We start from the raw sequence: 72089 nt of genomic DNA, 5'->3' as shown, positions 1-72089 counted from the left end.
TGAGGCAGGTTGAAGGGACTACTTTACCTGGGACTACTTTGATAGGGTGTGGTGGGACTACTTAACCTGGGGACTACTTTTTGAAGGCTATATAAACCATGCCCTCAGAAGAGAACACGTTTTGTGTTATTCTGCACTCCTGCAGCGTAACGCTCACCGTGTCTGCTAACTTCAGGCCAGTCTTCAGCCACGCCCGTCCAGGTTCTCACGAACTGCCTGCAAGGAAAGGAAGAGGGAGGAGAAAAAAAGAACAAGGCTCTTACCTGATGCTCCATCTCGATCGCTCTGGAGTCTCCGCATCTGCTGAGCTGAAAAGGAAAACACCAGGTTAGCCGCGCAGACCACGTTAAAGACATTGTAACACTGCGCAACGCTAATACTTACCAGAAAGCTGCTCACACTTGTGTTCCATTGAGACACCATCACTCGATCACCGCTCCGGAGCTGCCGCATCTGTCGAACACAAAAGAAGGCATCAGGTTAGCTGCGCAATGGGGAAGGGCCTCATGGAAGACATTTAAATCTTACGCAGCGCTCATACTCACCTGAAGGCTGCATTTCTTGGCGGTCCATCAAGACATCATCACGCAATCTCTGCCCAGGAGGTACCGCACCTGCAGGATAGAAAAAGAACAGCAGGTTAGTTGCGCAGAAGAACAATACTGTATGTTAAGACATTATCGCATCACGCTAGTGTGGAAACTCACCTTGGAATTCAGTTGAACATTTCTGGGGAGGAGTCAGCTTCATTTAATGCACCAAGGGGGAACCTGCAAAGAAGAGGCACAGGAGTGAACTTTTGGCAACTTGAACTCTAAAGCAATCCATACCATTGGTACAAAGACTTACCCCATTTAGTCATAGTTGTCTGAAACTCTTCAGGATCAGTGAAGTAACTAGATCCTTGAACAGCTACACACCCCTCCATACAATCGCAGAACGGAGAGTCCGCCATTCATAACACGAAGGTGAGAGATAGCACAGGTGTGCACAAGGAGATCACGGGAGGTGGGAGTCGGTCCTCCTCCTTACGGTTAGATAACATTTAATTTGAACATTTTAGGCAAATTCACTTTTGTGACAGAAGGGGCAAACAGAGGGGGCACGTGGAGCCATTCAACATCGGACCGCCCAGTTCCGTTCGGCGGCCCTGTGGAGACCAAGTGAGCGTAACAGAACGCGAAGCCTTCACACAAACCTCTACCTAGGCGCCATGGAAACCTCAGAGACTGACCAATTAGCCCAGCTTCTGGGGGAACTCAGAGCACAGGTGCATTCGGCTCAACAAGAAACCAATGCTCTAAGAAGAGAACTGATTGTGGCAAAAGAGCGTACTGATGATCTAGCCAGACAATTACTCTAAGCCCAGGCTGGCCACACACCGTTTCCAGGAATGGGGGCATCAGTCCTAACTCAGTCAGGTAACCCAGTGCAGGGGGTCCTTCCGGGAGCCATACCTTTGGCTCCACCCGAACGCTTTGAGGGACACCCTAAACGGTTTGTGGTTTTTATGAACCAGTGCCGCCTACACTTCCTATGCAGACCAGGGGCCTTTCCGAATGATCAAACAAAGGTGGCCTTTGTTCTTTCATACCTCAGTGGCAGTGCTGCAGACTGGTCTATACCACTAGTTAATCAAGACGATCCCCTTGTCTGAGATTTCCAGGGATTTTAGCAGAATATGGAGAAGCTGTTTGCCCGACACTCCCAAGGCCACGCTTTAGATAACAAACTGCTGTCTCTTCGTCAAGGGAACCAGGATCTGTTAACATATATTGCAACCTTCAACAGATTAGTGGTGGAAACCAGTTGGCCAGAAGACAAAAGAACTACGTTATTTCATCGTGGGCTGAGAAGTGAATTGAAAGATGTCTTGACTCAAGTGGTCAACCCACCCCGAGACTGTGCGGGATACATTAACTTAGTGGTAAAACTAGACCACAGACTGCAGAAACGGAAAGCTGACCGACCTAGACTGGAGAATCGGGTGTTTGTGCGTCCGAGAGACAACACCTTCAAGACCACAGACACATCTGAACCCATGCAAATTGGAGGTGTGCGGGGGCCACTATCTAAATCTGAGAGGGATAAGAGAAGACAACAACAATTGTGCTTATATTGCGGGACGGCCGGCCATTTTCTCCAAGACTGTCCAGTGAAACCACCCAAGAAGGCAGTCGGGGTCGCTGATAAGGACAGCGCTGAACCAGAGCCAGAAAACTACTCTGCGCGACCAGCGTAGAGGTCCGTCTCGTATAGATGCAGTCAGAGCTTACATCGACAGCGGAGCCATAGGTAACTATATGGATCAAGAATTGGCTTCAAGGATGTGTCTTTCTCTTTGCCAAAAGGCAACAACTGATTTGACACCACCGTCGACAGAATGGAGATCCCTTCTGGTCCTGTAACACACTCGACGACAGAGATGCGCTGTTGTGCCAGGACGGACATCGAGAAACCTTTGTGTTCGACTTAATCAAGGCCCCGCAATTCCAAATAATTCTGGGAATGCCGTGGTTAGAAACGCATAATCCTTGCATAGACTGGTGTGATAAGAGATTGACCTTCTCAGAATGTGCTCATACCTGCTATCCAGAAGAATCCCTGAGCAAGAAAATCGCAACAGTCATGAGTCCGGCAAATCTGTTACCCCAGGAATACCAGGATTTTCAGGATGTTTTCCAGAAGGACCAAGCCAATACTTTACCACCCCATAGACCATATGATTGCCAGATCGACCTTATACCTGGTGCTGAGATTCCATGCAGTAGAATTTATGCCCTCACGGAACCCGAAAATCTTCATCTCAAACAATACTTAGATCAATACCTGGCTAACGGCTTCATTCGCCCGTCCAAGTCTCTGGCGGCCTCGCCCTTATTCTTCGTCCCTAAAAAGGAAGGAGAACTAAGAACTTGTATCGACTACCGCGCATTAAACCAAGTGACAGTAAAAAACCAGTACCGCCTGCCTCTAATCCTGGAACTGCTGGACCAAGTAAAGGATGCTCGAATTTACACTAAGTTGGATCTCAGAGGGGTGTACCATCTCGTACAAGTCAAAAATGGGGACGAATGGAAGACCGCCTTCTGCACTAAGTATGGGCTATTCGAATATCAAGTGATGCCCTTTGGGCTTTGTAACGCCCCGGCAGCATTTCAATATTTAATGAACAATGTCCTTCGAGAGCTTATAGATGTTTGTGTCGTCGTATATATTGACGATATCCTGGTGTACTCGGCTTCCGAGCGGGATCATGTGAAACACGTCCACGCTGTACTCGAACATCTTCGGCAACACAAGCTGTATGCCAAATTAGAAAAATGTTTCTTACACGTTACAGAGGTCGAGTTTCTTGGGTTCATTCTAACTCCGTGTGGTGTTCGTATGGATTCGCGGAAGGTAGACGCCATCCTCAAGTGGCCCTCTCTAACTTCAATCAAAGGAGTTCAGAGCATGCTTGGATTTGCAGATTTCTATCGCAGGTTCATCCCAGGCTTTTTGCATTTGGTGCATCCCATCACATCCTTATTATGAAAAAACAAATGCTTTCAGTGGTCGGATTAAGCGGAAAAGGCATTCCAAGACTTAAAAAGAAAATTCACCTCAGCCCCAGTCCTAAAACATCCTCGCCCAGATCTCCCGTATGTGGTAGAAACTGATGCTTGCAGTTAGGCGATGGAGGTGGTTCTTTCTCAGAAAGACCCGAGACAGGTCAGCTTCACCCAGTGGCCTTTTGGTCACGAAAATTCACAACACAAGAACTGAATTATGCTGTAACCACAAAGGGCTTCTGGCCATCAACGCAGCATTCAAAGCTTGGCGGCATTATCTCCTAGGAGCCTGGCACACCATTACTGTGATTACAGATCACCGAAATGTACAATACCTGAAGACGGCCAAGGCTCAGTCCTCTCGTCAGCTCTGATGGGCGTTATTTTTCGCAGAATACAATTTCGTGATGGCTTACCGACCTGGTTGCCGAAACGGCAAGGCTGATGCTCTGTGCCGCATAGGAATGGAAGAAGCATACTCGAATCCGGATCCTGTACCTATTATCCCAGGGGGGAGAATCCTAGGAATCACTACTTCACTGACCCTGGACGACATCCACAAGGAAATTTCGCATCTCCTCGATTCCGAGGCCTTACAGGACTGGTCGACTAAAAGCAGATATCATTCAGTTACTGATCATTTACCTTACTTCCAAGGGCGTCTCTACTTACCTAGTAAGGAACTTCAGAAACAGGTCATCTCAAATTACCATGAGTCATTGGTGGAAGGCCACCCTGGAATTGCAAAAACCGAGGCCAAGATCAAGAGGCATTTTTGGTGGCCAACATGGCGTAAGGACATCAAACAATTTGTGCTACCATGCGGCATTTGTGCACAAAACAAAGCCCAGAAAAAGAAACCATTGGGTCTACTACAAACCCTAGATGTTCTACCTACACCCTGGCATACATTGTCCCTTGATTTTATCACAGATCTTCCGCCCTGTAATGGCTTCAACACCATATTAGTGGTAGTAGACTTGTTTTCCAAAATGGCCCACTTCATTCCCTTAAAGGGTTTGCCCTCAGCTTCAATTTTGGCGAAGGAATTCCTAGAACAAATTGTCTGAATACACGGATTCCCCTCCATCCTAGTTTCAGAGCGTGCAGTCAGTTTATCTCACAGTTCTGGAGAAAATGTTCCCAGTTGGCCCAAATTGACGTAAGGCTTTCGACCAGCCACCATCCTCAAACGGGTGGTCAAACCGAGAGAACCAACCAAACATTGGAGCAATACCTAAGGTACATGTTACATCAAACTGAAAGCAATTGGAAGGACATTTTATGGATAACTGAGTATGCCTACAACAACTCTTTGCACTCCAGCACTGGGCAGAGTCCATTCTATACAATATATGGAATGCATCCACGAACCTCAGAACTCGACCCACCTCAGCATTTGGAAATGCCAGACGTAAGCAGCCTGCACACTACCATTACACAAGCCTTCAAGAAGGCAAGGGAACATTTAAGGCAAGCTAAAGAAAGATACAAGAAATCTGCAGATCAACATAGGAGTGAAGCTCCAAGATACCAGATTGGAGATGAGGTTTGGCTAGCCTCAAAGCACATACCACTAAAAGGAGCCCACACATTTAATCCCAGGTATTGGGGACCATACACCATTAAAGCCATCATCTAGTGACACAATCGCCATTTCGCCTTCACTCCTACACCCCCATTCGACCACCCGATGGAGTTGCCTGTGGTTGTGAGTTATGTTCCTGCTCGGGACATAGCCCGTTTGATCTGGATGAATTAATTTGCCAATTACTCTCCGCAATCTGTTTGCCAGGACGGCTGTCAATATCTTACTGTCCTGGTTTTGCATCGATAAGGGCCTGTAGGAGCCACAACTATGTCCTGGTTTATTGGGCTTGGGGAGCGGTACTATGATCGTTTCTCTGAGCGACTCCGGCAACCGTCCCACCTCAAACGCTTCATTAAGCATTTCTAGCATTGAGGGGAGCACTTCCACCCTGTATACTTTATAAAATTCACTAGGAAACCCGTCTGCTCCTGGAGTTTTGCTAGTGGGCAACTGCCTCACAACCTCTTCCAATTCCTCTAAGGTAATTGGTGCGTCCAGCTCTTCCCTCTCTTCTTCACTTATCTTGGGCAGTCCTATATCTCCTAGTGTTTCTATTATCTCTTCTTGGCTGCTTCTCTCTCTATCCTCATATAGCACCTTGTAATACTCTGCCAATTCCTCGTTGACTCCTTCTTGGGTATTCACTTCCTCGCCATCCTCTCTAGTTATAGTCCTAATCGGGGGTCCAGGGGTTTCATTCTTGTATAGCCAAGCTAGGAGCCGTCCCGTTTTATCTCCCCCTGCATGCTGTCTCTCTATGTACTTTTTAGAATTGAGGTTGCATAGCCTTTACCAGTGCTCCATGCACTCCCGCTGTAGTTTAAGTACTAGTTCCGTATCTGCATTGCCTCTTCCTAGTGCTTTTTCTAGTTCCTCCTCTGCTCTTTGTAGGTCAGCTATTACACCACCCTGCAATCCCCTTGACTTGGATATGGCAACCCCTCGCATCACCACCTTAAAGGCCTCCCATAGTGTTCCTGCCGAGTCAACACTGCCAGTATTCTTAACAAAATAGTTAAGAGATGAGATTATTATGTCCTCCCTAAACACTGGATCTCTGAGTGCCTCTGCGCGGAGGCGCCACGTTGGAATCCGTGCTCTCGGGGGCAATATTGTCATCCGAGGACCAGGGGCGAGTGATCCGATGGGTACTTTCTGTCATCACATCTGGAGTGTCAAAGACATAGTCAAGTCTTGTGTGCAGCTGCTGCGGGGCTGAATAATGTGAGTATTGTCTCTCATTGGGATGCTTTGTTCTCCAAACGTCTACCAAGCCAAAATCGTCTAGCAGCATCCGCAATGCTCTGGCCGCTGGGGTGGGCCTATCAATCCTATCGTCCGACCTGTCTATCTTGGGATTTATTACACAATTGAAGTCCCCGCCCCAAATCACTGCACTGCCCACACACATGCCCAAGGTGGTGCACAGAGTCCTGAAGTATGCTGCCATGTTTTGGTTAGGGGCATATGTATTCACAATACATATTTCTCTGTTCTCTATCAGCCCCTTCATTATAACCATCCTCCCGTCTGTCTCCACCACTTATTCGATTAGCTTAAACGGGACATGCGGTGCCACCCAAACCAGCACTCCCCTGGCATAAGCAGAGTATGATGAGCCCACCACACAGTCCCATTCCATTTTTTCCCAATCAGCTCTACTTTCTCTCATGTCAGATGCGTTTCCTGTAACAGTGCAATATCTATCTTTTGCCTTCTCAAATACAGCATAGCCTTATTCCTCTTCAAATAACTATTGAGTCCTCTGACATTCCACGTTATTACCCTAAGCTCCCCCATGGTTCGTTAATACTTCCTCTTCTTCCCTCCAGCCAGTCCTCTCCACCCACACAAAGCAGTTCCCTCTCTTTAGTCCGCATAGGCTCTTGTTTAAATTTAAACTCCCCATAACGATATACACACCAAACTCCCCGTCTCCTCCGCCTCGCCCCATCCCTTCCTTCCCCAACAACACCCTCCCCAACAATTGCCCAGCTCCATTCCTGGATCTCAGGCATCCCCACATCTAGTCCTGTCCGCACTAACCTGCGCTCAGGGCTCAGTAGGGTGAAGTCGCCCTAATGGCCACTTAACTACTTAATATTTCGGTGTAGGTTATCTTCCTCCTGTCGCTTCTATTTTCAAATGCTTACGCTAACTGTTAATACATATAGCTATCCATTGTATTTTACCCACTGTATTCCAGTCCATACAGAGCTCAGAGCTCATATGTCTATCATTGTCCAACAAGACTCGCTTCCCCAGCATACTAGGATCATCTTCCCACTTACCCCCTCACTGTCCACAGCACAAAATCTTTAATTATCTTGTCCATGCCGGTCCCGGTCTGCCTCTTGTTCCGGGCAGCCTTGCAGGTCCAGCCATGTTGCCACTTCCTCCGGGGTATAAAAAAACCCCACTTTGCTCTTATGTAGTACTTTCATCTTAGCCGGGTACAGAAGATGTACCTGATGCCTGCCGCACGCAGCCTCCTCTTGATGGTCATGTAACTGTATCTCTGCCTTTGCACCTGCATCGTGTAGTCCGGATATGCAGTGACATTGGTGGATGCTCTCTCTATTGTTCCGCCTTTGCGAAAGTATTCCAGGATCATCTCTCTATCCCTGTAATTCAGAATCCTTGCAATGATCGGTCTCGGCGGGGCCCCAGGCCGTGGCTTCCTCATTAAGGCGCGATGCGCTCGTTCTACCATGAACCCCTGCGACAGCTTGTCTGCGCCTATCTCCTGTAGGATCATGTTCTCCATGTAATTCGTGGGGTCCTGGCCCTCTTCCCCCTCCGCTAGGCCGACCACCCGTATGTTATTTCTTCTCGCCCTTCCTTCCACTTCTTCCACCCGATTCTCGAGATTGGCCACCTGCTGTTTTAGCACATGAACTTCCTTTGCATTATTCGCACTGACGTCTGTGTTAGTCTTAACCGCACCTTCCAGCCCACTTGTTCTTTATGCCAACGCCCTGACATCTTGCCTCAACAAAGTAAGTTTAGTTCCTACCGTATCAATTTTATTCTCCAGGGCTGTTCGTAGATCCGCCATTGCTGACCCCCATTTAGTGCTCAGTTCTGCAATGGCCTCCAGGATCTGGTGCTTGTCTCCATCTGGGGCAATTTCCGTAGGAGTCGCTACCGTGCTCTGCGCTGATGTTGTGGGGGTTCTTTGCGTTTTTGCAAAAGCCTCCATTGGGGGTTGTTTAGTCTTGGTTCTTGAGCTTTTTATTGACATAATGTCCCCCTTCAATCGTATATCCTCCAAATTCGTGTTGGGGTAGTGGCTCCACTGGTTCTTTCGATTGTTTGGGTGCTTTTCTACTTGTTTGTATTTGTCAAGTCCCTGAAATAATGACTTCAATGGAGTGTAGCCTCCCACGTAATACTACTAGCACACAGTGTTTGTTGGCACAGCATCGCTACAGAGAGGGCTCCATGCGTGGTTGTTCTTATTCTGCAAGCATCCAGCACACAACGGGGCAGAGCCCATCTAATACAGTGCCCTTTACAGCAATGTCAATAGCGCTGCATGCATCTCCACCCCTACAGGCACCTTTCAATAATGTGTTCCGTTCCTTATTTGCGCAGCAGAGCACCAAACTGTACTCGCTCCTCAGGGCTCATTGCCGTGCAGTTTCAGCTCGGCTCGTGTGTGTAGCCAGCATTACCCTCGTCGCCTCCCGCTTTAGTCTGGCAGGCAGCTTCTCTGCGCTCCGCTCCGTAGCACCTGCATATGGTAGGCTCCTATTTTCCGGCTGCGGGCGTGTGCATGTAGATTCCGGCCGCCCGTATTTCGTCAGCCCCCGAGGTTTTGTTCAAGCGCTCACCTCCATGCAGGTGCCCACAGCGGGGGGGTTTCCTCGCTGCACCCCCTCCTCGACCGGGTCTCTGGTCCTTGTCGGACTCTTGCAACCGCTTTCCCCCGAGGCCCCCGTCTTCCAGGGGTGTCGCAGCAATTGTCCGCAGACCGCTCCTGATGCTGCGAGCGCGGCTCGTTTGCTTCAATGCCGGTGTCCTCTCAGTGCGCCGAAGCGCAATGCGCTTCTTGCAGGCCCGGGTGAAGCTTCGCGCAGCTCGGCTTTTGTGTATGGCCAGCATAACCCTCGTCACCTCCCGCTTCAGTCTGGCAGGCAGCCTCTCTGCGCTGCGCTACGTAGCACCTGCATACGGTAAGCTCCTGTTTTCCGGCTGCGGGCGTATACATGTAGATTCCGGCCGCTCGTATTTCGTCGGCCCCCGAGGTTTCCGTCCCAGCACTACTCACCTCCGTGCAGGCGCCCACAGCGGGGGGTTTCTTCGCTACACCCCCTCCAAGGCCGGGTCTCTGGTCCTTGTCGGACTCCTGCAGCCGCTTTCCCCTGAGGCACCCGTCCTCCAGGGGTGCCGCCGCAATTGTCCACAGATTGCTCCTGATGCTGCGAGCGCGACCCGTTTGCCTCAGTGTCTGTATCCCCTCAGTGCGCCCGAAGCGTGATGCGCTTCTTGCAGGCCCGGGTGAAGCTTCTTGCCTTATACAATGTTGCAGACGGGCCCTCTGAAGTCCGGGTCCGCCATCTTGCTTCTTTTGTTTGTGTTATACCGCAGCACCCAAACTCAAATATCTCTGGATCCCTTGACACCACGCTCTTGTAGCTTTCAGGCTCCCTGCAGTCCACCTTCCGACACTCTTATCTTTGATTACAGGGTTTCCAGGCTGCATTTAGCGTGTGTTTACACGGATCAATCACGGATCATCAGAAGCTGTTCAGGAAAGACGTCCTACGCCATGGCTAGTTAGCCACGCCCCCCTCTTTGCATTGTTTCTTGTCTTTATATCTTGAATATAGTCGTCTTCATCTGGATCTGTCCATTCAGTTGCCCATTTCAGAGAAGCATCACTACCCGTGAACTGGCCTCTGGTCTTGTAAAGTGCTACGTTTGAAATATAATTTGCTGTTTGGACATCTATTTCAACAGCTATGAAGATCTTTGACTTCCTCATGCTGTATGGCAGGAGTGCACACACGAAGCATTTCTCCTTTAAAGTTCTTCTCCCAACTTCCTTCATGTGTTGGTGTGCCGTGCTGTCCAAGTAATCATTCAGTTCATATTTATCTTTCTGTGTGCTTCTTTTAGGTCTCATTCTTTTCATGTGATCTTCCATAATAGTATCATGAAATGTACCAACATAGCTTTTTCTGACTGAATTAATCACAGGATCATCTGTCCGGGTTCCCTGTGTAGGAGAAAGTTCAGAATGTCTCATCTGCACTGTAGCCCATTTAGGAATGTAAATGTCTCGCATAATCTCCATTTGGGATCTTCTTTTCAAAACTGCTTTTGGGTCAATTGTCACTGGACCAGGTGTATTTGCATGTATTATTTGTGTAGGCTCACCTCTTATCAACCCTTTGACTTGTCTGTTAGGCCAAGCCTGTCTCTGGCGTCCAGAAACAGTCTCTAAGACACGTTTTGCTTGTGTATTATTGCTAATGACATCCATTTCAAGCCCAGGCAATTGACCCTCTTTCTTTGGAACAGGAATGACTACATAGGGTCTAGGCTGCCTAGTAGTTGCCACGGATACATTTTCCCTTTGCTCAGAAACATGCACCGGAGTGTTAGCTCCATTTGCACCACTTTAGAATGCCGTTTGCATAGTCAATGAAAGCAGTACTGTTATGAATGCAATGCAAGTGTAGATAACACAGTGGTATGTCAGCCTACAACATTTACTTCTTGGACAACGTGAGCGTCTCTCTTCATGCAGTAATATGATGTTTCTGCTGAGATTCCCCATCTTGATTACCTAAGGAAGGAAAAACTCAATTTTAATACATCAGCATTGTGAACTGCTTTTGGAAGCTGCTGTCTTGACTCAGCAACTCGTTCTTGATCAGTTGTCTGCTTTCTGGATGATAAAAACAACTTTCTCTGTATCTCTGGAATCAGTCTATTACCACGTGAAATGTAGATGCCTTTTTAATATGAAGAAAAACGACCTTAGCAAGTCTAAACAAGCTCAATGACATAGATTATCTCCCAATCTATGCCTCGAATCTGCCTCAGCCCAGACGACATGTCAAATTTCTTTCAGCATGAATCAAGAGTTATTTTTATCTTCAACATTTCGATCTGTCCCTCGAAGGAAAGTTTCTACACCGACCTGTGATTTCGCTCAGAATAGATGCTCACTTGAATGATAATACCTTCCAAGGTCACATTCAGATTTGCAGTGTTTCTAGGATCCCTTAGAAAGGTGTGCACATCAGTGTGTCTTCCAACAAGGTGTGGCTACTGTTCAATCAGATGAAAGAACACCACACTGACTAGTCTATGAGCTGCTTCGTTTGATAGGGGCATTTGTATTCTCCTCGCTGTACTCAGGTAGTTGCAAGAATTGTTCAGTGATGACTATAAGCAATCTTCTTATAATTTCTTCATTCTTAGGATTTTGTAAGAAAGCTGGAATGCAAGTGGTTCTCCCCACCAACGAAGGGTAAGTGCGCAACACCAACTCGAAATAAGTAAGAATGTGCCTAGAAAGGTAATCAATAGGTGACACCATGTGTATATCCAAACAGGAACTCACTATCAAACGAGTCTGGGTATTGCACCCTTTTCCAATTGCTGTGTCCACCATCAAAATCTGGCATGATCCACTTTTTATCAAGGCTTAAGCATGCCTCAGTCCGAGGTTTATAACCTACTGTGGGCTTATGAACAAAAAAATCTTCTTTCACCCTGAAATGACAGCACAGCGTTCAAACCAGTTTTCCTTGACCCTTTTATAAATGGCTTAAAAGGTATGTCCCGAACCAAGCCACAGTCCAATTAATTCTTTGTCTTTCTACTTGTCAGCTTCTGCGTCCTTCTTCCTCGTCATAGATCTCGCCTGCACTTGCTGTGGTTCTTCCCCGATGCTTGTGCTTGCCTTGTCGTGTAGGGGTGCAGGCAGAGGAGTTCTCCAGAAAAGATTTTAACGTGCCCGAAGAAGATCCAAGCACACCTGCCCTGCACTTTGACAGCAGACAGCGTGATGTCTTCCACAATGAACAGACCGTTAAATCTGGGTTCGTCCCACCTTTTCCTTACGTGGTTGCTGTTACGCTCCCCTGCTATCCACGGGGACGCCACCCAGCCCTGGTTGGATGATTTGCACTCTCGAGCCCTCTCCCGGTCCCTTGGTAAGGCCTCTGGTTAAAGATGGTTCTGCAATATAGGAGAGCTGGATTCAATACCAAATTGTCTTTGTTTTCCCACCTCCGTTGGCCTCAACTCCTTCCTCCCCCTTGGGTCCTTTCCTCACCCTAATATTGTAAAAGGTGGATTCTCCGTCCTGCTCCTCGTGGCAGGGGCGCGTAGATGTGGGGCGGGGGGGCGAGCAGAGCCCAAGTTACTTCACTGGTGCAAGCCCCCCAGTGGGAATCCAGGCCTGCTGTTACTCCGTAGGTTTGCTGCTTTACAGTCTTTATATGCAGTTGTTATGTTCCTCTTAGTTCGAATAATAATGTCTTGCGTCTTTCCTTTTAGGTATGGAAAGGTATTTTGGTGTTGTCATGCAGTTTGAAGATGAGCAGGGGTCGGTAGGCGAAAGTGCGGTGTGCGCGATGCTGTCTGGTGACTAATGCGCGATGCGCAGCACTGTTTCGCCTTTTATATTGCTAACCTGTGTCTTTTCTCTCCTTGCAGGTTGCGATGTTCCTCGCCGAGTAGCGTAATGTTCCAGCAATGATACTGACCAGGAGATGACTAACCATGTAGGAATTGTGTGGCTTTCTTCATTTGGGAGGAAACGTGAGTAAACGCTTACTAATGCTATCTTTGTTTCTCCTCTTTCCAGGTTATGGTATTCCAGGTTGCATGTGGTGACGGATGATGGAGTTTGTACCTTCAGGTGAGTGGAACTGAAGTCGGCGATGGATTGAAGCCAGGATACTGTTCCATGTAAGTTTCATAGTGTTCTTTCTCTCTCTGCAGGGCCTTGGTTTCAGGTAAGCTGGCATCAAAGAACTGGACACGGTGAGTATTACGCTGCCCGCAGCAGAATAACGCAAAGCATGTTCTGCTGTTTGGGTGCGGTTTAAATAGTCTCAGGTAAAGTAGTCCAAGTAAAATAGGCCCTGTCCTGCCACACCCAAATTAGTCCAGGTAAAGTAGTCCCAGGCCTGCCACGCCCAAAAGAATATCCCACATAGCTCAGTTCCTTGTAACTGAGCTATGTGTGTGCCTCCATGCTGGCTGAACCCCCCCAATTTAAATAATCCCAAGCAAATAGTCCCATTCTAATGTTGGTCTTCATGATGGTTATGAGCCTGGCGCCAGAGGTGCCAGGACTGACACCAAGAGAGTCTTGGATGAGGTTTTGAGGCCTTTGACCTGGCCCTAACTGGAAGGCTGACTTGCCAGTGAGGGCCAGGGGCAAGGGTCATGGCAGTTGCGGATCAAGACCGCATCCCCGGGGAATAGTTGGGAAACATGAAATTCTTGAGATTGGTTTGTTGCAGCATCTCCTTCTGTACTGCCCTAGACCCTCATCTCTGCAGCTGTCCTGAAATGACAGAAATACTGAAATCATACAGTTCAAATAATCACGCAATTCCAATCCTAATAGTTCTGCAGTTGGCTGATCATCACTTCTAACTCTGGATGCAGGCATTAGGGGGGTTCTCATTCGTCTCCCTGTCACTATTTTGCAGGGTATGAGAGATGGTGGTCAGAACCCGGTTGGTTCCTTAAAGCATATAATGCCAGTGGTAGGCAATGCAACCGCCCTTTCTTCAAGGTCAGCTTCAACTTGGCTATTCTTTCTTTATGCAAGCCGTTGAGCCTCTCACAAAACCCATTTCCTTGCGGATGATAAGCCGAAGAAAACTTGTGCTTTATACCAAGCAACAAGCTGATCTGCTCAAATATCTGATTTATAAAATGCGGGCCATTTATCTGACCTCATAACTTCACATACTCCCCATCCAGGAAATACTTCCAGCACTAAGAATTCTGCTGCACAGGTAGAGTCTGGGTGTGTACATGGACCTGCGTCTATCCATTTCGAGAAAGGACACACCACGATGATCAGGTATCTATATCCATTACATACTTGTATCACGTCGACATATCAGTTGATATGTAAGTGCTGAAAAGAGCCATTAGGTCTCGGAATGACTCGCCTAACTGTGCGCAGTGTATGCCCAACCGTGAATTGTTGACACACAATACAGTTCACTATAAAAAATGCAACATGCTCCATTAAATTTGGCACAAACCATTCCTGAGCAATAGTTGCAGCGCGATTCTCCCTAGTTGCATGCACAGAGTAGTGTAGCTGTTCCAGCGCCACCCTTAATAAGACTATATGCATCAACGGTTTACCAGTGCTGTCCTGTCGCCACAATGCTTCAGAGGGGTTTAAAGAACACCCTATTCGCGTCCACAGATTCTTTTCCTCTTGAGGTGCTTCCCCCTGTACCTCCACTAACTGCATTTTTGAAAAGTGGTTGTACCCTTCAGATACAGTCATCATAATAATAATTTTTTCATTCACATTAGAAGTTTCAACATTTATCATCTCTTTATCTGTGATCGCTACACGCTTGCCCTCAGCGCCTGCTGCTTGATTTCCATGTGAGATAAAATCTGCCCCTTTAGTATGGGCTGCGTATTTAATGAATGCGATGCCTACTGGGAGTTGTAGCGCCTTAATGAGCCTATCCAATAAGGGGGCATGCTGCACTGGCGTGCCGTCCGCTCGGAGGTAGCTCCTCCTTTTCTGACGTGCTAGCCCTGTGTGCACCGTTGACATCACATAGGCGGAGTTTCTGTACACTGTTACTTCCTGATCTGCGTGATTCTTGATCGCGACTATCAAAGCCAATAGTTCTGTATTCTCTGCTGAATAATGAGACGACAATCAAGTACTAATAAGCACCCGAAATTCCCCATTAGCTGTGTACCACAGCGGCACCTGTATATCTCTCTCCGTCACTTTGATGGATTCTTGAAGAACCGTCAATAAAAACAATCTCGCCTCCTGCTAATGCATTCTCCTTTATTCTGGGGAGCTCATCACAGAACTCTTCATAGTTCGCGCAATCGTGTACGGGCTCTCCCTCTGTCATTGGCTCTGCTATAAACATGGCAAGATTCACTATTTTACATCAAACTATTTCGATCGCTGGATTTGATATGACTTCCTCATAGGCAGAAGCCATTTGAGAAGTCAACGTGCCTTTTGGTTTTGCTAGAACGGCAAATAGTGCATACTCAACAAATAACGTCATGGAACATTACAATGCTAGCAGCCTTCTCTATGGTGAACGTGGCGGCTGCTAAACTTTGTTTGCTCGGAAAATGACCTCTCATCACTGGGTCTAAGATTCCACTGTAATATGCAAGGGGCTTGTACCCCAAAGTGGTGTTCTCTGTGTAAGGACTGCTGTCATGACAGTGCCATCTAACTATGTGAAAACAAAGAGAATTCCTCAGCATAATTGGGAATCCCTAAAACTGGAGCCGTGCAAATTGCTTTTTTCAATTCATCAAACCCTTCTTCCATCCCCTCAGTCCACACAATTTTTTCCTGTGTTGCCTGTGCTTTCTTTAGAGCCTGCAACAGAGGCCTCATATATGAGCTGTAGTCAAAGACCCATGCTCTGACGTAGTTACATAATCCCAAAAATCTCTGCATGTGTTTTATCGTGTGTGGCTTGGTTGTTTTTAAAATAGCCTCAGCTCATTCAGGAGTAACCTTTTTCCCTTCATGCGAAATCAATTGGCCTATGTACAACACTTCTTGTTGACAATATTCTAACTTTTCTTTGTCAACCTTATATCCTTTGTCTGCGAGTATAATCATCAGATGGACACAATTGCGTCTGCACTCTTCCTCTGAGGTGCTGCAAACTAAAATGCTTTCCAAATCAATATTGCTTAAGTACATCTGAAGGACTTTACTGAAAATCGATGGAGACTCACAATACCCCTGAGGCAAACGAGTACTTTTCAGTCATGTTTGTCTGAACGTAAACAACAACAGATCCTGCTAGTCTTTATGCAGTGGGATTGAGAAAAAAACATTTTTCAAGTCAATCACAGTGAAATATTGTGCGTCAACAGGTATATTACATACGGTCGTAGACAGGTTCGGAACTAGAGGGAACTCGGCTTCTACAATTTGGTTTATTGGGCAAAGGTTCTGCACTTAACGCCACAACCCCCCCTTACTTTTTTTCACAGGGTACACTGACGTATTACACAGTGACTCTGACATCACAAAGATGCCCTGATCCATCATTTTGGAAATCATCTTAAAAATACCTTCATCCACCTCTCTGGGCAAAGGATATTGCTGTGCGTGAGGTAAAATTGCTCCTGGTTTCAATTTAATCTTCACTTCTCCAACCCCCTTTAATAGGCCTATGTCATAGGGGCTGGTGGTCCATAATGAAACTGGCACTTTCACCATGTCTTCATCAAAATTCTCGGGACATTTTTGTGCTATCATCATTTTCTGAGGAACTTCTCTTTTAATTACTCTTATCCAATAAGTAATGCACATCTCGTATTTTACTTCATCATCAGATGGATGATCTCCAAACAGATCATCAGTGACATCAGTTAGTCTGTAACCCTTCCCGATGGCGATTACTGCGCGCCATTGTTTTCCTTCATCATCATGTCCACCAAACAAAGCCATTTCCCCTTGCACTATGGCTGCTTGTATCTCTAAGGGAAAAACTTGTCCTTTCTCTTCGAGCATAGATATTCTTGGTCTGAATAAAAATTAATGAAATTCATATGGAGTTCTCATTGGTCTGCCTGCAAGGTCTGGTAACCATGACAACAGAATGCGTACTCGATACTGAAAAACCTCTGGTTGTAATGGAATTGCTCTCATAGCTAGTTGTTCTGCATATGCCATAATCATTTTACACACGTTTACATAATGCATTCCTGGTGTTGAACACACTATACCTTCATCAGTGAACGAGATTGTCATATTCAACTTAGTCATTAAATCTCGTCCCAATATATTGACAGGTGTTTGCCTAAAATATAACAGTGGCACTTTCATGTCACATTCTCCTATGGAAACTGGTAATTCTTCAGTGAAAGGAACTCTGCTTGTAGCTCCTGTGAACCTCTGAGTATTCATGGCATTGCCAGACATTGAAACCTTTCCCTCTCGTATACATGAGCGCATCGCACCACTGTCTACTAAAAATGAAAAACTTTTGCCCCCTATACTGACGTCCACCATGGTTCCTCATGAGTGTTTGGGGTCACGGATAGTATGGAACACATCAGGTCTCCCAGTGAGCTGTCCTATTGTGGGTACATCTTCATCCCATTACTTGTGAAAGGATTCCCTCCATTGGCAGTGACATCCCTTATTCGAGGAGTCATTAACTGACCTGTGTTTGTGGTTTGCTGCGACTGTCCTTGTGGCAGATTAACTGCTACCTGCTGTGGTTGCAAGCATTGCTGTACTCTCGGTGCTTGCTGCTGCACTGTTTGATTCTGCTCAAATCCATCTCTATTCTGCTGCGAATATGCAGGTGGATTTCACATCCCCTCTTGAAAAGTGCCCATTTTGCACCATCCCTTGACTTCTACATGTACGAAAAAAGTGTTCTGTCATTCCACACGTCCAACATATAGGCGGTGGTCTCCCAACCTGCCCATTTTGCATACCATGATTACCATTCTGCATATTTTGAAACCGACTTTGGTTATTTTGAAAGATTCCCTGATTATTCTGCCAATTCCCTTGATAACCTTGCCAACCTCTTCCTCGAAATTCCCTTCCTAGTGGTAAATATCCACTATTACTTTGATCAAACTGTCTTTGATTGTTTTCCTGCAACATGTTCACTGTCTGCTGTGAATTTGATCCCACTACGCTGGTCAGCAAGGCCCCTTCAATGGCATACTTGAGTAGTTTCTTCTGCACTAACTTTGCCTCCACGCCTTTGCGAGCATCGTCCTTTTTGCGATTCTTTTCCTTCAAGAGTCTGCAGTAATGCGCAATGGTCAGCTGAATTTCCGACCACAGTTTAGCTGCTATCCCCACTAACATCTTGAGCTGCTTCTGTACTGGCTCCGGCAGCCTTTGGCATAATATATGATAGAATACTGGTATAGATTTTCCCCAAGATTTGCGTGTTTCCAAAGCCCAAGATTCCTGAAAATGTTGAATTTAAACCAACGGATCATCTCCTTCCTTCATCTTTTTTGTCATTATAGCTACCATATCGGACATGTCCGGATACAGTACTCGAAGCGCTTTCCAGACTGCCGCCCTACAGTTATTGAATTAAGCTCCATGGTGAGCAGTGTTGACTCTAGTCACACCAGTATATCTGTCTTTATGGCCAAAATTCCGAAGGCTAGAGATAACCTTATAGCGTCCAAGAAGAAACTATCCAGGGAAGCTAGGGCACAATCCCCAGTTGCTTCCAGTTATTATGAAGTGGCCAGTTTCAGTTTTGCTCCAGTTTCAGAGGAAGAGATGCTTCTGGTATTGGGTAAGATGAAACCAACCTCTTGTCCAGAGAACATTTTGCCGACCAAAGTGATCTTGGACAATAAAGAACTTTTCGTGCCTGTTCTCACTAGAATAGTGAATGCCTCGTTCAAAGAGAGCTTAGTACCCAGGGATGTAAAGAAGGTTACCATCATGCCATTGGTAAAATAGGCAGGCCTCGACCCGAAAGAACCAGGGAACTTACGCCCCATCACTAACTCCAACTTGATTCTTAAAATCTTGGATAAGTTGGCTACTGACCAACTACTAAAGCATGTAGAAGCCTGAGGCTCCCTGCACGAACAACAATCAGGTATCCGGGTGGCACATAGTACCGAAACTGCTATGTTGGACTTGAAAATACACATGCTGGAATTTGTTGATAAGGGCAAGGCGGGGATTCTGATGCTGCTTGTACTTAGCGCAGCATTTGGTTTGGTGGATCACCAACTCCTGCAAAAAAGCCCTGGACAACATAGCGGGCTGCTCCCCAACGGCACTGGCATGGCTGAGCTCCTTCTTGGCAGATTGGAGTGCCCGTGTGCACTGGGTGGATACATTCTCTGAACCTTCTCCTATCTTTTTCGGAGTTCCTCAGGGAGCTAGTTTATCTCCCCTTCTCTTTAATCTATATATGAGATGCCTATGTAACCTTCTAGAAAGCATTGGCGTATTCTTTACAAACTACGCCGACGATACGCAATTGATCTTTGAACTAGGTATGGATCATGCTGTAGACAGTGCTAAAATAATGGAAGTCTACAATACAATAGACAAATGGATGAGACAGAACTGGATGTGCCTAAATGGATCTAAAACCGAACTGATGGTTTTTGGCTCACGTCAGGCCAGAGCCAAACTGGGCACAGAATATGAAGCCTTTGTTATAAAGGAGACAACTATTTCTGTCTCGTCTCAGGACAAAACATTGGGGATGATGATGGAAGCATCAGTGGGATCAGAAGCACAGGTGAAATACCTCCACAAGAATAATGCCTATTATCTACATCTGTTGAGAACCATCCGCCCTTTCCTCAATGAGGAAAATACGCCCACGGTTGCTAGGGCAATTATCATGTCCTGACTGGATTATGGTAATGCCTTGCTTCGTGGTGCCTCTAAGAAAGAAATAGAAAAGTGTCAAGTCATGGAAAATCACACCGTCCGAATAGTGAAGGGCATCAAGAGCAAAGGGCATAGGAAGAAAATCACTGCACTGGCTGAGAATAGAGGATATAATTATCTTTAAATCTATGATTATAGTTCACAGAAGTATCTATGGCACAGCCCTGAAGTATCAAGAGAAACAGTTTTTGAAATACATTCCCATTAGGGCTTTATGATCAGAAGATCAGGGCTTATTAAATGTACCGCAATTTTGCCGGGCCAACGCTAAGGGTAAAGCCTTTGCAGTACAGGCAACACATGGAATAAGCTACCTCGCTCCCTCCGGTTGGAAACAAACCTGCTTTCTTTCAGGACATATTTGAAAACACATCTGTTTTAGATGAGGGTCCTGTTATGGTCACTCTTTACCGCTTGTAACAATCTGTGCAAATTATTTTTTTTGAAAATTTTTATTGGTTTTTACAACAAATAGCAAACACTCTAAAATAAACCAACAACCCCAGCAGTACTTGTCTTGTCATTACATCATTGCGGGCATGTGTTTAGTGTCTACTTCTTTCCCTTATCCCTCCATCCAGCAAGCCTACCCCGCTCTGCCCCCCTGCTCCTTATTCGTAGGAAGTATCTCCTCGTCTGTGTTCTCAGAGGGCTCATCATTTGGGCCCCCCAGAGTGGGACCCCACAGTGTGGACACTAGCTGTTTCCAGGCCGTCAGTCTCTTCCTCTCCCCCTGTTGGCCGCCTCACTCCATACTACTGTTTCAGCTTCAGACCATTTACGGAGGTCTGTCCACCAGACCTCCATACTGGGTCTGTTGAGTGCTTTCCACCTCATGGCAATCCTACGCTTGGCAAGTATATAGGCCAAGTCTTTGAGTTTACTGATATGTTTCAATTGACGTGGCCTGGGAAACCCTCCCACCATGCATGACCATTTTGAGTCTACATTCAGATTGATCTCCTTCTCGTGCAATCGTTGGGCCACTTCTCCCGAGTATCTCCTTATTTCGGGACATGCCCAAAACATGTGTATCAGCCCAGGGTTTTCTTCCCCACATTTGGGGCATGATTGTTGTTCTGCATCCTTAAATCGGGAGATTCTCTGGGGGGTCAAGTATGCTCTGTAGGTGATATATAGCTGTATTTGTTGTAGCCTGGCGTTTCTAGATACTTTTTTGTGATTTCCTTGTGCCTGTTCCCATTGCCCCATTGTCATCAGTGCCCCTGCGTCATCCTCCCATTCCTGCTGCAGCTGGGTCACTTCCTTTCCTGGTCTTCAATAATTTGTAAATTCGGGAGACCGCGTGCCCCCCCTCCGCAATATCATACAATGTTTCAATGATCATGCCTGGCTGTTCATCTAGCATTATTTCCGACCACATCTCCTTCAGTTTCCGCACTAGTCTGTTATAGGTTACATATTGACCCAAATGTAAGCCCGCTTCGTCCGCCAGCGCGTTAAATCCCTTTATTGCCCCTCCTGCCATATGTCTCCCATTGCTACAATCCCCACCTGTTCCCAGTGTATGCGAATCATCTTTCTTAACTGTGCATCTCCTCCGGTAAGTGTCACTAGTGGTACTTGCGGGGAGTATGGGGTCGGATTCTTTATGATCTGGCATACTTTATGCCATATTTGCCATCCTCATTCCAGCATACATGAACTCCCTTTCATCTCACATTTAGGAAGCCAAATCCACTCTCTTAGGAGGTACGGGGCACAGTCCAACCCCAACAGTCTGGACTCTGGTGTGGAGTCCTCTGCTAGCCACTCGGCCACGTATCGTAGTTGGCTGGCCAGATAATAGATCTCATAGTTAGGCAGCCTAATGCCCCCTTTGTCGTATGTGTTTTGTAGTTTCCATAGGGCTATCCTGTTCCTTGTCTTGGCCCATAGAATGCCTCTGGATATGCTTTGAAGTTTGACAAAGAAGCTCCTAGGTATTATATGTGGTATGTTCCCAAAAAAATGTAATAGTCTGGGTAGTACAACCATCTTCAGTAATGCCCCCCTCCCCATCATGGCCAGTGGGAGTTTGGTCCAAAACGTCATGCTATTCTCAACGTTTGTCAGTGCCTTTTCGGTGTTGTGTGTATTCTGCCTCTGTTGTGTGGTAGATGTCAATACCCAGGTATCTGAAGGTGTCGGTCACTCAGGGTATGGGTAGTACTGGTAGCTTTGCCCGCGGGACCTTTCTGTACCATCCCAGGGGGAATATAGAGGACTTTTAGGGATTGACTGAAATGCCTGAGAGCATTGCGAAGCGCTCCATCACCTCTAGGATATATTGTACATTTTCTTCCGGGTACCACCGGGATAGTAGCATATCATCTGCGTATAACGATATTAGGTGCGGCTCCCCCTTTTGTGTAAATCCCCACTTCCTCATATTGTTGTTGTTAGGCAGAATCCTGTGCAGTGCCCTTAGGGACCACTACACACAATTAAGACTACAAGTGGTAATACAAGTTCACCTTTGGTACAAGCCTGTACTACACTGTTAAAGTGGTAGCAGTAGCGGAGCAGCCAGACTTATCTCAAGATTAAATGAGCAGTAGTAGAGATTATACAAAGGACCACAATTACTGTGACTCAAGCAAACACTGACTCAAAGTTTCAGGTAAAAAATATAAGTACATTTATTTTCAAACCATCTGTTCACTAAACACTTCACTTCTATGAATTCAAAACTGCACGTAAAATACACTACACACAACCAATTCCACTTGTTCCAGCAAATTGAAGGTAAGTACATTAGGATTTGACAGACCAGTGTTGCGATACTAACGCGTACCCGCAGATAGAAATGCTCACAAAGTTAAAACACACTTTGTAATTTAGAATTTCAAAAAAGGGAAAAGTGAATAAAAATCATAGGCAATACTTTTTCAAGGCAAGGAGACTCGAGGACTTATTCAAAGATACAGATTAAAGTCAATAGGCCTGCGCCAGTGTCAATGGAGCAGATGCTCAGTTGCCGAGGATCACACGTTGAACAGTTCGAGATTTGAGATGCCAAGAGTTCGTAAAGATTGTCAAATGGAAGTAAAAGTTATAAGAGGGAGGGAAGAAACAACAACTCTTCATGGAGGAAAAGGGTTCACCCCGATTCCGGCGGGTCAGACGGAGAGAATGACCAAGTGTGCACAGTACCTTATTCCGTTGGAGAAAAGCTGGTGCCACGGCAGTTGTTCCTGGTAGTTCCTGCAGACTCTCAGTTCCTGCGGCTTCAGTCGTGGGGACAAGAAGGACGACGTCTGGAGCGACCTGCACTACCCAGGGATGAGGCCAGTAGCAGCGAAAAAGACAATGATGAATAAAAGGTGCGCTCCTTTAAATCAGGAGAGGGCTCTTCTGATGGCTATCCGGACCACTACAGCACAGCTCAGGACTGCAGCAGGGCTTCACCGGGACTCAGGGTTGCAGCAGCCGTCTTCTTCTCCACTTCTCTTCGATTCCTTGCAGTTCCAGTGGCGACTCTGCCTTCTAGCACAAGAGTCCTGCCTTTTATGCCAAAATCCCCCATTCACTCAGCCTGGCTGTCAATCACTCAGCAGCGGGGTTGTCCAGCCCGGACAACCACCTCAGCCAATAAGCACAAAGTGCGACTTGGGTCTCCAAGGAGACCCTGTGCAGGGGGTGACTACACCCCTCCCTCACATTCAGCCAACCTAGACACCCAGACGCCAAAGGGGGGCTTCTGGTCAGAAGCCCGCCAAAGGTCGGCGAACAAAGGAGGCAAACCTGGTTTGCCGCGCAAAGAAAGACCCAAGAAGGATGTTAACAAAAAGAAATGGCGATTAAACCCAACCGGAGCTGAAATAAAAAGTATTTGGGCTACCGGGTTTAAAGTTCGAGGCTACTAAAATAGCCTAAAACACTACCACGTTATGTAATATAGTTGCGGTTGGAAAATTAGGGTAGGTACCAGTGCCACCAGCCAAGTCTTAAATTTAAGAGAGCAAAACAATGCTCCAAGAGGTACAGATAAAAAGAGCTAAGAATTAACCCTTTCCAATACTCCATGTACAATGGGGTGTACTGGATCTGTGGTTAAATGATTATGTAAGGTTAATGGCAATTTTACCCTTTTCTGGGGGACAGTAGTCAGCCCCAGAATTGGAGTCGGTGAGAAGTCTAAAAGACAACCCTGTGTCACTGCACTGAAGGTGCTGTGTAACACACACGAGCGTGGGGCTACTGAAGTGGTGTACTCCAGAGTCCACAATCACAAAAACAGATGAAATACACATGGCAAAACACAGGTAAGAGTGGGTGAAAAGCTCACACTCCTACCCAGTGGTAGAAATAAACTCCAGAAATCCAGCAAAGCTGCTGAGGGACTCACTAGGTAAGGGAAATTTGCCATAGAAGGAGAATTCTCCCTAACAGTTGTCTCAGGTATATCGCTAGTGGTTCTAATGCCAGAATGTACAACATTGGGGACCAGGGGCATCCCCGTCTGGTGATCCTGCTGAGTTGTCATCTTTCTGAAACAATCTCTCCCGTTTTGACTCTGGCCATCAGTGAGCTGTATAATAATTTCACCCATTTCAGTTACCCCGGTCCTATCCCATATCCCTTTTGGGCCGCCAGCAGCCACGGCCATTTGACTGAGTTAAAGGCCTTCACTGCGTCTAGTGACACGATAGCCAACTCGCCAGAGGCACCTTCTGTTTGTTCTATGACGTGGTGGAGCCTTCTGAGAATGTTGGACAGTTCCTGTGTGGAACATATCCAGTCTGGTCGGGATGTGTTAATCTGCCAAAGATTCACTTCATCCTATTTGCCAACACTGCTGTGAGTATTTTCCTATCTTGATTCAGCATAGATAGTGGTCCATACGACCCACAGTCTGTGCTTGACTTGTTGGGTTTGAGGAGAGGGATGATAATCACCTCTCTGAGGGATTATGGCAATGTCCCTATTTCGAATGCTTCATTTAACATTGTCAGCAGTGGGGGAAGCACTTCTTTTTTGTACATTTTGTAGAATTCACTGGGGAGTCCATCTGCTCCCGGGGTCTTACTGGTAGGTAGATGCTCCACCACCGCCTCCAGTTCTTCTAGTGTAATTGGGGCTTCAAGATTTCCCGTTCTTCAGCGCTTATTTTCGGTAGGCCAATATCCTCCAAGGTTTCTACTATTTCACTCTCTTCCTCACATTCTACGTTGCTATACAATTGTTTATAGAATTCAAGGAAGCCCTCATTCACACCTTCTTGGGTGTCTAGTATTAGTCCACCCTCTCCCCGTATCTCTCTAATCATTTGTCTAGGGGTCTCACTTTTATATAGCCATGCTAATAATCTCCCCGGTTTGTCCCCCTCAGCATGCTGCCTTTCTATGTATTTTTTATAGTTTAAGTTGCATAGTCTTTCCCAGTGTAGCATGCATTCCTGCTGTAGTTGGGCGATGTTTCTAGCATCCTCCTGGGAGTCACCTCCACTACTTAGCATTATCTCTAGTTTCTCCTCTGCATACTGTAGTTGTTGTAGTATATCCCCCTACAGTCCCTTGGATTTGGCTATAGCTACGCCTCTCACCACCACCTTGAATGCTTCCCATAGGGTCCCAGCCGACTCCACACTTCCCGTGTTATTCTCAAAGTATTCTACAATTTCATCTCGGAGGTCCTCTCTAAACACTATCTTTCAATGCTTCTGCTCTGAGTCGCCAAGTAGGGATCTTAGCTTTCGGGGCTATGTATTGCCATGTTAAGGTCAGCGGCGAGTGGTCTGTGGGGACCCTCGCTTTGTATTCTGAGCGCGCCATTTCCCCCATGATTTCCTGTGTGATGAACATGTAATCCAGCCGTGTATACAAGTTTTGTGGGCTGAATAATGCGAGTTGTGCCTATCATGTGGGTGGTGCAGCCTCCATATGTCTACCAGCTGAAGATCTCACAGTAGAGTCCTTAGGGCTCTGGCCGCCAGGGTGGGTTTATTAAATTTCGCATCTGACCTGACCAGCATGCAATTCAAATCACCACCCCAAATGACCGCGCTCCCTAGGTAGGGCTCATTTTGCTGTATAGGGTCCTGAAGTAGGTCACTGTGTCTTGGTTCGGGGCGTATGTATTGACAATACAAACTTCCCTGTTTTCTATCAGTCCCTTTAATATTACCATCCTCCCGTCTGCCTCAGTCGTGGACCGAAACAGTTGGAATGGGACGTGTGGTCCCTTAAATTCTTGTTGCGCTAGACTTGTGTATCCCTGGTATTGTTCTAACCTATAATCAAGTGCAAATGTCTGAAATTATACGGCACCTCATTCGTAGGGTCCGCCGTTGCACTTCTATGTTCAATCCTCTGTTTATTTGTCTCACCCGGCGGACAATTCTGTGCATCCAGCCATTTTGTCGCATTTTCCAGGGTCTCAAAAAACAGTGCTCTTTTCCCATGGATCACTTTGAGTTTCGCAGGGTACATCAACATATACCTGAAGCCTGCTTCCCTCAGTCTCCTCTTCACGTCCCATAGTTCAGTCGCTGTCTTTGCACCAGGAGTGTGTAATCCGGGCACGCCGTGATGGTTGCAGATGCTCTCTGTATCATTCCCCCTTTCTGGAAAAATTCCAGGATCTTCTCCCTGGCTCTATAGTTCAGGATTTTGGCGCTTATTGGTCTCGAGGAGGCACCTGGCGGGGGTTTCCTAGTAAGGGCTCTGTGTGGTCTTTACACCGCGAACCCTTGTGTGAGTGTCCCGCCTCCAATTTCCTGCAGCAACATGGTCTCAATGTAGTCTGTTGGATTCTGTCCTTCTTCTCCTTCCGGGAGCCCCACAATCCGAATCTGTGCAAATGATTGTCCTTGTTTGATGTTTTGTTCTTTGTCCCGCGCGCCCTGATGCCTGCAGGCTTTCGGCGCGATATCAATACATAAATAAGTAAATAAATATCCTGCCCTTGTCCACACATAATCAGCTCTCTCATCAAGTATGGGGATTAAAAGACTATTAATGTCCCCTATGGCCAACGTGTTTCCGCTTGTCGTTTTCTCTAATTCATATATCCATTTCCCAGCACCAGAAGTTTAAATCAGGAGTTTACACCTTCATTATCATTGTCCATCTGGGGCTACAGTATATAATGTGGTCTGGCCTCTCTTTTTTCTAACAAAGGAAACTGTGACACCCCAAACTCATTCTCATCTCTCATCATTTGTCTGTCCACCAATATTGCAACATCGCCGTCTACCTGGCAATGATCTTAAGCTACTTATATAAGGCAGCGACTCCCCCCTCTGTCCAAGGAGTTGCCCCGTAGGTTGGTCTGACTGTGTCAATGGCTCCGACGCCTTAGGTACAGGCATGTTTAAATCCGACCATCTTACTTCCTTATCCATAGAAAAGCATCTCTCAGAACCACATGCATTATTTTTTTCTTCCCCATGGAAGGATTTCCTTTCTTCATCTGACATTTCTTGTGCCCAACTTGTGTAACTTCTCTCTTCGTCATCTCTATTTACAGTAGTCGGTCTAAAGACAGCTCCTTATGTCTTGCACTACATGAGGCTTCCTCCGTGTCATACAACTGAGTGCTCTCGAGACAGTCATTGTTTCCCTTCCCCTTTGGTTCTTTCTGAGCCCTTATTTCATGGTATACTTTATCAATCGTTTCCCCGGTGCTCCTAAAGTCAAACTCGTCTTCTAGATTTTCTCTAGACGGGCCTGGTATTGATTCGTATTCTGGAAAAAATTCCTCTATATCCTCCCATGCTACTTTTGGATCAGGATTTCTTACTTCCTTTTCCAAGTAATCGAGATTGCGGGTTCTCTGCCGTCTTTTATGTTCCATATAATCATCAAATTCTCTTTGCTTCCTCTTTCTTTTCCATATCCCTTCTTTTATTTGCCCTTTGTATCCCCTCATCCCTTCGTCTCTGCATTCTTTTATCCCTTAACTTTTGTTCCTCTTCTTCTATTCTTTTTCTTTCTAGCATCTCTTGCTCATCAGCTGTTCTTTGTTTATTGTCGCATTTCCTTTGCACTTCTGCTCTTTCTTGTTTTTTAGCTTGCTCATCTTGATAGAACTGTTCTCGTCTCTATCTTTTCTTTTCTCTCCTTCGTCTTTCAATCGTTCTTCCCTTTCTTTGTCTTTTTTATCTTGCTTGTCTTGATCTTCCCTTTGTCTTACATCCTCAGTGCCTTTACCATCGAGTTTAGGCAAAATCTGCCCTCCCATCCATTTGTTCTGTATGAGTGCTATCTCATCAGTTTTATCTCTTTCTCCCTTCCATCTCTTTATTTCTCTTCCTATATCCAGAGATATACTTGGTCGATCGCTTCTTTCCTTATCATGTCTCTCGTTGTCCCTCGGGACATTAGAGGTTACATCTTTCTCAGTATTTTTCTCTGGCTCCTCATCACTACTTTGCGTAGGTGACTCATAAGCCGAGTCGCTATACCCCACCACTGCTTTAACTTCCCTTAATTTGTATAACCCATCATATTTCTTGCTCTCGTCTTCTATTTCAGACAGGGCGGGTGGGGCAAAGGGCTATTCACCCCACTCCTTGCATACATTAAGTATGCAATCTAAAGGGGGCTCCTCATCGTTGTCTTGTTGGTACATTTTCCAAAGCTCTAAGCTCGCTAGTCGCTTGTCTAGCTTCTTCACAGTATATGCTGCATGCAAATATGTCGTCATATGCTACAGAACTGCCTTTGATAGTGATCCGCCTTGCGGCCATGGCATAAACATTTTGTCTGCGGTTCCTTCAACCCATTCTGCTGTATTGTCTAAGTTTAGGTGCATGTTTTACCAATTGCTTGCAGAGATGCACGAGTGGGGTAACCTCCTCCATCCTTAACCCTTCACTCTTAACTTGCTAGCGCTTGCTTGCTTTTTAATCACAGGTTTAAAAACGTGTTTCAAGAAAACAACACAGTATGAACGAGCACCAACCGTTGCAAGTTCCAATTTTACTTTAATATTGCTAAAAAAAGCCATCAAATACAATTAAAAAACAATCGGATTTCTTTTTCAACTTCACACTTCTCTATTTATCATCAATTATTCTTTAACTATGATGTCATCATTTTTTCAAAACCACATAAAGCAAACAGACAAACTTGACCGGTCACATAAATCTTCTACAATGTTCTTTCTAAGACTTGCCCTCTAAAAAATATTTCAAGTGAAGTGCAAATTAACCCCTTTGCAACCGTCTTTAATCGGTTCCGTCTCCTAATGTTCCGTTATGCAACTCTGGGTTCAAACTTCTTTTAACGTTCTTTAAAACTTAGGTATAGGGCGTGTCCTCTTTATCGTGGCCTCTCACATGATATTCCTTATTATATTGCTCGGCCACACTCAAGTCAATATCTCATTCCCCATTTATATATATATAAAGTATAACGAGTACAACATATAGGGAGTACAACGAACATCAGCATTCGCTCGATCCTCTTACTCATCTCATTTTAGTAGAAACTGAGGTTATAAAATATAAAATCGTCATCAGTGACGTGTTGACCTGCATCACTACCTACGTGACAAACTGCAAAACCCATTGAGGAAAGTGATATGCTCTAAGTGAATATCTAAGTATAAGTTCCATATCAGTATAGAACCGTGAAGGAGAGTGATAGGGTACTTAACATGAGGTGGGGCAACTAAGCCCTCCCCTCAAAATGGCCACTATGAACATCACTAAATACACAAAGTTCCTTTGGCTACACAAACTATAGCACCCTTAATTACGCGGTCCTCTACAATTGGTTGGCTTCTAACCCCTGTCATTACTTTTCCCTCTATGTCTAGCAGCATGCAGACTGAACGTCCAGGTGCTGGTGGGCTTGTTTTAACCCTAACTTCCCACCAATTAATATATCAATCCATCATCACCTCAATGGTCCAGTGTCAATTAGTGCTTTGAAGTTTGGCCTTCATTTTGTACTGTGCTCTGAGAATGTTTAAGGAATGTAGGCACAGCCTGCCCTCGTGCGTAGGTGTGACCACCTTGAATGGCCAACTTCCTTCTTCCACGTGACTGGACACCATGAAATCGAGCCTTTTCCTGTATTTAATATTATTTTCGAATAGTCGTCTGACGTCTTTTGTTTTGCTCAAGCCTTCTGAACAGGAGTCTCTGTTGTTTCACATAATGTGTATCCAATGTCAGCCAATTCCAGTTTTGATAAGACCTTGGCTTCTTGGCTCATCCAACTCTTACTGCTGAGATTCACTTGTTATTCAATGTAACTTTTTTTAACTGCGACACCCTGAAATGAGGCCTTCTTGTTTATGTTCAGCACTGCTTTTAATGCGTAGTGGACACATCCATCTTTTAATCGTCTATATACATCTATATATATATTGGCACTTGCTGCAACTCATTTACTATAAAGCTTGAAGCTAACTTTTAAGATTACTTTGATGCTTGTGTTTCTGTTGCATCTGTACACATTTAAACTAGCTTAATATCTTCATCAGTTTCGGTGGCATAGGTTCTTCACCTTGATCCCAAGATGTCACTTATCCTTGATACTTTCCTGATGCCTTATAGAATATCTGCATTCTCTGGTCTCTGCATCTCTTCTGTGTGCGTCAGTTCAGCTCAGTTGTGACATCACCATTCATCTTTGCCCTTCATCTGCTCTGCTTCTTCAGGAATCTCATTTAAATGGCCATCATATTGTCTTGTATGCAGGTATGGTCTTCTCAATCGGTACCTTGCCTTCCAGATCGTCTTAGCTATAGGTACTCTTATTGGCACTGCACAGAATCCACGCTCTGCTCTTTGCTGGTTCAATTGTTCCGCATACGTCACATACTTTGGTTCCCACTCTATAGGTAATAGAGGTGGGGCAGTTGGAGGGGGTACTTGGCTCCTCCTCTACACTTCCATAAGGCTAATTCTCTGCTGGAGGTAGCTGAGTACTTTCTAGATTTGAAGAAAGGCCATTAAATACTACGTCGACAGGACCAAGTCCTTTAGGAACTCAACGGCTCCTGGCTTATGGACCCACTAGCAAAGGGAAAGCTCTGTCTAAGCAGGGCATTTCTAGATGGATTTCATCAGTCATATCCTTCTGCAATGTGTCAGCCGGAAAACCGCTAGCCGCTCTGCCCCATGCTCTCTCCACAAGAGCCAGTGCAACCTCTGCAGCATTGTGGGCGGGCGTCTCTGTTACAGACATTTGTCAAGCAGCTACATGGTGAGTACCCCATATGTTTACAAGGCACTACTACTTGGAGAGGCAGCACACAGCAGACGTTCAGACAGCAAGGCTTTTTACCTTTTGCAGACTCCAATACTACATACTCCTAGTAAGTCTATTCACAGCATGTGCATCTATGAAAGATCCAATGCTGGAGGAGTAAGTTGCTTAACTGTAATTCCTGTTCTCCAGCATTGGCATCTCTCATAGATTCACATGCACACTCCTTCCACCCCAACAAGTTAAAAACCTTACGGGTTTGGCCAGCATGTCGGGTCAGAACCTATGGAGAGGAAGTGGAGGAGGGTCTAAGGGTCTAGCTACTCGATGCCCCAAAAATAGGGTCACAGAGGATTCGCAGCCTGGCACCGGGGAATATTCACAGCATGTGAATCTATAAAATCCCAATGCTGGAGAACAGGAGTTACAGGTAAGCAACTTACTCTGTCCATTGTTTGAAAGGAGGAGTCAAATGGGAGTGGTTGGACTGTGAAACAGAGGCTGTGAAACAACTAAAAAGAAATGTATCCAATACCCCATACTTGGCCTATCCCATCAAAAATAAAAAAAGGAATTCTTCCTGCAAACGGCTATTTCCAATACCTGTTTAACTGCAGTCATGTATTGGTAGCATGACCAGATTAATTAAGGTATCACCCATAGAGATCAAATTTAATGAATGTGAGAAATCTCGTCTAGCAGTGGTATGGGCATTCAAAAACTAACATCTGTTGGTTCAGATCAGCGGCGGAAGATGTAATAGTTGACGGCGGAAGATGTAATAGTTGACATTTATACCAGCCTCTGCAATCTTTGCAGAGGGACTGGATCAGAACCGGTAATCTCTCTAACTTAAGGATTACTTCCTGGATGCTTTCATTTCAGGGTTACCCTGTTGAAATCAGACATGGTCAAAACAAAGAGTTCAATGGCACAAGGATTAACCAACCTACATGACTGTGTTCAAGACAATTTTGTGGAAGATGAAGAGTTAAAAACTATAAACATTATGGAGGCATATTTAGCTTCTCCGCAAAAGGTATATGACGAGAACACCTGTCAAGGAATACCCATAGTTTATGTAGATAGGTGTTCCTACCATATTTAAACAAACAATGGGAAAGCGGTAGCTGCATTGGGAATGGATGGGTGAATGAGATCCCTGCACCTGCAGCCGGTTATAAAATTGGTCCAAGCAGTAGTCAGTTGGCAGAACTGATTACAATATATAAAGCTGTCCTTACTGCTGTAAATCACCAATTTCTGTAAATAGTAATAATAACTGATTCAGACTATGGGCCTCAACACGAGTTGGGCGGTAATGCAGCGGTTTTCCCGTCGAGCGTAATAAGCGCTAACGCCAAGCCCCCCAGCGGATAGTCCGCCAGATCACGAGTTTGCATGCACGCGCACAGGCACATGGCGGCACTGGTATTGAGCCGACTACAGGTGAGTCCCACCCCGAATGCATGCATCTGAATCTGAAAGGACCACACATGCAGACCCTGAGTGAATGAATGTGATGAAATGTGTGTCAGGCACTGCAGACACCCACAACTGAGCCCTTGAACCATTGCACCGTAGTGCCACCTAGACTCCCCTGCACGTGCAGTGCATCAATACAAGGGGCAGGTGACAGACATCCATAGCCATGGGACAGCTGCGTAGAGTGTGAGTGTGCATGAACACACCCCCAGGACCTTTAGCATGGTGCATCCCAATCCCGCATGTGATGATGGCACACAAACATTTCCATGCAGTGTTCCTCAACACTCACACATTCCACCAATCACTACATGGAGATTGAACAAAATGCAAGTGCCATGCATAATTGATACTGCCTACAATCCAACTTGATGGCATGAACTGCTTGATACTTATGTAGGTTGCCTTGAACTCAATCCACACCCTATGTACCCCACAGGCACACGGCGAACTTCACGTGATGACGATGATGGTGAGGAGGCCACTACATCACTGCGCCCGAGGCAGCGTAACTCGACCAGCACCACCACCCCACAAATGGGCCGCGCGGAAGGGAACCGACGCCGAACCCATCCCATATCACCACAACGCAGCCCAACCAGGCCACTGGAGCACCCACATGGCTGCAGGGTGTCAGCGCCTAGCTCACCCCAAGCCACCATGCAGACTTCCGATGCAGAGGGAGTCACCTGTGGGTCAGAGCCCGATGTGGGAGTGACACCTCCAGCTGCGCATCAGGCAGGACATTTGCATTCCCCCAGAAGCAGTGATGCCGAAGGGATGGGCACACCAAAGGGGACCCCAGGGCCAGTCACACAGGGAGCACAAACCCCACGTGTGCATGTGCGTCGTGCCCACACACCAGAGCCAGATGTAGACACACCATCATATGGCAGCCCTGAAGACCGGCACTCAGAGCCCGGCAGCCCCATCCAAGCCACCAACATTTCCCCATGCAGCCCCCCCCCCAACAGCACACAAGTGCCAGGCCGGTACCTGCCACATCAGGGGTACCTTTCGAGGAGGTGTGATGGGACGTCTGGACATAATTGAGGCCAAACAGGCAAAAGTGGAATCCATGGCCAAAGTGCACAGCCGGCACATTAAGGCCATCAGCGCATCCATACTGCATGGCTGCAAGTACATTGCCCGAGACAACGCGTGCACACGCAGAGTGGTGGAGCAATGCACCTCAGCCCTGACAGGTTTTGGCCAAAGGGTACGGGAGTTGTGAGAGGCAGTATCTGCACTCGCTGAGCAGACAAGGGAAGCGAACAACCTTCTCCGTCAGCATCTGCAGGCAACCGGGTCAGTCCCATCAACCTCCACTACACCCACAGAGGGATCCCTTGAGCCTTCTCCTAGGCGCTGTTCATTGCACCACCTGAGATCCCGCACACCAGAGGGGCCAGGACACGGAAAGCGCCTGCAACCATCATAGTTGGACATGGCATTGTTGTGGGTGCCCTGAGAACATGCCCCTACCTGCACTGTTGTGGGGAGTTGACTGGGGGAGGGGGATTGTGTGCTGGGTGTTCACTGGGGGGAGGGGGGATTGTGTGCTGGGTGTTCACTGAGGGGAGGGGGGATAGACAATCTTAGAATAAATCACGTTTAAAATTCATACAAAGCATGGACAGTTGTGATTGTGATTAAGTGCTCTTTAATGTTCAAGTGATATGTGCAAAATGTAGCCGTCACCTGTATCAAAAGTAATTATCAATCAAGCCCTGTCTGGCCAACCTCCCCTCCCTCAGCCCATTCCTGTGTGCACGTGCAACACCTTCTGGCACATCATCACCTTCACTCCCATCCTCATGGGGCTGCACATTAGCATCGGGGGGCAGTGGCACATTCCTGCGACAGCAAATGTTGTGCAGCATGGCACATGTCAGTACAATTTTTCCATCTTTTTCAGGTGCATACATCAATGCCCCTCCCGTACGGTCCAGGCACCGGAAGCGTGCCTTCAGCAGTCCAAATACCCTCTCCACGCAGATGCGTGTACGTCCATGGGCAATGTTGTATGCCGCTCTGCTGTAGTGTGTGGATGACGCACAGGGGTCATGAGCCATGTGTACTGGGGATATCCAGAATCACCTGCAGGGGAGAGAAAGCAGGTATGGGGACACAGTAGGTTCAGTGGGTGTACAAGGCTCAGTCATCAGTGACATTGTCAGCAGGTTCAAGTTTGTGTCTAGAAGGTCATGCTATCTCATTACAATGTTAGCATCCAATCTTTGATTTACAGGACATGCATGGTGTGAGGTTACCATACAGCTGTGTATCTATGTATTTGTGAGTTGTTATGTGCATCACACTCGTATTACATGTGGCCTACTTATCATTTGGTCACTTACATTGTGGAGTGTACTGTGCTAGGAGCAGCATTGAATCAATGGAGTACTCGCAACTTGCTACGCCTCTGTTTCTCAATGTAACAGTACTCTGTCCCTTGTCACTGGATGAGATTTGTATTTTCAAAATTCAAGGCGGATTTTTAGTTAGGAAATCCCAATCTAGTTATGATCAGTGGGTGGTACCTACTTTGGAGTGAAGCATAATGATAAACTCCACTAATGATGCAGTAAAAGCTGGTCATAGGGATTTTCAAAAGACAGAGGAGATCCTACATGAGGTGACTTATTAGCCACACATAGGTCAATACCTAAACAATACAATACCTAAACATTTCTTTAAAGGGGGATCTAGTGTGTGCTCAGTTCCAACCAGGTGCTCCTGCTCAACAGAGTCCTCTACAAAATAAAGGAGGGACCTTACCGTGGGCCAATTTCAGATCGACTTTATTGGTCCATAGACTCGTTCTGCATGGAGTAATGTTGACTGTTGCGTACCTCTTCACCAAGTAGTTAGGGAAACTTTGCACGCCAAAATAGTAAAGGCGAAACAGCAGCTCTGGTATTGATGAGCCACGTATGTTCTCGTTTCGGCCTCCTTCAAAAGATTGAGCCCAACCAGCTGCGATTGCTCACCAAAGAAATAAATGTATTTAACATGAGAAAGAATTATATAAACAGTGGAATTGCTAAAGAAGTGCATCACAATGCAGAATCCGATGGACACCACATTTGGAGAGTTTGTAGATAAGAGTGCCTTTTATCACAAGCTGTAATAAAAACTATATGTCGGCAAGTTTTAAATTCCAGAAAATTGTCAAAACCTGTAAAATCGTCAAATTGTATTTAATATTTATTATCTTATCATCTCTTACTGCTTGCCCCAATTTGCAAAGTCAGAAAATACAACATTTATCAATGCAACACATATTGGTCAGAAATTATACATAAAACAAAATCATCATGTTTTTACAAAATTGCAATTCCCTTCTACCTTTGTTTGTCATGTGGATAAATAAACCACACCCTTGTGACAAGGCATGGATGGAGTTAGAGGAAGATACAATGGCATACACATAGGACAGAGGGAGAAGTATAGAATATTGGGCGAAGAAGATTCAGAAGGGGCAGGAACTGGCGATTGGAATGCAGAAGGGCTAACTCTACCCAGAGCCAAATCTGTGCATTGAGAGAAAAAGGGCAGAACAGCCCATGGTGGGAGACCAATCAGAGCTTGGGGATAGATTTCCAAATAAGCCACCAGAATTTAGTGTTTGCTGTAGGAAAGATGTCCGGCTGGGCGTGTTCTGTGCTGGTTCTCCCAAAACCAGAAGTTACATCTGTAAAGGTAATTCAACCTTTATCCCCAATTCGTCCAATTTGATCAGGGTAAAGTCTGCGTAGGTAAGGAGGGGAAATGCAGGGGGACACAGTCCGTAATATTCCAATGTTCTGTGTTCCTTATTATAGAGCAGCAATAGCCGCCCTACAGTTAAGGTGAGTTGGACTCCCATAGGAACCCCTCAACATTCTATCATTAATCACAAAAGTGATTAAAAACCTGTGCCGCCCAGACTGCAAAGTTCTGTAAAGATTTGTTAAAAAATAAAAAAAAGTTATTAAGCGTAAAAAAAAAGTTTTCTCCAAAAGTGTGGCCTACTTCCCTTTTATTTTACCACTGACAAACAACGTAAATTTTCACCAAAGCGCACAGCCCAAACTGCTAGATGGATTTGGACCAGGTGAGAAACAACTTGCGCATGAAGCATTGACCTGCAATCCATGCCTGGTTTGGGGTTATTCTGTGCAGTAGTTTTTTAAATATTTCATGGAGAAGGGGGTTCCCCTTCCCAAAAATAGTTAGATATTGCAGGGATTTACCCAAAACTGGGGGGTTTTAGAAATGAAATGACCGCCACCTTGTTTTTCTCTCGATGCAAGAGATATTCATGGCTATAGCCGAGGATGTGGGAAAATGAAACTCAAAACATGCAAAGAGCCACCAGGCTAGAGGTGGGGGACAGGGTGGCGAGAGGGCACCAAGTGAATTTTGGGAGTTTGAGGGGGTCTAGGGACTGAGTTTGCAACACAAAGCTTTCTGTAGCCTCGGCTATAGCCTCCAATAGCAGACATCTCAAAGCAAACTGCGTCACAGAAACAGTGTGTGTTGTGGGAGGAAAGGGAGAGGACAGAGGAGGTGAGGAGGCCATCTGGGGAGTCGGGGAAGATGGTACAAATGAGGGGGGCACTTGGTGAGGGCAGGAAAACATTTTCTTTTCAGACATTCACGGCTATAAAGGACTACGGATAGTCGAGGGTATGTGTAGTTCAGTACCCTCGGGTATTGTTTTTTTCCGAAAGATATTTTGACAGCTATAGTGACGTCAGGGGTGAAATATTAGTGACACGATTGCCATTCAGGTCTCCCATCTGTGCAGTAACCCAGACAAACCCTGCTTAGCTTCAAAGTGGCCAGCCTCCTCAGGCCATGTTGTCCAATAAATGAGCCAAAGTTACAAGACCACTTAGAGAAACGGGCCTTTCCTTGCGTTGAAGCTAAGCAGGGTCAGTCCCGCTTTGAAGCTAAGCAGGGGAAGTCTCGGTTATTGCATGAATGGGTGACCAAATAGACAACCAAATCATTTTTTTAAAACTCTGCTACTGTCAGTCCTTGAAGATTTTGCATTCAGAGACAATTTGTTTTTGTCTTTTTCTGAATTGCATTCTGGTAGTTGTAGTATCACAGTCAATAATAGAAAAAAATGTATCTTTTTACAGCAACAGTGGGTTTCCCATCCTGGCAGTAACTGAAACGAGCTCTGCTTAGCTTCAAAGCGAGGAAGGGGTCAGGCCCCTAAGGCCGTGTTGCCTAATAAATGAGCCCCCCATAGAGGACTACTTAGCGAAACATGGCCTATGGGGCCTGGATTCTTCCTCGCTTTGAAACTAAGCATGGGGTTCCTGGTTACTGCATTGATGGGAGATAGTCTACAGTCCTGAATACCATGTGTTTTCTTAGTTTTAAATATCTCATAACTGTAAGTGATTTCAATCCAGCACTCCAACTAAGTCAATGCCTAGTATGGGATGCCCAATGGGAACCCTTATTTATATATTTTTATGTCAAAAGTTATTTTAATTCTGGATGATGTACCCTTATATAACGCCCCTCTCTTTGAATTCCCCTGGTCTCACTGAACCAAGAAATAGATTTGTTTTGCAAATTAAAAGATTTATTTGAAAAATTGAACAATATATATATCACACTTTTATAAATATGGATAATATCTGAATATCACACTTATGAATATGAACAATGATCGGCAATGGGTAATATGACAATATCAACGATCTCTTTAATCAATTTGGAGTAGGAATAGGAAGAATAATGTAGCAGAGAATAACTTTGTGTGGTTCAAGGAAATGCAATGATAAGAAAGAATGCAACACAGAAGGAAACTTGATATGAATTCAACCAAAGACAACATAATCACTCTTTCCCCCTGTTGTTACTCACTCTCCCCAATATGCAATATGAAGAGATGAATGAGTGCACACAGGTATCAGGAATAACAATCAACAATTGCAGTTTCAATCCCGATTCCCCCCCAGCAAGCTTAGAGCGAACAGGATGATTTTAAAACAGGTCAATTGCTTTTAAATGTAATATGAATTGAATGGGAAAAATGCTAAAAAGGACTTTAATTCGCTAAATGGGATTCAGAACTAGTGAGAGTTGCTTTGGATAAGTTCAGGGAAACACTAGCAATTATTGTTGAATGGTTAGCAGATGGAAAACGAAATTCAGAAGTTGAAATCAAGAAATAGCTGTTTTTACATGTGGTGAAATTTAGCCAAATGCAAATTTGCAGCAACTTTTCCACGTGCGGGAAACGCGATTACAGAAAAACTATAAGGAACGGTTCAAAAGTTACAGAGGTTTTAGTAGAGGTCAATTTTTCTCAAAAGGAGTCAAGATTTCTAATGAAATTGCGCTTTGAATTACAACAGGTTGGCTTACACAAACAATTATCACAGGATTAGATGAATGAGAAAGGATTCAGAATGGACAAAAAAGATTCTACAATGCAGTCTGGATATGTTGGAATGGGTTGGATGGATTACTTTAAACTAAGAGATGACTATGGACAGTTCTACGCTAAATACTCACAACTCTGGTTTAAAATGGAATGGACCCCTCAAAGATCTGGTCAAAGGTTTGGCTTGGACTCCGCTTGCCACCGGACAGGTCTCAGGCGTTGGGTTCTACTCTCAGCAAGGCACTCTGGTCTGCACGGCCTCTTGTACTGGATCTAACGGGTTCTGGGTTACAGCTCTGCTGGACTGATCTGGATCTTGGGTTCTAGCACGGGTTGTTGGCCAGAAGCAGCAAACAGCTCAACCAGGCTGTTGAATGAGTTAGGTTAGGCCCCGTGGAAGTTAGGGGTTAAATCAGGTTTGCAAGATTTTTTAAAGGCCTGCTGAAAAGGGTTCAGCTCTATGGGATAGGCTGCTGCTTCAGAGTTCTGGAGTCTGGATCTAGGTCCTAGAGTCTGGATATTCCTGCAGGGTGCTTCACCAGTGTCAGTGATGAGTGAAAGAGTGTGTGTTGCCTGTCCTCAGCAGTTCCTATTTATCCATTTTCCAAAGTGGGTGGGGAGGCTGATTGTCTATGCTCAACCCTCTAAGGATCTGATAGGTCAGAGACGTCCCTGTCCCCTGATTTGAGAAATGAACAGTGTGTCATGAGGTGTCATCATGTGTCAGAGTGATGCTGCCATTTATAATCTAGGGAAAAACCTCCCCTTTGCTTTTACCCAGAAAATCAATTTTTCCCAAAAAACATATTTTCAATATGCACAACTTGTTAATAATACGTATACACATTACAGATTGCCTAAGGTACGTTTCTGTCAAAATCTTATCTTCCTACGAGTTCTGGTTCATAAATAACAATTTTTCGCGCTTTTGGTTGGTTACAAATTTTCGAATCTGTACGATTTTTTATACATACATGCACATACCCTCTGGGCAGGTTCCTGTAATTTTTCATGTTCCTAGCATAATCACAATACTACAATATTACAAATGTTGTGGTTCAGTCTCTGAATGTCGCACAGATTCCAGATTAGTTTTAAACTGTGAGTGAATTTTTCATTTTAATAATCTCTAAATTTCATCTTGTCAGTTCGGTACAATATTTTATATGTCTTTTCCTTAAACATATAGTCCAGTTTCAAATCCACATTTTTAGTCTGGCCCGCCTCCAAAGCTTGGCTGAGTCAGAAAGTCACATGGCTTGTCTTCCTGCCAGGGCAGTTGATGTCAGTCACACCCGAATTAGCATTTTCATTCAGCTCAAGGACTCCATTGTCTCTTTCCCAGAGCCACATGCCAGAGTGCCCCTCCCATTTCCTTTCACACTTGCCTGTCAGATACTCAGCAGAGCACAGGAGAAAATATTCCTTTGTTTAGGGAGGAGGTGTGGAATGTGTTTGAAGCTCAGTGTGGGAAACCTCTTGGAAGTTTAGCTGAATCAGGTTACCTTATAGTCCATTTTAACATTGTCCCTTGTGCAAAATTACAGTTACAAATTTAAAATCAGCAAACATATCTTTAATTCCAGTCTTTTTCAACATGAAAATCAATGTGTGGCACCCTATATCGCATTTGATGGAAGTTCCTTCCTTGGCACATTTAGCTTTTTGAGACACAAGTTTCTCCTGTCAGATTTAGAAATCGACAGCGTCTGACAGAGGCGAGTGATGGTATTGCACCCATTTTTGACAGATTTCTTTCCAGCAACCATCTTCAAAAGTGGACTTTGTTCAGATAACATATATTTCTGCTGACATATTTATGTGGATTCTTGAAGTAGAATGATTTTCAACACCCAACAGGAGGTTGGATCTTTTGGGTGGTTTGTGAGCCATGATTTTTGGAAATTTGACAACCAAGAAAAAAAAACAGATTTTCACACAGCTCTGTGTTTCTTTTTCAATCAGCCTTGCTCTGTGGGCAGCCAAGTGATGGGTTTTGGCAGTGGTCTCCTGTGTTACCACTGACATAGGAAAAAGTGGATGGCGGCCTATTGTTCAGATATTTGCTGCGCACTTGTGGATGATTTTTAGCGAGCAAAATGCTCTCCGGCGGCCCATCTGATGTTCCTGATGAAAGCAATGCATAGGAATGTTGCAGGGCCTGGACTAGTGGGGGAAAACATCCCACATAACACACGTCATCTGCATTATTTTTTTAAACTGTGCTACTGTTATACCTTGAAAGTTTTTCACCCAGAGACCATTGTTTGCCTTTAGCTGAATTTCATTCCAATAGTTGTAGTCTCACAGTCAAGATGGGGGAATAATACCACAATTGTACACTTTTTGCCTAACACAGTTCTATAAAGATTTATATATTTGAGTGACAATATGGTATGTGTACTTTTCAAGCTAACTTAATAAAGTAGACATGGGGGAAAGGAGGGTAAATGATGAGAGGGAAAGCGAGTCATGAGTATTTGCGCACAATGTGACAAGAGAGTTTGCAATCCTGGTCACTGGTGCAGTTATTTTCCCCTGATTGTGGCTACTTTTCATGGCTCCAGTAAAGGACACATGTGGGTGGACATTGTAACTTTATTTCAGAGGGCGGACGAAACCTCTTGGTTTTATTAAAGGTTGGAAAGCTTGATAAAATATTTGGCTACCAGAATCTTACTCAGATTGTCATGTTCCTAGTGCAGACACTTACTCACAAGAGCACAAGCACCTTTGAGCACCTTTTATACTTTTCCAGCATATTTATTGGAACATTTCTCTCTCTGGTTATTTTTCTGGTGTTCATTACTTTTTTTTAAAGCCCAATGCTATTTTGTCTTGCGCACTTTCATTTAAGGAATACATCTATTGAACTACATTTGTATATTTCACTTTAAGATATATATTCACTTACTGTGTAAATATTCATGAGTGCCAGCTTTTGATTTTCGATATGGGGGCAAAAGTACCTGGGCATATGTTATTTTTGCAGCGGGTCATTTTTATCCCTTTTACGTGCCGCTTAAATGTGGTTAGTTTGTGGAGTTGTGGGATGTATTTAAACAACACATTCCACACTACGGCTACCCGCTCTTCACACACTCAGAGTGTGCTTATCCACACACACAAAGTACAGAGAACTGTCTTATATCATTTAGACAAAGGTAGTCAATGTACTAGAAAAACAATTTCATATTTTAATCGATATACACAGTATTTTTACAAAGCGAAAAGCTTATAAAATACAAGCATGATTTTTGACTAACACAAACATATGTCCAATTCACATCTCAACCTCCAACTCAACTTATTTATCATGCAGAGGCAGGGGGTGAGGTTAGTATTGAAGAGTGAGGGCTGTTGTTCAAACCTCATATCAATGTGTTTGCCCTCTCTACTTTCATTACAAACTTGTCTTGTCGCTATGGGTGCAGGAAGTACCTGTGATGGATCAAAGACTGGAATTAAGGCATCCAACCATATACTAATGACACACCAGTCACGAGGATCCAAAGTCAAATATATTTATTCAATAATAGCATTTGATAAGTACAACAGGCACATATATAGCAAACTTCACAGCATAGAAGGCATTGCCCGGCCCCCTTTGTTCAGACATAATCAGGCTATGGTTCAAGGGGTTACTGCGTAATTCATTATACTAAAACATTCTAGACTCTTGCTGCCAGTGGCAAGACAATTTACTATCAGAGAACCGGGTGCATCTGGATGGAGGAAAACGAGGTGGAATTCCTTGCCTTACCAGCCAATGTTATCTCTCTTTGCTAAGGTCAGTTCTGGAGTAGAAATGAATAACAACTCCCGCAGGGTGCACATACAGCCATGTATAATTCTTTCTAGCTGACTGCTATAATGGCCTAATTAGACAGAACGGCACCTGGGTTTGCAGATTACTCATGCTTAGCTTCAAGGTTCTCTCATTATACGACCAAACAAATCATGTGGCAGCCTGGCATTCCTAACTATGTAAGCAACTCAAAGTTCAAGCAGCGGTCGGTTACTGTGCTCAAGCGGAAAACCAGAATATATACATATATGCAATGAGCAGAGAGCAGAACAAAAACTCAATGGCCTGCTTACACAAAATAGCTTTCAGGTTCACATGTTTCGACATTGTTTCATGATGCGAAAGTGATACGAGTGTGCTTAGGCCAATATATAATCAGACGGCATAGTTGCATTTACATTTCTACAAAGCCTCCTTTTGGCCTACACCAAGAGAATCACCCAAACACTGCATCTTCCTCAGACCAAGTGTCTGAGCTGTTGTCATCGGAACAACCTGAATCATTCTCATCGAACATGTCAATGGACATGAATTCTTTAATCGTGGCATCTTGTGCCACCATTGCATTGTTGGTGATTTGGGACAGTTTGGGTTTCAGCTTGATCTTTGTTACAGCCTGCGCACAGCTACCCCCTATCCTGGTGCAAATGGCGGGTAGACACTGCACACAGCAACAACAGAATAGTACGATACTGAGTATTACGGCCAAGAATGAGAATATCTTCCAACCCCAGGATTTTAGCATGTCCCAGAAGCAGCCACCAATGCTCCAATCACCCTTGGGGACATGAATTTCTGTACTTAGTAGATGCTACCTTTTTATCACTTTAAATATTATGGGGGAGGAGTCAGGTATGAAAACAAAGCACGTGGACCCCACTAATTTGCATACACAACCACGCTCTGCCGGGATGACGTCAAGCACCATCCTATTTTGAAGGGCCACCAGCCTGATTGCCTTTTGCTCTAATCTCATATTATACATTATGTCTGTTGTCTCATTGATTGTCTTCTCCAGGACTCTGGCCAATCTCCTAATGTTGTATGAGTTGATTGGCTGTCCCAAAAAGATTACAAAAGATTTTGCCACATCCCCAAAAATTTCCAAGGCTGTATCACCATATGTATGCCGCCTGGGGCGTGGTTTGGAGCAAGATATACTCCTGGCAAGAGTATCCCCAAGTAGTAGGTACCTCCCCAATCCCTGGGTAAGCAAGGGTATGCCTCATCCCCGCATACAAAATAAACGGGACCCTCTATGTATAATGGTCTGTCTTCATGTTCTAGGTCAGCAGTGTTTGTGCACCTATCAAATGTACCCATTTGGCGAGTGCCCTTTTTTCGCATACAAAACAGGACAGAGTGTGGGCTATGGTTGATTGTGTAGGAAGGTTGTATGGCATCCTTATTGCCCACAGGAGCCATCTTAAAAGTGATCATAGATTGATAGGGTCTGTAAAGCCTATCAACAGGTCTGATGGATGCAATGTTTGGTTTGCTTCTGTTTGAACATATGGAACAACCCAATGGCGTTAACACAAGTCTTTCAAAATCATTGATGTTAGTACCATCGAAGTTTCCTGTAGCACTATCATTCCATCTTCCGAAAAATAGCGCCCTAAGAGAGGCATAACAGGCAGTAGTCAGAGGGAGAGGATGTATGTACCAACCCAGCCCTCTTTCCCCATGCTGTGGTAGATGTGAGCAAACCCAGCAGTTTGTTTTGTTCAGGATGGCATGTGTGGCCTTCATTATCAGCAAGAGGGTGTTGTTGTCATAACCCCTTCTATGTTTAATGTCCCGAGGACGGAGAGTATGAGAAAGGACATGGGGTAACCATTGTGGTTGTGCTCATAGTTGGTAACATCAAGCGGATGTAAGTGCTCCAAATACCATAACAGGATTATCAGAGCTATTGCAACACATGCGAATACTGTGATCAATATTCATTTGGCCTTCAAGGACCATCGTTTCATATGCACATGTCTAACTTCATCAAACTGGTCATCAGCATTATCTGTACGGGCAGCCCCAAACAGAGGCATAGTTCTCTATAAGTTTCTCAGCATCCGTTTTAGAGCTTTGCGGTCGAGCTTTTACAGTTTCTTCATAGGCAGCACCTGATCGCACTGTTAGTCTTGTCTGTAGGCAGCTTGTCTCCTTGCCAACCCCTTGCCCTCTTTCGAATTTCCAGCAGAGGGTTGATGAGGGGGCTGGCTTGATTCAGGTATCCTTCAATTCGTTGGCTCAAAGAGAACGCAAGTAGATCACAGAGGTGTCCGAACAATGAACTTGCTTGTCCCCACAAGGACCACAGACCGTACACCTTCAAAAGCACCTTGAAAGCGTTTGTCAGGGCCTCCTTCTGGCTCATACGCTCCCTTTTCCTAGCCCCCTTCAAGTGGCAGGGCCAAAGGTAAAGGCTCCTGCAAATTTGTAGCGTTCTTCTTGTACCTGGTTGCACCAGGCAGGGACTAATCAGAAAACAAAATACTGTTGTCTCCAGGAACAGGTGCAGATGCAGAGACAGCGTTGGTGAAAGATGATGCAGACAATAAGGAAGGCAGCAAAGATGGCGCTGCAAGCTCCCCAGGCCCCTCAGGCTCAGGAAGTAGATTCAACTCAGGCTTGGCATTCTGTGTGTCGATCAGTGCTGATGCATTCTGGGAGATGGAATCATCAACGTCTTTGTCGTCCCACTTGTCGTAGGGCAGAGGAAGCGGGATCCGCTTAATGTGTGTGGCATGGATCCAGTGCTTTCGGCCTTCAACACGTACTGCAGTCTGCGTGGCCAGGAGGACCTGGAAGGGGCCCTTGCACCGAGGTTCAAGGCAGTTTCTTCGATCAAAGTTTTTCATGAGGATCCAGTTCCCTGGTCGCATACGATGACCTGGCCCTTCGTATTTGGCAGGAACGTGCTGATGAAACAAACGCAACTTTTGAGTCAACTGATAACAGTAATCGGCCAACAAAGGGTATTCTATGTCACTCAACTTCTTGGGCCTGGATACATTCCAGTCATTCCCTGGCCTCCTCATGATAATTTAATACGGGGAGAGACCTGTTCTTGATTGTGCGGTTGTCCGCATTGAGAGTATGGCTAAGGGCAAGGCATCTGGCCATTTCAATTTGCTTTGGGCACATATTTTTGCTAGTTTATTTTTCAGAATTCCGTTGTGACGTTCCACAAGTCCGGCACTCTGAGCATGCCTCGCTGAGTGAAAACGTTTGTCAATTTGCAAGCCGGTGCATATTTGCAGTATTACTGCTGCAATAAAATGCGGGCCATTGTTGGACCAAATTACTTTTGGCAACCCAAACCTGGCGAAGTACTCTTTCAACATGTATTTGGCTGTAGACATAGCTGTGCAATCTTTCAGTGGGTAGGACTCAACCCATTTACTAAAAGCACAAATTGCCACCAGGACATATTTGTAGTTCTGGCAACGCTCCATTTCAATGAAGTCAAAGTGTATCACTTCAAATGGCATGGAGGGAGGACCAAAACTACCCTTTAGTGTCAGTGTTCCCTTTCCAGTGTTATATTGCAGACAGACCATACAGTTTTGGACAAGTCGTTCAGCAACCTTTGGGATGTTCTTATTATACCAGATAGGTTCTAAAAGCAGACAGATCATTTTTGCACATATATGTGTCGGACCATGTGCCATGGTGACTATGGCAGTAACATATGTGTTGGGTAAAATCCATCTTTGTTTGGCATGATCAACCCAACAACCCTCATTGTCTAGTCCAGCGGGACCCTCCGACCATTGTTTGATTCCTTCGGAAGTAGCTTCTGTCTGAATTTCCTTTACGCTACCAATCCCTTCCTCCATTACGCAAATGTCAGTGACCCATTTTGCTGAATCTAAAATGTACATTTTGGAGAGCACATCGTTTGCAGTTTGCTTGGCAATTCTGTCGGAAAAAACATTTCCTTTTCCCACATCGTCCGTCACTTTTTGATGGGCTGCACATTTCATTATTGCTAGTTTGGTTGGGAGTGCGAGTGTCGACAACAACAGTACTATCAAAGTGCCATGCTGGATCTTCGTACCATGTGATGTTAAGAAGCCCCTCTCAGCCCACAGATGTCCAAAGTTATGAACTACCCCAAATGCATATTGGCTATCGGTAAATATGTTTACTCTAAGACCTTCAGATATTTCACAGGCTCTTGTCAAGGCGATTATTTCTGCGGCTTGGGCCGAGTTATGTGGGATTCGTTTACTTTCTACAACAGTAGTCCAAGTGGTGATAGCATAGGCAGCAGTGGATGTGCCATCTGGTAATTTCAAACATGAGCCATCAGAAAATAGCTCTCCATCTGGTTCTCTCAAGGGTGTGTCAGTGAGGTCAACCCTTCCCTTAGTATCTTGTTCAGTTAAAAAAGGCAATCATGTGATACAATGTCACAGTTTTCTGTCTCCTGTGGAGAAGGTAGCAATTCAGCAGGATTCAAGGCACAACATCTCTTAATTTGGATATGCGGAGCAAAGAGAATCAGCTCAAACCTTGTTAGTCGAGCCGACGTGAGATGTTGTGTCTGCGTTCTATTCAGCAGAACATCTACTGAGTGAGGTACTATGACGGTTAAAGAGTGACCCAGAACCATCCCCTCACTTTGCTTTACCGACGCAGCGGCATCAGCGGCAGCTCTCAAAGAATGCGGCAAAGCGCATGCTACAGGATCCAGTGTGGAGGAGAAATAACCACACAGTCTATTCTTCCCCCCATGGGCCTGTGTCAACACAGCCAAAGCGCAACCATCCCTTTCATGCACATACAGGACAAAACATTTTTCATAATTCAGTGTGCCCAAAACTGGAGCTGAACCCTGTGGTCGACCTTGGGCTGCGGACTGGACCCGGCCTCAAGCAGAGCCCTCATCGCAACAACGGGGAGAGAGGCGGCGGAGAACCCATGTTTGGTGTGGCAGCTTTTGGTGGCCTGTCTGCTGCACCTTAGCCCTGCCGACTGCCACTCATGGTGGGCCATGCTCCGCTTTCTGCCTCCACAGAGCAAGCGATATTGACTTCCTCTCAATCCACAAGACTCTACCGCTTCGCGTTGCCCTGGTCTCCCATGTAAACTTATTGCAGCTGGAGGCCAGCTGTAGGCCACTCTCCAGGCCACGCTTGCATTTCCTTGGTGCGCCTGGGCTCTGCGCCCCACGCAGTGGCTCCTTCTGCCATCGGACCCCTTCAGAGAACCCAACGCCATCCAAGACCTGGGCTGTGGCCCACCGGCTTCCCGCTTTGCACGGAGGAACGAATACCACCCGAGACAGCTTCAACAAGCGAAGGCCCTGGACACCACGATAAGGTGTCCTGTACCTAATTCAAGCGACAACGCCCTGGGAAGCTAGGTCCCGGACAGCTTCCCTTGACTCCAAGGTATCCAGTGGCCACTCCTGCCATAAATTTGGGAGCATAGTGAGCAGGTCCAGGCCCCCTTCCTCAAGGTGCTCGTCCCCTCCTTCACTTATAATCAGGAGCGCTCTCTACGCCTACGCCCGACTTGAGAACAGATTCTACACATCCCAAGAACAGATCTGGCCCCCACCTCCGCATTTCCGCCTTACAACGTTTGGGAGAGGCGACAACCCCTACCCTGAATTCCAATCAGCCTAGCTCCTCTATGTCCCAATGACCTCAGGTGGGTCCCGCTAAGACTCCACATAGATGTCCAAGCACCTTGAACCCCCCAAAAATGCTCATATCACCACTATGTTTTTTTTTGTTTATTGCGTTTGGTTATAATCCATAAACATAATATAGACAAACCTTTACAATATCACAACTCTCATAATAACCACAGTTATACAAACAGGTAAAAAAATAAAATGCCTAAAAGACGCATAACGAACCCGCCCGCCTCTCCTCCTCCCTACTATGAAACATCTTCGACAATTCTACCTGAAAAATGTACAAATGCCTAGTAGCCCCCGGATTTCCACTTTCTGGACCCCTAAGCCCCATCCCACCCCAGGTCTCTATCCCTAAAGTGTCTTTCCTTTTACCGGAGAAGATTTAGGGCTCTCAAGGTCTCCACTACAGCTGCTGTAAGTTGGACATTGTACCCTGAGATCATTCTATACCACATGTTTTCAGATGATACCCATTCCAACCTCTCTGTAAATCTTCCTAGCTTTTTTTCCCTAAGGGTCCGTGTCCCTTCACAGTCTAACATCAAATGCTTTAGTGACTGATTTATGGGTGGATCACAATCATTGCAGTATTTTACCGCTTTTAACTCTTGTTTTCCAATTGCCAGAATCTCTCCTGTGGGCAGTATGTTGAGTCTCGCCCTTAGAAAGTCATTCCTAATTCTGCTATCTAGGAAATTTACCAGGTATTGTGGAAGAAAGCCTAGTTTAGAATCAACTACCAAAAAGCTGTTCCGCAGGCTTGATGTCCTGACTTTAGCAGTGTTATCTATCCAATCCATTAGTTCCATTTCCCGCTTTACTTTTAAAGGATGAGCTATTAGGACCTCTCTATCTAGGCCTATTTTGGTTAGCTCTTGTTCCATTCTATATTCCAAATTCAACAAGCCCCTGATTTCAGGCCCCGCAGGTGCCCCTTAATGTCCTCGTACAGTGAGTCTGGTTTTGGACTTATGATTTCTCTGAACAGTGACATCAGTTTCCATTTGGCCAAGCACCCTAGCGATTTCAAGACAAATGTGTGCCTCAGGTGCCATCCTGGGGTACTATAGGTCAGATTTAATGCCCCCTTCCATATTTTACCTTCCAATTTTGCCCAGTCAAAATCCCAAATTAGCAGCTTGGCTTCCAGCCCGTACAGCAGTATTGGAACAATTTTCATCAGGTAATATTTCTTCATAGGGATGATTCAGTATTTAGAACTGATTTTCTTCAAATGGGGAACAAAGCGGAGACCCTTGCTCATAATATCTTGTTCTACTTTATGGTTTGTCAGACAAGCATAAAGCTTGTACCCCAAATATACCAGATCTTCCACTTGCGGGATTGCATGGCCTTTAAGTACCTAGTGTTCAAACGTCCTAGTCTTCAGAGGATACATGAACACCATTATCTTTGATTTACTTGGTTTTATTTTCAGGCCATTTTTAGCTGCATAGTCTCCCAATCCGTTTAATAGCCGCTGTAGACCTATAGCAGTGTTATCTAACAAAACAATATCGTCGGCATAAGCTAGCCAAAAGATCTTTTTCCCGTTTAATTTCGGGCTGGCCAGAGCCAACGATAGTAGATGGGTTCCCACATCTGCTAGAAATAAATTGAAGAACGTGGGCGCTCCCAGACATCCCTGTTTTACTCCTCTTTCCACTGGGATTGTCTCAGATAAGTGCCCCTTGTTATCCAGTCTCACCCTTATTGTGTTCCCTTTGTGAAATTCCATTATTATTGAGAGCAGTCTTTCTGGGATCCCTTTACTCCTAAATTTATACCACAGCTTCGCCCTGTCAATATGGTTGAACGCCTTAGCGAGATCTATCCATGCCCCATATACTGCTATGGCCCCCTTTAATCGCCGTGGATTCACTAAGCAAGTTCAACACCATGCCATTTAATGTTGTTGACAAACCCTTTCTAAAACCGTCTCGAAGCGAGAGAGGACTTTCTCCCCCTCCACCCAGGTTGAAAGGTCCCCTAGCAATACCTTCATAAAGATTTTACTCTCTATGTTAAGGAGGGTGATGGACGATAGTTTGCTGGATTTGTCCTGTCACCCTCCGTGAAGAATGGTACCACCAGAGCCGTCTTCCATGACGGTGGGAGCTGTCTTCTCCGTAAGATCGATGAGAACAGGTGTTTTAGGATTTTTGCCCAGAGTAGTGGCTCCTCTTTTAGAACCTGGTATGTTAAGCCATTTGGTCCTGCTGCTCTCGAGGATGGAGCCTTCTTTATGATGTCTTCAATATCTCATTCCTCCAGACCTAGCTCCCACCCTTGATCTAATGGTCTGCAGTCTAACTCTTCTTGCGATTTTTTAAATATTCCTGAAAGGTGATTTATCCAATCCTTTTCAGGCACCAGATTACACAGGGAGCCACTAGAGTTAGAATCTAACTCATTTAGCACTGACCAAAGGTTTCTTGAGTTTGTTTCCGAGACCAACCTTAACATGTGTTCCCCATCTCGCTGAAGGTGAATAGCCCTTTGACTCTTCGTCCATGCCCTATAGTTATTTCTAAGCCGCTTTACTTTCGTACTATACTCACTTTTATTCAGCTTTAGGGCCTTAAGATCACAGATACTTTTTCTTAAAGACCGTTTCTTTATCCAAATTTCTTCATCAAAGCTGTGAATATGCTTGTGACAGATTCTGTCTAACGGAAATTTTGGAGGGACTAGAGTCCAAATGGCATTCACAAATTCTTCTGGACAACACAGCTCTCTAATTATGTGGTTTGGTATGCTACATAGCTTGTTATTTAAACTTCTCCCACCCTGGGCGTACTTTACTAGTCTTACTCTACCTTTTGCTCCAGACAGCTCTTGTTTGTGCAGAGCATTTGGGGCCAATGGCAAGTCCGTAAATGCAAGCTCCAGTCTCGAGTGGTCGCTACCCCCTCCCTCCCTTCCTCCTTAACCTCCATTCTAGGTGCATAGGCAAGAAGGCCTTCACTAATCAGAATATAGTCCAGAATGGAGGCTGAGGTACCTCTGTGCCACGTCATAAAGGGTGCCGTACTTGTTTCGCCACAGATAACATTTTTATGTTCCAGGCGGACATGAATGCAAGCCAAGCCTTCCCTCTGGTGGATATTCTCTGGGGACCTCCGCCCTTCTTCCCCTTACTGTAGGGCACACATTCCGCATTGAAGTCTCCTGCTAGCAGGATATTCGCTCCCTCCCAATCTTCCTTGATTCTCCCTAATAAATCTGATAATTTACCCAGAAATGTCTGAATCTCCGATTGGGCAGGGTTCCAGTAAACATTTATCACTATCCATACCGGATTCCCCAAGTTGGCAGTCAACTGCATATTACATGCCAATATGCCTAATTCATCTTTAAAAAAAGGGGTCACAGATCTCACAGAGTTATTTTTAAAAGCCATCACCAACCCCCCACATGCCCCGCAGGATGACCCTTAGCTTTTTGGTTAGCTGGAAGAGAATGAATCGTATACCCTTCGATCTCTATTTGGTTAACTAACCATGTTTCTTGTAATAGTATATGTCCATTTTCCCCAGCAGATATTTTCTTGTGCCTCTAGCCCTAAAGGTGTTAAAACCCCTTGTATTCCTGCTCACTATGTTGAGCCCCTTTTGACTAAAGACCCTGGACCCCCAGCCCCAGGCTCTTCAGCACTTGTGAGAGAATGTCTGGTAGGGAGGCCAATGCTTTCTCTTGATTTAGAGTTTCTTGTTGCTTGCCCGCCACCCTGCTCCCATATGGGCCTTGCGGGCCTCTTCCCTCTCTCAAGAGAATGATCATGTCTGCCACTATAATCAGGGGAAGTATTCAGGAGGGTAATCAGAGGGGTGTTAAAGACCGTCAAGCCTTAGACTTCCAAGGCGCTAGACGCTTTAAAATTGCAGAATGCTCCCTTAATGAGTTTAATCCTATCTCCACTGTGAAGTCGTTCTGATCTGGAAACCTGACATATTCATTATCATTTGTGGAGAACAGAAATAAGCATTTTACTTTTTTAAATATAGACAGAATCGCTGATCTATTTAATGATTTAAAGTGGGCTGGTTTGGTCAGTTTTTTCAGCCAAAGCTTTGGTATTTCAAAGCCAGTAATGCTCTCCTGCCGGTCCAATGCCTTTTCTTGAGTGTCCTCGGGGGTCTCTAATTTCCGGTCCTTTGAAGCCTCCCAAAGCTGTCCCCCCCTGAGTCCCATTCAGTTTTGGTAAAGTACAGAATTTCCCAGTTCCCAGTTTCATGATCAGCTCAGGCGGGGATTCTCTTTGGTCCCCCAGTTGATGGTTTGGTTCATCTTTTTTAGTTTTCACAAATATCGGCGCCAGTTTAACCGTTAGTCCACCATTTTTGGTGCTTCCAGCCCCTAGTTGACTGATGGATTTTTTTCTTCTGGGTAAAAATCGGGGCTAGTTTCCACCCTCTGCCCCCTTGAGTCCCGGTAGTAATGACACCATTTATTATCACCTCAGTTTGCAGACCAACACTTCCTTTTGTTACTTCTGGATCATTGTCCTGAATTACCTGCCCTGTTTTTACCGCCCCTTTCTTAGCCACAAATGTAGCTGAGTAGTTAGTTTCCTGGTCTGCAAGGTTTTCCAGCTCCTTCTCAGAAGATTTGTGCATTTGTGACTTTTTCTTCTTTCCCTGATCCTCTTCCTTATTTATGTTTTTACACTTCTGTTTCTTTTGATTTTTAGTTTTCTTTTCTTGGTTTCTCGCCCCTGAGGGACTCATCTCTACTTTATTTTTATTTCCTTTCCTCTTCTTTTTCATCTTTCTTCTCCTCCTGTAATATTGGCTACAAGCCTCCTTCCAACTTAAGATGGAGTCGTTTATGTCTTCCTTGACCACTTCTCCGGCTATTTGTTGGTGGTCTTCTGAGATTCCTTCCTTATCTTCCCATATTTGCCCTGTCCTCAGAAGTTCTACTGTTGATTCCGACAGGGGTGTATCTTCCTGCGGTCCCCTGTCTGTCTCCCCCGTTTGGCATTCTGCTTCCTTCAAATGAGGTTTAACCTGTTGAAGTGTCGTGATTTCCTTTATCTGGTTTCTTGTAATTTCTTCTTCCTTTGCGATCTTCCTACATAGAGCATGAAGAAGCTCAATATTTTCTGTTTGTTTTGTGGCCGCTCTCTTAATCTCCCGAATTGATGGGGTTAACATAACGTGGACGGCATTACTGAGACCCACAATTGATGCGTTACATTTCGTCATCTCATTGGTCAGCTCCAGCAGGCTCCCTGCTTGAGATTGCACGTCTCCTCTTAGCATCTCAAAGACCAAGACCAGCGAATTTAGGACATAATTGAGAGCCTTTAAGGTTGAACCATCTGGGGGGGGGGGCTTCTATTGAATCATTTCCCTGAACTTCTGTGGGGACATCATTCTGTATGTCTTCTTCCAAATATGGGTCTGTACCCTGCTTCTCCCCCCATTCCTGCTCTCTCCAGTCACTCCACCATCCTCCTCTTGATTGGTCACCACGCATTGAACTTCCACCGGTTGATTACCAATTTCTCTTCCAGTCACTATCACATCACCCCAATTTGAGTCTGTTGTATCTACCAGTTCATTTAAGCTTCTGCTTCTTCTTTTCCCAAAGTATTCCTTAATTTTCCTTTGGATATTTTTGTTAGTCACCGTGTATTCCAAGCCTTTTTTCCAATGGTTAATCTGGTCATTTTGGATCTCCGTCCCCGTATCCCTTTCCTGAGGATGTTGACCTGAACTGTGAATTTGAGCCATAGTTGTTACCAAATTTTGGATTGGGTTTACAGGTGTCTCCCCCATCCGGGGTGTTCCTCTAACTGTTGATTGTGCCACTGGTTCCAGGTATGATCCATCCCATTCTGGTACTTTTGTTGACTCTAAAAGGGCAGTACTCCTTAGTTTCATTGTTTAAGACTTGTACTTATTCTTGAGGTTTTAATGATATTATTCCTCTTCATCACTTCAGGGCACTTCACCCCAGTTTATAGAAGTCTGGTGATTAATTATTTTCCAATAGTACCTCACTCCTTAGAGGTCTACGACCGCTTATTTCCCTGGATACACTGCCCCCAAATGAAGACACCTATAGGAAGCAATGGCAATCGCCACCCAGTGGTTCTTATTACATGTGCACTCCCTGGCACTTGCAATACCTGACCCAGTCCCGAAGAGGTGCCACTCCTAGGGATAGATCCTGGACTAGATCCTTTGATCACTGTGGTTCCTAGTTTTCACTGGGGAATAAATCTTTTCCAAGCAGTGATTCCTACACTGGGCCCACCCAAACTCCCCTATGCTAACACCACGTTGAGGGGGGGGAGGTCTAGTTTTTACAGTAGCAAGTAGTGAGTCGCAGGATCAAAGGGGGTTAACAGTCTCCCACTTTCACTCGACTCAGCCCGCTGCTATGTCACTACCATACTAGTGCTGGTGATTTTCATACTGAGATCGTTGTGTTTATTGGCGGCGACAGATTACTAGTGTCAATGGGCTTTCGGCTTACTGCTTAACCCTCGTTGCTGTCATGATCTCTGCTTCCAAAAGATCAGGACTTGCCCGACTCCCTTGGAAGCAGACCCATAACCCCGGTTCCGAGTGCCAGCCAGTCCCAATTGGGACCTTTTGGACCCTGTCCTGGCGCCAGTGGCACTAGGCTCATAAAGATGCCCAGTCCCAGCGTTGGAAGCGCCGGGCTCATAATGCTTGGGTGGACTTACCTGCAGTAGACCATGCTGCTTACTTACCTGCCAGTTGAACCCCTGATCCTCTTCTGTTTGGGACTACTTTTCCTGTTGGGTGGGGCAGGAGTCACTCCCTAGGTTCAGAACACTGGAACTCTTCTGGAAAGCAGGAACTCTTTCCTTACCTAGGCGTGGCTGTGGAAGGAGACACCTAAGTACTACAGGAGGCTATTTAAACCACACCCGATGGATGAATCTTGCTTTGTGTTATTCTGCATTCTCTGCAGCAGAACGCTCATCGTGTCTTCTGCTTCTGATCCTGGGCCTAAGGGAACAAAGGCTTACCATCCTGAAATCCAGTCTTCAGCAGCACCTGTAAAGACAAAGAAAGAACAGGTTAGCACTACGGTCTTCAGTGGCAGCGCATCTCTTACCTGGTCCATCGGCTGTCACCAACGCCTTCGGCGCTGCATCCCGCATCTGAAAGACAAAAGAAGGTGCGTTTAAAGACATTGGGCAACTTTATTACTCACGTGCCATTACTCCTTCCCACGCCGAATCCAGTGGGTATTCCAGCACCCTTCAGCTTCTCTAAAGCTCTGAACTTGTACCTGCAAGATAAAAGGGACAGTTAGTGCGCATCGTGAAGCAGGCTACAAGCGCTTACTTACGTGCTTCCAGGCGCTTCTATTCCTCACGCGGGTTCGATCCTCAATTCTCATCAGCCCGCCATCCGCCATCGCCGGAACCCTGCAAAACAAGAGATATCATTACAAAAAACTTTTAAGACATTTGAAGTGCCCAGAACTTACCGTTCGTGCAGTTAACGACGGACAGCAGTCCTCTGAGGTCAAGAGGCCTGCACCCTTATCCAGTGAAGAAACTGGTTACGGCACCCTGCCCCGAGGCAGATGGAGAGCTCGGCGTTCACTTACCTAAGGTGAGGGCGTTAACCTTTGGGGTTCTACAGGAGAAGAGAAAGGGAAGAGGAGAGAGGCACCCAATAACCCCAGTTCATTAATCCCATATTTTCTATCTGCAGACATCTTACTCTTCGAGTCAGACATACAGTGCACAGAGGTCCAGCCCAAAGAGCCAACCGTGTGTTACACATCACCTTTGAAGATACGGCATTCACCCAGTCAAGACCGGCGCCTCTGCGGGAATCAGGTGAGCGTTACAGTCGCTTACCGCGACCGCAGTCAAGCTAAAGCCAAGCGGGGCGGGTCGAATTCGAATTGCTTCCAGTAAGAAGCAGGAGGTGGACGGTCGGGTACAGGAGACCACCCTCGAGACCTTAAGCCCTTAGGTTTTCCAACCCGTGGTCCGGTCTCGTCAACAACTCACTCACCGCCCAACCTCCAACCTCCGGCGGTTGCAGTCACCTCTCCTCTGTGTTGCCTGTCCCGCCCGATCAATCCTTCTTGGTGCTCGACTCTCCCTGCACCACCAAAAGCTCTGCGGGTTTGAGGAAAGCACCTCTCGTCGTGCCCCGAACACGTACACTGATTCCTGAACGCTGGGCCATCAAGCCGCACTGCTGCACTGGAGAGCAAAACACAGAGCGCGCACACAGATTAGCAGCCGCCTCCGACAACCTCTATGTTACTTCCGGCTGATAAGGGGAAAGAAGCTGAACTTCCAAAATCCAACCCCGAATCAGCTAGCAACCAAGGGGGACATTCAGGCCGTTATGATGGACATCAAAGCCAAATTCAGATCCTGCCTGACGGAGCTTACTACTAAAATAGAACAAACAGAGCAAAGAGTCACAGAGTTGGAACAGGGGCTGGGGGAAGTAGAAAACCTTACTCAGGAACTCTCGGCTACTCTCCAGGAACTGCAACATCCAGGCTCTAAACAGCAAAAATGAGATCTTAGAATTCAAACAGGAAGACCTCGAGAATAGAGCCTGATGGAACAACCTGTGAATTCGAGGGGTCCCTTCCTCGATCTAGGATCAGTATCTCGCAGAATACATTAGCAATCTCTTTCAGTCCCTGCTGCCCCACCTGGACAAAGCACAGCTTACGCTAGACCGCACTCATCAACTGTGGCCCTGCCAGGGAGGTGGACTTGGACGCCCCCCCCATATGTAATTACCCGGGGTGCATTTCTATTCAACCAAGGAGGCCATCATGGCAATCGGACGCTCCCAAGATGAACTGACGTTGCAAGGTTCCCCCCCTTCAAATCTGCCAAGACCTGGCCATGGTAACAATACAGAAGCGGAGGGCTATGAGGCCCCTAACACTATTCCTATGGGACCAACAAGTCAGATACAGATGGGTATTCCCTACCGCGCTTCAATTTTCTTAGAAGGGAGTGCCCAAAAGATTACACACCTGGAAGATGCAGCATCGATCCTAAACCCCAAATCACTGAGGGGTGATGGAGGTGCCTCGCCTGACCTTTCGGGGGTGGAGTTGGAGAACTGCTCCACAGGGGTGTTGCTAGGTATGGAAAAGAATTGGGGCTATGCTCATTTTGAGACTGTCAGGACTGGGGGCTAGCTAGCCTTTTTGGTTGTAACCCCTGAGCTTCTATCCGGGGCTACAACCAAAAGATCCGGGGCTATAGCCCCATCAGCCCCCCCTTGCATCGCCTCTGCGGCTCCACCAAACAGAAACGCTCGACATGGTTGAGGGTACAGAGAGCTTGGAACGCAAAGTAACCCCCCTCCACCCACCTCCACCCCCTTTGGACTTGAGAGTTTGGAGGGTGGGTTTGGACAAGCGCGGATGGCAGTGGAACACAAAACTACTAGACTGTGATCGTGGGCCTCACACGGCCCATGCCCAACTCCGAGGTGATTGACACCAGAACCCTCTTGGAGTAGAAAACAGGAAAATATTTTACAATCGGTTTTAGCCCTGTTGGCTACGGGATATGCCAATGTGAAGAACACAGCTTCCCATGTTGTTAGGATTTCGGCCTCCCGTTGGAGGTTGATGTTAAAACCCTGGCTGCACGATGACACCAAGCTAACTAAGCCCCCGGACGATGACTGAGCTTCGCTCGGCCCAGTCCCCACTCCTGGGACACTCAGATGCCCATGATGCATCACCCCCACATCAGAAACTGAGGTTCATCTTGCTGAATGTTAGAGGGCTGAACCCCCCCCCCAAACGGAAATCTACATTACAGCGTTTGCATGACGGGGAAAACTCAGTGGTTTTCCCGCAAGAAACACACCTAACCCCAGCAGATTTCATACGCCTCCGTAATAGATATTTCCCGCTTCAATTTCTGGCTTCCAAAGGCACCAAGAAAGGGGGGACGGCGATTCTCTGTGCAAAATGGGTGAGACCACAGATATTGGAGACTCTATGATGTCCAGACGGCCGCTATGTGGTGGTCAAATGTCTGATATTTGGGAAGCTTTACTTCCTTGTCTCGATTTACGCCCCGAATGATGGGCAGGAAGGGTTCAATAGAGCACTGGGTGAGGCCCTCTTCCCATTCATCGAAGGCCAGACCATCATCGGGGGTGATTTCAACAGGGTCCCAGACCCAGCCAAGGATAGATCACACCCTCTGACCCCCAAAGACTTTAAACTGGCTGTAAGCCTCCTTCGGCTGTTCTGAACTCTAGAGGTAGTAGACACATGGAGAGACTTCTCTTTTTATTCACAAGTACATAGAACATTCTCCCGGATTGATCTCTTGTTGGCCTCTGCACAAACCCTGGCTTTCGTTGATGATGTAACCATCGGACCGAGGGTACTATCCGACCAAGGTCCGGTAACTCTGGTGCTTCGGGCCCATGACCCTGACCCACCTCCTCGACGCGGATGGAACCTATATGATCCCGTTCTTAACAAAATGCCATTAAGGGATTCCATAGCTAAAGCAATCAAGAATTTTGTCAAGGAAAATCCGAATGAGGACACCTCCACAGCTAACACATGGGACGCTATGAAAGCTGTGGTGCGGGGAGAACTGATTGCACATGGGTCGGCATTCCCTAAACGCAAGCAACAAACCCGAACAGATCTTGAACAGATCTTGAAAACGAGGTCCAGAGAGCTGAAGCCAACCACAAACGCAAAGGTTGGTCCCCAAAGTCCCAACGGGCTCTACAAGCGGGCCGAAAAAGCTGGCGGCACACTATGCAGAGCACACGGCACATCTGTTGGCTAAATCCAAGCAAGGCTATTATGCCAAAAACAACAAGGCGAATAGACTGTTGGTGGAAAAGCTTGCCAAGGCAAAGAAAAGAAATGCTATATCGAGCCTACGCGACCCCCAAGGCAGGGTCCAATATGCGGAACAAGACAAACTGCGACTGGCAGCCGGCCACGTCTCTGAGGTAATGTCGGCATCTCTGCAGAACCAGAATGAACAAATGGGGTACCTACGAGTGCTGCTCTTCCTCATCTCAAGGACTCTGTCAGGGAGAGCCTTGAAACCCTGATCTCAGATGAGGAGATTGACGCAGCCATTAAGTCCCTCAGACCCAGGGCCGCAGGCCCGGATGGGTATACAACAAAGTTCTATAATATTTTCCGTCCCCAACTTATAGCCCCACTGACAGCCCTCTTCAACCTCCTTTTGGGGTATCGGGATCCATCACGCCTTCCATGCAGGAATCAGTCACTGTCCTTATACGTAAACCGGGTAAAGACCCTAGGGACAACAGTTCATACAGGCCTATATCCCTACCTAAACATCGATGCTAACATCTTTTTGAAAATATTGGCAAACCGCTTAGCAACCACCCTTCCCAACATAATAAACCCAGATCAGACAGGCTTTATAATGCACAGGTCGACAGGGGACAATATGCGTAGAGTCCTGAACCTAATTGATGTCGCGACGCAAGACTCGCGGAAGTTGGCACTGCTGGCTTTGGATGCGACCAAAGCATTTGATAAAGTGGATTGGGCCTTTCTACGACACACCCTGGAGGCCTTCCGTTTTGGCCCAAAATTTCAAAAATTCATGCTGACAAACTATCAGTCCCCAAGGACCCTTCTTAGGGTCAATGGCTGCCTATCAGACCTGATCCCCTTGACTTATGGAACCAGACAGGGATGCCCCTTATGTCCTCTCCTGTTTGCTCTGGCCATGGAACCCCTTGCCCAATGAATTCAGCTAAACTCAAAGATTAGAGGCCTTCTAATTGGCACCTCCCAGCACAAGATCGCACTGTACGCCGATGATGTGCTGCTATCCATTACTGATATTAGCTCATCATTGATGCCGGCCCTCACTGAGATTTGCAGATTTGGGGAGATAGCAGGCTTTACTATTAACTTTGGGAAATCAGTTGCCCTAGGGATTGGGCTAGTGCCGGGGGAGCGGGAGTCCCTGGAAACCATGTGTCCGATCCAATGGAGTGAGAAGGCTATTCCTTACCTGTGGGTCCAGATCCCTGCCCGCCCGGGAGATGTCTATCGGACTAACTTCCCCCCCACTCTTTAAAGAGCTGGACAGCGATCTTGATCGATGGCTCTCACAGGAGATCTCACTCATAGGGCGTATTACCGCCTGCAAAATGTATTTCCTTCCACGATTCTTGTATGCCTGTTCCTCCTTGCCCACCACAATCCCACTGCCCTCCCCCCACCTGCGGTGTTTACAGAGGAAAATGTTTCGGTTTATTTGGAAGGATAGTGAATCGAGAATTCCCCAGAAAGCTATGATGGGCGGCTCTAGATTGGGAAGGCTGGGGGTCCCTAACCTGCGCAAGTATCACGTAGCAGCACAGCTGGCACACATACAGGCATGGGCCATGTCCTTGGGACGCCAGAAATGGGTGGAGGTGGAACAATCTCGCCTGCCACTCCCCCTGCGCTTTCTTCCACATATCCCGCCTCCGCCGCGCCAGACTTGGACTGGGACCCTATCCTCCACTTACCACACCCTGAAAACATGGGATTGGGCTTTGAAACATAAGGGCAACCCAAAGGGACTGGGCCCCTCCTCCCCGATATTTCATAACCCGACTTTCTCACCTGGATATCACCCGTTGAATTTCAGGAACTGGCTCGCGGGTGGGCTCGAATCCCTCGGACAACTCTTCGAGGGGGGGCCAACCGTGCTCCTTCAAGGAATGCAAAACAGCCTTTCATTTATCAGAAACGGACAGGTTTTCCTACCTACAACTGCGATCCTGGTACTCTCATCCACTGACCCATCAAGCAGCGCTTCGCACCCTGAGCCCTCTCGAACTACAGGAAGACATACTTACCACAAGGGCTTCCTACATGGCACAGTGGGAGGCAGATCTAGGGCACCCTGAGGAGGATCAAACGTGGGTAGACATTTGGACATGGACGCACTCTTCATCCTTTTGCATCACTAACTGGGAGTGCGGCCATAAATTGCTCTAATGATGGTAGTAAACCCCGCTTTGTCTGCATCACTTTAACTGAGCCCTGGATCCCCAATGCTGGCACCTATGTGGACAGCAGGGGTCTTACATTCACATGTGGTGGACATGCCCAATTGTAAGATTTTTGGTCACAATGTGACGCCACAATAAAAGACATTACCCAGGTGGTGATCCCCTTAGAACCAGAATCCATCTTCCTAGGGGCCCCAATACCGGGAGTCTACCCGAGATCTGGTAAAATGGCCAAGCTTTTGACACAATTTCTTCTGGCCGGTAAAATTACAGTGGCTCTCACTTGGAAGACAGCCAGAGGCCCTTCAATGACTTTTTGGTGGATAAAACTTTGGGATATCCTGATTGCGGAGAAAACCACCGCAGCCAAAGCGGGCCTCCTACACCGCTTCTCGAACATTTGGGCGCCATTCTTAGACTACGACCAGAACTTTCCAACGCTAAACCATAAAACTCAGCTGGCCAAAAGGGCCCTTCAATCAGGTGGCGAGCTGCACGTGCCTACTCCCGCCCAGCCAAATCAGGAGGAAGACTGACTTAGGAGGGGAGGTAGGGGTGGGCTATGGCTCTGATGGGCTTGAATTGCACCTGCTCAGTCACGCCTTTCTGAACTGGGGGCTATGATATGCCTTTGATTTGCTTATATTGTCATCTGTGCAGCTGGTTTAAAATAAACATGTAAAAAAAGACCTGTAAAAACAAAATAAAAACACATCTGTGCTGAACGCTGCCTTCGAGAACCCTGGCCTAAATGTGTTTGAGATGCAGCACTTAATCATTTGTAGTGGAAAGCATCTAGACGCTGGCGTTAACCTAACTGTGCTTTTTAGGCCTAAGGCTTGTTGTGCGCATATTCAGCTTATTTGAAGGGTGTAGAAAAATGCTGTTCAGCAGGTCCTCATGGTCGGAGTGAGCACACCTGTGCTTGTGAGGGGTTAACTGCAAAAGCACCTCAGCGTGTAAACATCAATTTCTTGCAAGAGGCTCTGCGCAGACATTAGCAGCCCCGGCACTGCCTTCCACCGCGTTTGCTAGGTGCACTGATAAGGCTGGAATTCAGGGAAGCTTCCCAAAACAAAGTGAAGAGAGCCTGAGAGCCAAGGAGCTTAGAAATTTCCTATCAAAAACATGTTTTTGTGCACCGAGGGTTCTGTCGAGAAAATTCTTGAAAATCTAGTACGTCACATTGATTGACAAGCAGGCCATAATGAGAAGCCATTACCTGAGCAAGGGGGGAGAGCAAGGGGGGAGGGACTCTTCCTGGGCTGCTTGGAGCGTTCACACGCAGAGCAGCGCCTGGAATACCAGCCAGCACTGGAAGGCAGAGGCTCTTGCTGTCATATCCCATCTCTGTGTAGGCTGCCGGGGCTAGGCCAGTCCCAGAACGGTGCCAGGCACGAAAGCAGCGTGGGTCCTAGTTGTGACCAGATCGCGCCAGCATCAGCGATTCCTAGGAGCTTAAGAATATTGCATTCCATCTGTAACTGATAACCTTTATTACTTAGCTTGCCCTTCAATCCCATTTTATTGAAAACTGCTGCTTGTATTTAGTTGTTACGCTCACCTGGTCTCTGCGGAGGCGTTGGGGCACGGTTGCAGCCCTCCGGGGGGTGAGGTCGCTCTGGTCCGACTTTGCCCTCTGCCTTATGTGGTGACTGGTGGTAATAGGTGATGCTGCTCGGGACTGCTCCTGCGTGGAGAATAGGGGGCATGAGTAGGCCAGCTTGTGCGCCTGATCCCCTTCCAGACCCCTTCTCCCAAACCGTGGTACCAGTGGGATGCGCTGTCCCTGGAAAGCTCACCTGTTGGTTAGTTTTGGCGAGCACTCTGTCCTGCTGCGTCTGGCCAGGGCACTTGTATGATCTGGACCGAGTTATTTCACTGGTCCCTTGCACGTGGTAGTCCAGTCCTGCTGCGACTAAGCCACTATATTTCAGGTAAGTGTTCCTGTTTGCCTTTGTCTTTCCTCATCTGTTTTTGTTGTATTGTAAAGTTTGTTGTCTTGTATTGCTGTCCGTTCCACTTTTGATGTTTGCTCTGTTGCTTTCTTCCCTTGCAGGTGATGTTGCTGGCCTGGCAGAAGCTGTGGAGCTCGAGGCGGCAGCCGGAGGGAATGAGGAATGAAGCTGCAGTGTTACAGTCGCTGGTAAGATGTCAACTAGGGCGCCAGAGGGGTTCAAATGCGGCGCGGCCCTAGGACGGATGTTGTAACCTTGTCTTTCTTCTTCTTCACAGGCCCCGAGTTTGTGGATGCGGAGTGCGGTGCTGCGTCTTTGTGATCAAGGTCACTGGATGTCAGGAGATGAGACTGCAGATGAAGCAATGAAGCACCGGTTTCCTGGAGGTGAGTATGCAGGAGAACACCTAGTTTCAAAGGTAAGTAAACTGGTCCAAGCGGTGGTGAGCGTCACGTTGCACGCGAGTGCACTGTAACGCGAAGCACCGGCCTTAAGGATGGAGCAGCTTATATAGCTGAGCTTCTGAAGCCACCCCCACAGGTTCAGCCTGCCTGCCACACCTGATGAGTTAGCACATGAAGACCAGGCCTAGGGAGCCACACCCGATGATTCAGCACATGAGGATGTTCTCTGGAATAAAGTCTTTCAGCTCCTAGAAAGTTTTTATAAAATAAAAGCACTCCTGCACTGAAATAAAGTGTTCCTGCTCACATCTCTATATGAGTCTGGCACCAAAGGCGGGACCCCAGCCCGGACCCCTGGGGTTATGGGTCCCAAAGGGACATAAGTGAGTCAAGTGACCCATTGCCCCCATCACTAGATAGTGTGGTTTTTGTGTTCTGGAGCCTGTGGCCATGACATTAGTTGGCTTATCAGTAAATAAATGCAAGTATAAAATCTTCTTGTGAGTGGGTTTATTCCAGATTGCGTACATTATGCCTCACATAGTTTCGAACTTGTGAGGGGGGGTAGAGGGTCATAGGGCAAACAGGGCTGGTCCCGGGGTGAGCAAATACCCTTTCTACGACACCATTATGCTACAATGATATTATTGTTTAGATTTTCACAAGTTTCATACTTAGCCTTTTACAATTGGACATAATACATTTTAGGCTAACTATGACATATATGCACCATGAAGCACTAAGCAATTGTGGCGTAGTGGTTGAATACTGGTCCTTGAACTCTGGCAGACTATGTTTGAAGACTTTTTTTCTTTTATTTAAAACAGCATATTTTGGTAAACACTCTGTCATGGACTATGTGTCACGACCCTCGCCCAAAACCCCCTCTGGCAAACCCATTGGCAAGGTGGAGTCAGAACTCTGGCCTCTAGAACCTGGCATCCTCTTCCAAAACCATCTTGGGGCCAGTCCTGGCGCCTATGGCGCCAGGCTCATACACCATGAAAAACATGTGCTTGGGAACTACTTATTGTGTTGTCAGCCAACATGGAGGCATCCACATAGCTTGGTTCCTAAGAACCAAGCTATGCAGTCTAGTGTTTTGGGTGTGGTAGCCCTGGGACTACTTTACCTGGACTATTTTGTTGGTGCTATTTAAACCACACCTGAGCAAGACAACACGCTTTGCGTTGCTTTGCAGCTTGCAACGTGATGCTCACCGTGTCCAGCTATTCCCTCGAACCTCGGAGAAGCAGAACCTGCAAGGAGACAAAAGGAACATCATTAGCAGCAGCATATTACCTGCAGTCTTCATCTTTAGCCACTCGCAGCTACTGAGAACAGCTCCTCGAATCTGCACGCCTCCCGGACAGAACGACCTAAAAGAGGAAGATAGAGGCAACATTAAAGAAAGCAGTAGAGACATTTGCAAATTACAAACTGCTCAAAAGGCTTACCTGGCTGGTCGCCTCTCAGCTGGCACCACTCCGGACATTCCACTCATGCTGAAGAACACCACGACCTACAAGGAAGGAAAAACAGGTTAGCATAGGCAAGACTTCGCAGCGCTGCGCATAACGCTTACTTACCGCATCATAGCGCTCTTAATACGTCATCATTTACCAGCGGGGCTCAACCAAGCCAGTTGGCCGCGCTGAAGCTCCGCATACCAAAGGGAGAAAAAAGAGACATTTTAAACAAGAAAGGCATGCAGGATAGCAACAAAACTAAAGAACAGCAATAAGACCTACCTGAACAATATCAAACGGGCCGGCGTCAGTGAAGTAACTGGACCACACATGCCCATAAAAGACAATGTGCCCCTGCAAAGAAGGCAGGATGGAGAGCACGCCTAACTCTACCACAAGGTGAGGAGAGGGCCCCAGAGGGGCTGAAATCATACAGGGGTGGAGGGACGATACTTACCCCGGTCGGTCAGTCTTGAACACAGTCCACCTGTATTTTCAGGCAGAACCTTCCCCGCAGACCACATCTGGGCAAAGCTGAGAAGCATACCAGCGAGTAACCCGCCTCGGTGGCGTTCCTGTGGATACCAGGTGAGCGTACCAGTATCTAGTCTTAACAGGCATGCCTTTGATCCATGTGGCCTCCTTCATGGAAACATTCACCCAATCACTGCATTATTTGAAGAAGGTCTTTTCAGCTACACTACCAATGGGTTAACAATGGTTATGCATCTTCCATTTCATGTGAACCAGCACAAACAAGACTTTCTTTGCAACTCAAGGGAGGGGCTTGTCACACAGTCCCATTATTCCCTTAATATACTGAGCCACTTTTAGGCTTTGAAAACGGCAGGGGCAAGTAGACAACATTCCTCTCCAGCACTTTATTCTTACTTTCCCCAGCTAAAAAACATATTTTACTTTTTTCCCTGCTCCTCTGATTTTACACTACGTACCTCCTCCTTCAACAACGTACAGATTCCTGATGCCATTTAACCGAAACAAATAGAGGTGCAGGAGAAATCATGAATATAGCCAAGTTACACGTGTTGTATGTATTGTTATATGCCACACGTCCCTTGTTATTTGGAAGATTTCCTTTTTACTTTGCACTTTGGGACTTGTAGTAAAGACCACTTGATGGACAAAACAAAACTACAATCACAAAATGCATACAATAACATGAACTGGATGGGCATCTTGTGAATTACATGGAGAAATGCACACACTCTCACACACCCACCCCCACACACACATACTAACACTGAAAAGTCACATTCGAGGTGTCACAATGCTCACATACACACATGGGCGCACACACTAACTCACGATCACAGAGCAAATGCACACTGCAGGCACAATCTCTCTCACACACCTTCACACCATGTACGTACACACACGCTCACATAAAACACACACGCATTGCATGCACATCCTCCCAGATCACATGCACACCCTCACACCACACATTCCCCTTTACACTACACATATATACAAAAAGAGGACTACACTGTCTCTGGGCAACATTATAAAACAGAAAAAATGAAAAAAAAACAATCACATTTATGCTGAACACTAACATTGGACATCCTTGGCCTGCAGGAGTTCAAGATGAAGCACTTAACCATTATGCTACGATGATGTTATTGTTTGGATTCTCACAAATTTCATACCTAGCCTTTTACCATTGAACATAATAAATGATAGGCTAAGTATGCAATGTATGCCCTGTGAAGCAGCAATCCATGTTGGCCTTGTGGTTAAATGCTGGGCCTTGTACTCTGGCAAACCAGGGTTCAAGGCTGTATGTTTTCTCTTATTTAACTGATTTAATTTAACTAAAAGGCAAGCAATGCAACTGGGAGGTGGTGAGGTTTGTTGCAGTGCAGTCCTATGATCTTATTTAGCATTAGGGTGTTTAGACGTGGCTGTAATGTCAGCCACATCCAAAACCAAAATAACAGCGCAGGAATGGCATTCACGCTGAAAAGGGCATGCTGGTGGAATGGTTGGGCAAAATTGTCACGCAGTTAAATGATGGTACCAACAAGGGGTGTATTGCTTGGGGCACACTGCTTAACCAAAGTGTGTGGACCATGGCAAATCATTTAGTTTCCCTGCGCATTGCCTAAAAACATTGTGAGTTCTCAAAGCCTGCAATCCGAAGCCCATAGCTAGTGCTCTGGTAGCGTTTTTAAAAGGACAGTGGGCACCACTGACCATGGCCAAAGACGCTAGTGGTCTGGAAGCGTGCTTAAAATCTATGGAATAACAAAACATTTGAAATTCAAAGAAACCTTTAGTTGCAGGGACATTAAGGTGAGAACTTAATGCAACAACACCCCTGAAATTTAGCTAAAGCCACCTTAACTTTGCGCCCCCCATTGCACAGCCTATGACTACCATGATGACATCACAGATCACTTCACTAATTACATTACAACAGTAACTGGCATTAAGCATGGCCTTCAGCCACGGTCAGTGTGCATGGCCAAAGGTATCTAGAGTTTCCATCAAAAATCTATTCATCCAAGTCATTTCCATCAAATTTTATTAATGGAAATTACTTTCCATCGAAATACATTTTCATTGAATACAATTCAATGGATATTCAATGGATTTTTTTAATTTAAGAATTAGGGTTAGTGTAAGGGCTAGGGCAGGGGTTAGAATTAGGGTTAGAGTTGGTTTAGGGTTAGGATTGGGGGGTGCCTTGGGGGTTGGAGGGAACCACAAAACATTTTTTTAAAAAAATGAAACTTACATGAAGCTGGCCAGTGCCGTCAAATACGTTGAAGTTTTCAGCACTGGACAGCTCCATGTAACGTTTTAATCTGAAAAATAAATGCATCGAAATGCTATCTTTTACATTTAAAAGTACATATCCATTGAAACTTGTCCATTCCTATATTCGATGGACAAGTTTCGATGGATATGTACCTTTACATGTTAAAGATAGCATTTCAATGGATTTACATTCGATGCATTCCATCGATGGATTTGCTTTTCGATGCATTTCCATCAATGGAAAGATCATAAACCATGGCCAAAAATATTTAACACATGAATGGGTAGTAGTCATAGCCTTCAGTTATGGACAGCGGTCACAACCTTCACCCATGTGCATGGAATATTGGATTTCATTAAATGTGCTTTCACGATTCCCACAATGTCCTCTCCCATGTTCCCAGATTTTTAGAAGCTCATAGCCTCTGGATTCTCTATCCCATGCTTTACATTTCCACAGGGGTTTCAACACCTTTCCTCTTGGTGTTGTAGGCTTTAGGATGACCCGAACCCTTCTTCGCATGGTAGTCTAGATGTGGGGTTTTTGGTATCCCATACCCCAACACTCACTCTTGGGCATGTAGTAAGTGGATGGGCCAGTTGAAGTAGCTGGCAGGGACAGCTGGTGAGAGATTGCTAAGGTTCTGCCATGCATAAGCGTCCTCCTTGCTTTTACCGTAACCTGTAAATCGGGTCTCCAGATAGCCTCTTGTCCTTGCTCTCTCCTTTCTGTCTTGTTGTGAGGAATGGCCATCTGGCAAGGGTGCAAAGCCCTGTCTTTTTAATTTTTATTGGTACATAAAATTATGCAGTTGATTCCTTTGTAGCAACTCCATGCCAAAATCATAGTTTACTAGTGTCCTGCTGCATCAGTAACCTGATCTGCAGCACCTGCTCTTTTCGTTATACAGAGCGGGTTCCAATGTCACAAGATGCCCCCTCTACTGCCCCAGCGACAGCAATGTCACAGCAGCACAGGGGCAACATATAAGATATGTCCCTTGTACCCAAACTACTATGATCATGAGTACCCCATGCTGGTGGCAGGGTAATCTCTAAGAATAAACTATGCCTGAGTGTAGGCATAGTGCATGGCGATACTTATGATCATGGCCGCCATGTCCACATTGATATTGCACCTGTGTCAGCTCCTGTGAGTCCGCTCTGCTGTGGAAGTGAATGTGTATTCAGATCAGATGGGCTGATACTGCCACACGGCAAGACAGAAACCCAGAGGATGCAGCCACTCTTTGATTCTCTTTGTGAGGGTTGAGGGCTGTTAGCCCCCTCCCCCAGAGACAGCCGCTCACCAGGCTGTTGTCCTGGGCCCTGGTATCAAAGGAGCACCCCCATTCAGGAGTAGGAGTCTCACACCAGGCTGCTGCATATGAAAAGGTCTTTGTTGTCAGTAGGAGGGAAGGGGGCGGGTGAAGAATAGGCAGGAATGCTCTGGACATTGGAAGAAGCCTGCCACCATCTTGTTTTTCACTGTTTCCATTTCCCTTTCCTGTCTCCTCTTTCTCTGGATCAAAGCACTTTGGCTGCAAGATCAAAGTCAAAGTCCATTCCAGCCACAGCAGGGCTTTTTCCCCTAAAGCAGGCTAGCTTTAGACCAATCACCTGAGGACTTGTGCCTTTAATACTCCTTCAGCAGAATTACTGAGTCCCTCAAGGATCCTCTAAGGCCGAACAGACATTCTGAACATTCTCACCTGGACTTCCTTTGGGACATTTGCACTGTTCAAAGCCCTCCGCCGGAGGAGAAGGGTCCGTCCAAAACAGAAGGAAGATTTGTCCCCTAACCACTCCCAGGGAACATTAGAAGTGACTAGTCCTATGGACAGGACCAAACATTCTGCAAACGATCTTCTGTGCCAGAAGAGCAGACAGCCCTGAACTGGAGTATCATGTCCTCGAGTCATTTGCGAAGGCCTCACGGCAACCAGGGCCAGACCAGCCAAAGCTCCCTGTTTGAACACACTGAACCAGGCACTCCATGTTCCCCAGATCCTGAACAATAGGGAAGGGTCTGGTTCTGGTGTCTGCGTTCCTCCAACCAGCATAACTATTGCACTGCCTCTAAACCAGCTTGACACTGCATTGTGTCCTCGCAAAGCATGTCACCTGTAGGACCGAAGTTTGCTCAACGCCAGAACCCAAACCGAATCGCTCGAGGATCACTCGAAGACACTAACCGGGGGTTATAACCATGGATCGGCCCAGCTAGCCTGTGAACCACTGCCTCATTGACTGCACGTGAACACACCCACAATCACTTTAACGACCTCCATTCCGAACTGCTGGAGCATCACTCAGCGAACTCTCACAATGGCCAAAGCATGACTCAGCCTTGCCAACTGTGAAGCGTTCTTGGGACCGCCCTGACCTGCATCATTTAACCTCTTCTGTTCAACCACACAAAGCACCTGCATTCAACCCTACCCGATGGCTGTTTGCTGCCAGAGCTTCCACGATCCTATGTGCCCGACTGAACTTGAAAAGCTCACAACAACGTTCAAACCTGAGTCTAACGTGTCAACCCATCAAGATTTGAATCCAGGTGCTGTGACACTGAACTACCCCCACGGTCCACTCAGGCCCTAGGGATTGGTTAGGCCACAATCACTCCTGTTTTCAACCCAATATCCTTTTTATGGTAGTACCATACCTACCACCCCCAACACCACACTCAGAGTGCTAATTTCTCCAGTCTGTTGCATCTTCTCTGTTCTTTCTTTTAGGGTGGGGTTTTGTAGAGTAATCTCCATTTGTTCTACTTGCAGATGATGTGTTTTATTAAAGTGTTCATATTTTTATAGAAACCTTGATTGGACAGTTGTAAGGGAGGCATGGTATCACTAATATGTGTCATAAATCACCCCAGTATCTTATGTAAAAGGATACAGGTGTAACCATAAAGGATACAATTGGTAGAGCTATTCCGGATCCTTGATGAAGCAAACGGCTTAACAGTAGTGAAGCTAAACAGACCTTCCAAATGATACAACTCTCTGACTAATAAAACAGGCAGAGAGAGGGATCTCTGGAAAGGGCGTGGGAACATCATTGGAAGTCAGCGTAGGATACAATAAAGTATAATAAGGAAGTATCCCAACATTAACTCTAACTAATAGTACAGCAATAGCATCTAGGACCCCACTAACCTGTAGATTCTGCACTGGGGGCTCCGCCAGCAAGTCTCTGAAGAAATCTAAATAAGGAAACAATGACAAAGGAGGGAATGTTAGTAAGGGAAACTTATCCCGAACGGCACGAGGCTCACGCTAGATACCGGGTTGGTGCACCACAGGATAGCATCCAAAGTGCAGAGCACAATCACCTTCAAATAAACAGTTGTCGGCAGTACTTCCTTTCCCACGTAGAACAGAAATGATGAGTTGAAATCCACCTGTTATCTCATCACAGGTGCCAGGGATTAAATCAAAAGCGTAGCACAAATTTGTGTGTAGAATTACACGTGCAATGGTACTCGCAGCCAGGAAACCGCACGTTACAAACTGTGTGTGGCTTACACGCGAAAAATCTACACGTAGCTGGGAACCCGCACGTTTAAGAGTTCTGAAAACCGTGTGCGGTTTTACACACAACCAATTCCCATGCAGCCAAGGCCGCATGTTAAGAGTTCAAGAACCTGCGTGGGTTTTTACACATGATCAAAGTACATGCAGCCAGGACAGCCGCGCTTGAAGAGTTCAGGAACCCGTCTGTGTTTTTACATGCGATCAAAGTATACGCAGCCAGGACAGCCCCTCTTGAAGAGTTCAGGAAACCACGTGGTGTTTTACACGCGATCAAAGTAAATGCAGCCAGGACAGCCGCGCTTGAAGATTTCAGGAACCTGCGTGTGTTTTTACACGCGACAGAAGTACACGCAGACGGGGCTGCCAGAACTTGCGTGTGAAGGAAAAGCTGTCTGTTGGTCTTCTAGTAGATGGCTGGCGAAATTAGCGTGTAGAAAGATACACATGAACAAGAAAAGCTGCCGTAACTTCATGAATGCAGCTCCAGGAGTTTGCGTGGGGAAATAACATGCAGGAGGAAAGCCAAAGAAGTTGCTGAAGAGATGCGAGGACGCAGAACAATGTTTCAGCTACCAGATGCCATGTTGGTTCAATCAGAAGCAGCGAGTGACGTCCCCAC

This window comes from Ambystoma mexicanum, chromosome 10 (genome assembly GCF_040938575.1).
Source record: "Ambystoma mexicanum isolate Mex_15411 chromosome 10, UKY_AmexF1_1, whole genome shotgun sequence".
In the NCBI taxonomy this organism is placed as follows: Eukaryota; Metazoa; Chordata; class Amphibia; order Caudata; family Ambystomatidae; genus Ambystoma; species Ambystoma mexicanum.
The sequence above is the reverse complement of the archived record's forward strand: the minus strand, read 5'-3'. Positions refer to the sequence as shown.